We start from the raw sequence: 72,089 nt of genomic DNA, 5'->3' as shown, positions 1-72,089 counted from the left end.
AATGTCATCTCTAGTTTATAAAAGCCAAACATAGTCCAAAGGCAGGTATCCTGCACACTGTGTGTCTCTTGCTCTTGGTATGCAGGGCAGTCACTCCAAACCCTTGATATGGGTCATGTGTCAAATTCCTGTGAGGTTGTGACACCTGCTCTGAGGGTAAACCCTGATCATTACACCAAAGGTCTTCTGAGCCCCAGATATTTCCTCAAGTTAGATCAGTGCAGTGATGGTGTTTTCTCTTACATTAGTCTTGAGCCTAGCCAGAAATGGTAGACACAGGATATGGGCATATGGAACTGCTCTGTCTGCTCATGTCCATATGTAGAAGGTGACTGTGTCATCAATATGGGGGTGGGCTTGGAACACAGGTGTGTACAGCGTGCTGTAGTGGAAGTTTTGTATTATAGTAATCCTGTTTCCATTTTGGTGTACTCTAGCCAGGATTGAATGTTTTGTAGAAATGTGAGGATCTTGTTCAATCTGAAACCCCCATTGTCCCCTCCCCCCCTTTTTTTTACTTAAACATTTTTCTGATAATTTAGATGGAGGTTGTTTGTCAGTTAATGTTGACTCCAATCCTTCAAACTGTTCATATCTGCTTTATAACATTCACTGTACTAACTCTTCTTCAGGTTGGGGTTGGGGGTGGTGACAGTTTAGTTATGTCCTCAAGATAAAGTCTTAGTGAAAAAATGAATAAATGTTCTTTAGTTATTAAAAAAAAAAAGAAATCATGTAGAAATGCAGTGATTATGGCCTAAAGGGTCCAAGAAGGGGCATTGCTGGAAGGCTTGTTCTTTTAGATTTATATGATAAAATCCCAAACAGCAAATTTAACATGACTAGAAAATGATTTTTCATTCCTCTTCTCTTGCATACTCTGGGTGACGTATGCACTTCTGTGCAGTCTCAACAAAGCGCAGTTTGAAACTTCTAGAGTTATCAGAAGCTCGCGTTCCTGGACAAATGATGCCATGTCATGAGTCTCAGTATTAAATAAATGTGTACTTGGGCAACTGCAGAGGTGAAAGATCTCTATTGTTTCAACGGAAAGAAGTGCTAAAAAGCCAAGGCATTGTGTGAAATGACCGCATTTCTGCCTTTTTTCCCATGGTCATGGGTAAATTAGGGGCTAGAAATAATACATATGATAATAAAGAACACAAAGCGATACTTCCTGGCCCCAAACAGTAAGAGATGGCGCTCGGAATCCATGAAGAATCTTCCAATGCACTTAATCAGGCAGTGAACAATTACACTAGCACCTCTTCTTTACCCATTTTTCTAAATCTCCATTGATAGATTACTAAACCTCAAATGGGCCAGTGTATTTTGGAATAACTTTTTAAATCAAATGGTTTACAGAGCAATTGGGCCCTGAAAAAATCTTTTGTCCAGGGTCCTGCCTACTGCAGAGGTGACCCTGATAAAATTTCCAGTGCTCTAAACTATTTAGGGAAAAATATTTTATGTCTATCTCTTCCCATTGCTGATCCACAAGAAATATTAAGACATGTATTACGTTTAGTGATCTCTTGTTCATTAAGACATCATTTCTAACTTCAAATGGCAGATTTGCATTTATGCTTTCATATATATCTCTCACTGAACAATTATTTTTGCCCTTCAGTAACTCTTAGGAACTTTATATCATATATTTAAGCAACACATCCTGCCTGTCTCCTTCATGATAAGGACAGTTAGGCATATGCACATTTCTTGTCCTATTTTGCTTAAAGTCAAGAGTCAAATTTGCAGAAACTTACATGGAGAGCTTATGCTACACAGATTGCTTATGCCTATTTGAGTTATTCATGTTTCAACTGGTTTTTGACTAGACTCAGCCAGGAGCTTCCAATCTGTGATTCCTGTAACCTAATACTTGCCCACACTTTCCTGTGAAACCAGTAGCATTTGCACACATTTTTCATTACAGCATTCATGGGGTTGCAGGGAACATACTTGTTATTTGTCTGCCTCCATTTATTCTTATCAGATTTTCTCAGAAATGGAAGCCTTCATGCTCACCTTTTTAGAATGGGTAGCTAATATGGTCCTTGGCTCATGAAAGTACTCAACTATATTGTCTTCTTTGTTTAATAAGAAATGTGGTTCCAAGATTGACATTACTTCACACAAAATTGTTCATGTGAGCTAAATATGTGGACAAGTAGGATCTTTAAGAACACAGGAGGAGGGTGGGTTAAAGCCTCTGCCTTCAGCTCAGGTCATGATCCCAGGGTCCTGGGATCGAGCCCCACATGGGGCTCTCTGATCAGTGGCGAGCCTGCTTCCTCCTCTCTGTCTGCCTGCCTCTCTGCCTACTTGGGATCTCTCTCTGTCAAATAAATAAATAAAATCTTAAAAAAAAAAAAAAAAAGAACACAGGAGGAAATTTAAGGCAGATTTGAGATTTCTATATTACTGGAAAAAAATTAGGATGAAAACTAACAGGGAAGAAGCCAATTGCTACCTGATTTTAGACCCGAAGGCATACTGCCTTAAACCTGAGTCCATCAGTATATAATGTTTCCTAGAGTAGTTATTGTCTAGCAAGCCCACAGGATTTGGCCTAGTCTACTATGAGGATGTTGCTTTGACATTGAGAATATCTGGTGTATTAGGAACTTCAGATCATTTCTACTTTACCTCACTTCGTGCTTCTTAAATGATACTGGAAAGTGAAACATAGGGTACTAGTAAAATAACATTTTTAGGTTTGCTTCTTAAATGCCGGTCATGGCAGTAAGATGTAATGTCACTCAATCCTCATGACAACCTTATGAAATAGGTGCTAGAGAACCCTTGTTTAATTGGTGAGGAGACCAAGGCACAGGGCTGTGTCACACTGCTGATTGCTCATGGGGTGGGTAATTCAACCTCTGGTGCTCTGGGTTCTGGATTTAGGATCCTAAGGCCTGGATTTTAGTCTCAGTTCTATCTTGACTCTTTTTGTGAGTTTTAACAAGTTGTTTGTACTTTCTGAACCTCATATTTCTCATTGATAAAATTAAAAGCATATTATCTACTTCCTGACTCTTCCATGAGAATCAAATGAGATTTAACATCAAATAGCTGTGTAAACCTTAAAGCACTGTACAGATCATTACTGTTACTGTTAATACCCATCAGACTCCCTTGAGCTACCCACAGCTTTCTGAAGGACTGTCAGACCCATTACATATGTATTCTCTCTATCATTTTCTAAGGGGAAATTATAATACTTTTATGTTAGACATTTCCTTCCAAGCATTACATAGCATGTAATTTTTCAGAATGGATTTGAAACACCCTCCTTCTCTTCCCCACCACATGGTAATTTTCTCCTTTTAGTTAGATTAATCTGTTTTACACAATAGAACTGGATTACAAATACTCCGCTTAAACACATCATGAAGTCCATAGTCATTAACAGAATCTGGAAAAACTAGAAAACAAAATAATACTAGACACCATTTAAATGTTAATATTAATATAAGATTTTTAGAAAAAAGAAAAGTTGCCTTTTCCCCTTTTCCCATCCTGGCAGACTTTTAAAATCATTTCTGTGAATCAAGAAGCAATGTGTTTACAGTTGGAATTCTGTTTCTCTAGGATCTTGTTCTGTGTAAAGTCAAATGTTTCATACTTGTCAATTTTTACCAAATAATAATAACAACAACCATAATTTACAGAGAATTGGTGTTGTGTTGAATGCTGTGTGATGCATTTCAAATTTATTTCCTCATTGAGTTGTCACTGTAATGCTTCAAAGTGGGTGTTATTCTTATTTTAGAGATCAGGAAATGGAGGCTCAGAGAAGTGAGATGACTTTTCCAACTTTACAGAGCTTTTAATTAATCATTTTTCACACCTAGGTTTTTACTCTAAAATCAGTATTCACTTGCATGTTTGACTAATGAATCATGTTTAATAATATTATATTACTAATGTCTAATGTAGCTTTTCATGGGATAGAAGAATGAGAGTTCTAAGGATATGTCAGAATTTCCTTCCCTTTTAAGGCTGCATGATATTCCACAGCATTGGAATGCTGATCATAATCACTTGGTAGACACTGGGGTTGCTTCTACATTTTAGTGTTGTGAGCATGAGTGTACAAATATCTTTTTGAGAGCTTGCTTTTCATTTCTTTTGGGTACATACCCAGTAGTGGAATTGCAAAATGATATGGTAATTCTATTTTTAAGTTTTTGAGGAACTGTTCCTCTGATCAGAAGCAATAATTGGCCATCAGAGCACAGATCTCTAAAATCTGGGGGATAGCTCTTGCAAGCTGCCTGTGGGCTGCTCCAGGAACAGGTACACAGCTGCCTCATGGGGCAGAGGATAAGGGGCAGGTAACTGCTACTCTGCTAAGAGCTGAAATTGACTGAGAGTATATAGTAGTACTATATTAGTAATATCATAGATGCATAACAATATCTATAATTATATCTATACCTATATGTCCGTCACAATGTCCCTGGATACAGAAAACCATCTTGGGGTTTTCTCTCTGGCTCATTTCTGACAGAAGTTTGAAGTATGATTCAGATCTGTAGCTCTTAATGGCTTTAGTATGCTAGAGAGTATAGTCACTATTTCTCAGGATGTGGTCTTTCTGATTAGGCTTTGGGTCTAGGGACCAGAAATATATGTTGATAAGTCATGTGATTCTGCCATCTTAATAATTCTGAAATTCAAACAAAGGTTAGCAAATCTTTTTCTATAAGGTTTCTGTGATATTTATATTAAGAAACAAAAAGCTATGGCATTTCTTTTTCATCTCAGTAAGGTAAATATTGTGGTAAAATTGATGTTCATATTTCTGTCTTTCTCAATTAAATTATTGATATAAAATACAACTTTATTCTGAAAATAAGAGCAAGGAGAAATATGTTGAGGTTTAAATCCTCCTCCACACAACTGACTCAGAATAGAAATAGGCATCTCACAGGAATAGTTTTAGATGAGAGGTTTTGGAAATGCTGAAATAAACTATTTTCAACATTTATTTTAGTCCCTTTCCAGTGTATTCTAAATTTCATACGGATAAACCCCTCCAACTAAATTCCCAAGTGAGCCAATAATCAAAGGGGAAGAGAAATTTGATTTGTTTAAGTGTGAAATAATGGATATTTTATACCTACCATAAGTCATTTTATTTACTACGCTGAAACAAATTTTACCTTTGCATACTCCTAATCAAAAAGGCAAGATAAAAGTCAGAAGAAAGAGCACAGTGGGGTTTTACAGATGGGAGTCAAATCAAAGTTAGAAATAAATATATAACTTGTTAACTAAAATGTCTGACGGTGTATCTGGGAATGTACTCACAGAGGTAAAATAAGTTTTGGAAAATATTGAGTAGAGAGGGAATGCAGATGTATGACAGAAGACAACTGGCATAAGGAGAGAAACAAATTCTCATGGTTAACATAGAAGAAGAAAGATGACTAACAGCAAATCTGAGAACTACAAGTAGTTGAACAGCTGTTTACAGAGTAAATGACTTTTATCATTTGAATTGGTCTCTTTGAAAAGTATTTTAAGAGAGAAAAATAATATGTAGCAGAAATTCTACTGGCACTTGAATCTGAGAGATCATACATTTACTCACTTATTTGTTCCATTATTTACTTAATAAACATATACTGAGTATTCCAAATGTGTCAATAGCCGTTCTAAGTGTACCAGAAACAAAGTTGAATGAGAACCAAACTTTAGTCTCAGGGAGCAGATAGACATATAAACAGAAAAGTATGATGTGTTGTTTAGATGCAGGGATACAAAAATGTGCAGACAAGACAGGAGAGAATTTATGAAGTAAGTGTTTATGTGTTCAGAGAAAATAATCCTGGATAACGTTAAAACTGGATTTCCCTAAGCTAAGAGAGAAGAGAAGGGCATTTCATAAAAGGGAGCAGTAATAACACATAAGAGTAACAACACAGATTGTGGAGAACTTCAGAAAGTTCACCTAGATGAGGTGGAGAGGGAGGAATGTTGATCTAGAGAGAGAAACTGACCTGTAGGAGGCGCTGTAGGACATGTTTCGGGACATAGACTTTCGCCCACATGTGAGAAGTCAAAAAAGGGATTTAAAAGGACTCAGGTTTAACTAGAACCCTTTATAAAGAATGTATTTGAAGAGGACAGGACTAAAGACAGGTTTGTCAGGAAACTTTTGTTATTCCAAGAAAGACTTAATAAAGGTCTGAATTAGGACAGCAACAGTAGCAGTAGTAAATATTAAGGGAAATCAGATGAGAAGTTATTTAAGAGATAAGAAGCCAGACAAGAGGTGAGTGGGGGGCAAGTGAAATTAATAATGGCTATTAAAAGGTATAATTTCCAGTTATAAGATAAATAAGTCATGGGTATAAGTGCAGCATAAGGAATATAGTCAGTAACATTGTAATAATATTGTATGGTGCCTGCACTTATTGTGATAAGCATTGAGTAATCAATATGTTATACACCTGAAACTAATATAACATTGTATACCAGTTATATTTCAATTTTTCAAAAAAGCTGTATGATAGATTTAATGCAATCCAAGTCAAAATCCCAGCAAGCAATTTTATGGGTAGTGACACACCAATTCTGAAGTTTATATGGAGAGACTAAAGCCAGAATAGCCAACAGAATACTGAGGAACACAGTTGAAAGACCGGCACTACCTGACTTCAAGACTATGAAGTTAAGACCATCAAACCAGGGTGACAGTGGTGAAAGAATTTACACATAGCTCAGTGGAACAGAATATAGTCCCAAAGTAGACCCATTCGAATGCAGTCAACTAATCTTTCACAAAGGAACAAAGGCAATTCACTGGAAAAAGGATAGTTTATCCCCTTCTTCTACAATAGGAGAACTTTACCTGATGTGAGCATGCAGGTGAAATTACATTTCTCAGCTCTCCTGGTTTTAATTTTGGTTATGCAATTGGGTCCTAGGGAAAACAACACTACTGTAAGTTTTGTGTTAAACTTATTCACAGCACCTTAAAAATAAAAGACCTTTGCTTTCATCTTCTACTTTCTCTCTTACTACCAGCTACAGGAGGGATGAAATAGCCATCTTAGGTGCATTTTTGAAAGCCCTGAGTTTAGGAATACAAGACAGTAAGAACAAATGGTCTGGTAACCTTGCATCATGCAGCGGGCAACATTGTTTCTCAAGGGCTTAAACTTAGACTTTCGAAAGAGAGACAGATACCCTTCTACTTTCCTCAAGCAACTGTTAAAATCTGATCCCTATTATAGCAGGAAGAATTTCCATCCTAACCCTTATATTCTACAAAGCTGACATGACCTTTTGGTTTCCACATCTCTGAACTCAGCTCATCCTGTTCTCCTCCTTGCTCACTCCACCTCAGCCACACTGGTCTCCTTGCTATTTCTAGAATATATCAGGCATACTTCCAACTTGAGCTTTTTATTCTTCTTCTTATTATTTTTTAAATATTTTATTTATTTATTTGACAGACTGAGATCACAAGTAGGCAGAGAGGCAGGCAGAGAGAGAGGGGGGAGCAGGCTCCCTGCTGAGCAGAGAGCCCGATGTGGGGCTCGATCCCAGGACCCTGGGATCATGACCTGAGCCGAAAGCAGAGGCTTTAACCCACTGAACCGCCCAGGTGCCCTCTTATTATTTTTTAAGATGTATGTATATATGTATGTATGTATGTATTTGAGAGAGAGAGAGAGAGTGTTCATAAGCTGCTGAACAGGGAGCCTGACAATGGGGGGCTGTGGGGGGGGGGGTCGATCCCAGGACCATGAAATCATGACCTGAGCTGGAACCAAGAGTCGGCCACTTAACCAACTGAGAAACCCAGGTGTCCCCCAACTTGAGTTTTTTTAAATTGTTGTTCCCTTTATCTGAAATGTTCTTCCTTCAAAAATACCTGGTAATTGTCTTCATTTTACTCATGTTATTGTCAAAATGTCACCATATCAAATGGTTTGCTCCATCAGTCTTGATCCCTCTGCTCTGCTTTTTTCTTTGATATAAAAATAATTAGCACCTGACAAAGTATTTTTAACTCTTTATTTGTACATTGTATGTACTAAAATCTTAGCACAATGAAGGCAGAGATTTTGTTCAGTTCTTCATTCTGTAACCAGAATCTGGAATATGCCAAGTACATAATGAAAACTCCAGAAGTATTTGTTGAAAAAAATGATTGGCTAAAGGAATGAGATAATGCAAGAATATAGCATCATGAAGGGAGGTTGTATGGAATGAAAGCAGAGAGAGCTGAGGGCTGAGAGAAGGAAGAATAAGCATGCTCATGAAGAAGCAGTCCTAGACCAAAGGTAACCATTAGAGGGAGTGGTTCCTTGACAATGACAAAAATGAGAACTTCCATAAGAGTGACTTGTAAGTGCATCAGAGAGATTCAGAAGGATATTGGCTTCAAAGAGGTCAATTGATTATGGAAACCAGAAACACCATGACTGAGCTTGATGATAATGGTCATGACACAGTAGTGAAAGCAGAGGACATAATGTAGTGGTTTGAGGAGTGGGTGGATGGAAATTTTGGAATATATATGTTACTCCTTTTAGGTTTAAAAAAGAAAGGGAGAGAAGGAAAGAGAGAGAAGAAACAATTGATGGAACAAGGACCTATAAGGAGGATAGGAGATAGTGTCAGATAACATTTGTTAGTTTTAATGGTGAAAAGAGCAACAGTTAATCCTCTGAGACTGACAGTAAGTGAAGGGATGAGTGTTGTGTAAATACATTTTGGCAAGATGAAGAGAGTTTGAGGGATTTCAAGACTGGAAATACTAACTAGAACATTGATTGGAGGGAAGTCTCAAGGGAATGAGGAAAATTTCCAACAGTTGTTGAGGTAAATGAATGAACTATTCGGCTAAGAATAAGTAAAAGTTTTCAGTTGTCACTGAGGACCTCTATGAAATTAGAACCACAGCTTGTAGTTGATTCTCCAAAAGGAAGATTCTGGTGCTTTCTAATTTGGATCAGACCTACTGAAATGCTGTTGGCATCTTAGGAAACCCAGATTCCACTCCTCGCTCTTCTAGGAGAAGTATTTGTTGGCTGTTTGGTTTTTGTTTTTGGCAGGGAGAGCTACTTAACTTTCTGATCTCTGTTCTGCTCTCTTCTAAAACAAAGATGCCTCACGTAGTCTTACCTAACTTGGAAGTATATTATATAATTTAAATTTTCAGTATTTTTAGTGGAGGAATTAAATGTATTATTAAAGAAGACGTGGACCTCCATACTCTGGGTCACCATCCTGGAGCTGAAGAGATGTTTTGAAATCTCCAGATGCTCTGAGTTTTATTGGAGCTCAAGGACCTGGAAAGTCACAGTGAGAAATGACTACAATAGAACTGATCTCTTATTATTATTTGTACTGTGTCTGTTTAAAAAATTGTGTTTTACACCCAAATGTGGTATAGAACAAAGAATGTGGCTTTATGGTTTGCCAGACCTTGGTTCAAATACAATTGAGATAAATAGAAGCTGCTTCAAGTTGGGACAGTTTATTTAATTGTACTGACTGTCCTTCATGTGATAGTTCAATCAGTGCTTTGCTCATGGTCCATCTCAATGAATGGAGGCAGCCTAGCGTTGTGGTGGATGTATCGTGTTTAACGTAAAGACTGTAGTTTCAATGCAAGCTCTTCTCCTTCCTCGCTCTCTGAACCTAGACCAGTTATTTAACCTCTCGGTAAAACCTCCCTTATACATTAATGGTATTGCCTAATTTCGTTGTAAGAATTCAGTAGGAATGAGCACTTAGCTTGCTGTTTGACACATAGAAGGTGCTTACTAAGAGTTAGCTGCTATCATTATAGCTATATGGTAATTATTATTATAATTCTCAAGGAAGGCAGTGAGAACAGACTTTTTATCCACATATGCAAAGCCCAAAGTGGTAACATTATGCATTAATGTAGTATGAGATTGCTCAGGTGAACTTAAAGTATATGCCCCCACCTCCACTACATAAAACTTAGGAACTGCAGTTCCCTTCAGCCTTTAACCCCTGATTCAGGACAACCAGCACTTATGGATCGTTTACTGTGGCTGGGCCTCTCCCACTGTACCTTGTTGAGAGTGGAAAGGGGAGGAGATACCGTGTATTTCTTTCTAAGCTCTCAAGCACTACAAAGGCTTATTATTAGTGAGAAGCTGTATCCATGCTCTGATCCATTTCACCCACATTTATTTCCTCTCATATTAACTTTACCATACTATCATTACCCGGGGTCTACTGTCCACTCATCTAGTAAACAGATATTAAGATGTTAATTAGGTAGCAGCCATCTCACTGATGTCCAAGACCAGCTTCATTATCTCAATTAGGGTTTGATTTATCAATTAGCTGTACAACTGATAGTTCCGGAGGCACGGTGCATGGCAATATGGCAAAATTTAATTACAGCAGAGGCTATTAAAAGCACTTACAAAAAATGCTATGGGGTTAAATAATAATAAAATATCTTGAAATTTAACTATTATGAAGACTTTAGCATTAATTTTTAACAGCATCAAAGCAGCAGAATGGTTCATGTTTAGGAAGAATGGGCCAATTGATACAAGGAGGCTTCCATTACTTTTGCAACCAACTCCTGTAGCATTGTTGGGTTACTCCTGATGATAAAGATATAAAGAGAAAGTACAGGACAGAGACACATTCTCCATACAGAGGGGTTTTTTTTTTTGCTTTTTTTTTTTTTTTTTTTTTTTTTTTTTTTTTTTTTTAAGAGGGAAAGAGGTGGAAGAGGTGGGGAGGGGCAGAGGGAGAGGGAGAGAGAGAATCTTAAGCCCACCATGGAGCCCATTGTGGGGCTCCATCTCATAACCCTGAGAGCATGACCGAAGCCCACATCAATAGACAAACACTTAACCAACTGAGCCACCCAGTCACCCCAAAACTTAATTTATCTTTGAAAAAAATCTGATTAAAAAAAGGTAATCTTCACTGCAGATAAACAGATAGACTGTACCTTACTCTGAAAATGATATTGTAAAGTAATGATGTTGGTTTTTATAGTGGGATGCTGTAAACACTATTTCTCTTAAACTCAAAAGTAGTAAGTTATCATGGTTACTTGTACCAGTGAATTGTCACTTACATATATAAATAGATACAGATTTACACATAGATACAAATAATTCTGAGGAATATCTGAATTCTGAGAAAGGACACCCTGGGAGAGAAGGCTTGGGGTAGTTCTAACATATTTGTCCTCTTTGAGGAATTCAGCATACAGGTGTTTCCATGTTGAACAAGGAACCAAAGCTGGGATGGCTTCCACAAAGCTGAAGTTGGTTGAGTTATTCTATCACGCTTCTTATCAGATGACACAGTTGACATCATATTTTGTGACTAATTTATCTTTAGGTAACGACCTTACAATTTATAAAGCATTTAGTCCAATTAAGACTGACTTTACAAGACAAAAATACTTTATCAGTCTGCCTAGAGTACCACAGCCGCTTCCTTCTACAAACATGTAAGCTAAACATGAAGATTTTCCTCAACAGTTTCACGTTGAATCTATCTAGTATGGCAAGACTAGCCTGCTTGATTTCTACAGACAGGGATCTCCACCTGCATCAAGGCCTCATAAGTAAATGACTCTAATGATAGTCTTTGAGGAAGTCTGGTGATTGGATAGGAATGGGTGATTGACTCATACTATTATTTTATGTTACCTGCTCACTATACCTTTAAAACTATAGCTTCAGGACACTAAAAACACTGTGCTATATTGTTCATATGAATTGGCTGTAATTCTGATGTCTATTCATTGTAAATGGGCAAAGTGCCATTTGTGAGCATTTCATAGTCCCCTTATGTCTTTACATTTCTTATAACCCATATTTAATTGGTCCTTATGCTTTGTTAATTCTGTATTCAAAATGTTGCTTAATATGGTTTTTATCCCCTCACTCTTGCTTATAACCCCCTAAAGCAAATCTCATATTTTGCTTATACTGTTGTCTATCTCCTAGTGCGTGTGTTTTCAGCTATTAGTAATATTAACAAAATATAGACTCTGCCTTCAGAAATTTATACCAAAAGATAAGATTGGTGATAAGAATCTTATATATCTTATATGAAGGAAAACCTTAACATTTTTTACAAAGAGAGGTATTGAGGAAATAACCTATCTGGTCTTCAAGTGTTTTCTTAGGCCTTAGGCTCACTATGATGTCTTTCCTTATGTTTTGGTACACATAGATTTCAACTTCTGAACTTTTTTGTAGTTATACCAGTCCTATACCACTGTTCTACATATATGGAATTATAGACTGAATGCTTGTGTTCCCCCAAAAATCATATCTTGAAGCTCCAATGTGATAGTATTTGGAGGTAGAAACTTGGGAGGTAAGTAGCTTTAGATGAGGTCATGAGGGTGGCATCTTCATTATGGGGTTAGTGTCCTTATAAGAAGAGGAAGTGACCAGAATGCTCTCTCTCTCTCTGCACCGTAGGAGGACACAGTGAGAAAATTACCATCTGCAAACCAGAGTGTGTTCACCAGAACCTAACTATCTTGGCACCCTGGTTTTGGACTTCTAGTTTCCACACCTGTGAGAAGTAAAATATTTGTTGTTTAAACTACCTAGTTTATGCTATTTTGTTTTGACAGCTTGAGTTAACTAAGATACATGCCATTTATTTATTTATTTATTTATTTTTTAAACTGATACATGCCAGGGTTAGAGACCTGCTTTAATCCAGTCTCTGTAGTTTATTTTTTATTATTTTTTTAAAAGATTTTATTTATTTATTTGACAGACAGAGATCGCAAGTAGGCAGAGAAGCAGGCAGAGAGAGAGGAGGAAGCAGGCTCCCCGCTGAGCAGAGAGCCGGATGTGGGGCTCGATCCCACGACCCTGAGATCATGACCTGAGCCGAAGGCAGAGGCTTTAACCCACTGAGCCACCCAGGCGCCCCGATACATGCCTTTTATAAATACACTTATTTTTAACTTTATCTTATGAATGAATATGCATATGCTATGTCTTTCCTTCTCCAGAACTTTGAAGAGAGAGCTCTATAGAACACCCATCATATCCAGAGAACATATTGGGGATTCAGTTATTATGAGTCAATTAAAAGAAATTATGTCTTTCTTGTAGTGAACCCTATTTGGGTATTCAGGCTTAACGGCCAGTTACAGAGTAGTATGTGACTATGTACCATGGGGTGGCAGTGGGAGCTAAGAGAACTTATTGGAGACTCCTCTAAGTGTATGATAGCTATACCAATTGCAGTAGCATGGACAAGAATTTCACAGTTTGTAGAGGTGGGCCAAGAAACTGTCCTATGCGAAGAAAATGGAATTTGTACAAGCCCTGACTAGATACAGAAACAGGCATTTTTTTTTTTTTTTTTTGTAGAACTTCAGAAATGGTATGGCTGGGGACTCTATCATGAGAAGAAAGTACAGCAATGGAAAAAAAAAATAAAGTACAACAATGATGAGATCAAGGAATAGGAAAGTTAAGGACCTGGGATAAGAGCAGATTATCATGATTTCAACAAAAATTTATGTCCTTTTTAATGTCTATCACTGATAAGTAGCCTGTAAGATCTCTGAAGGAATATGCAACATTTACTATGTACTTGTCATCTCCTATATACAACTTTCATGCATATTTGATGAATGAATGAATATGTGATTGAATGAGTAATGAGTAAGATCACAAATAGATAACACTGAAGTTCAAATCCTGGCATGGTTGTTGGAGTCAAAGCCAGAACAATGAAGCCAAAACAAGCATCAGTGAAGATGGTCTAAGTCAGGGTTACCTAATATGTGCTGCATATTAGAGACACCTGGAGCTTTTAAAAATTTCGATGTCCGGGTCCACCCTGTAAGAATGAAATCGTATTGCATGGAGCACTGGGTGTGGTGCATAAACAATGAATCTTGGAACACTGAAATAATAAAATAAAATTTAAAAATATATTTTAAAATAAAATAATAAACAAACAAAAAACCACAATTAAATCCGAAGTTCAGGGGTGAGACTCAGGCATCAGGATTTCAGTACACATCCAGGACAGATGGACCAGATAAAAGAGAAACAGAGAGTCAAGGAGCACATTCAGATGAAGGTGTCTGAGAAACCAAGGAAGCCAAAGTGAAGACAATTGGATGAGGTACATGAAAGGTTGTGTGAATTAATTCATCTGCATTTAATCTGGATCTTGCAGAAGAGATTAGCTGAACTCACCACTTTATTGTCCCCTTTCTTATCCACTAAGGAAGGCAGAGAAAGGTATATTTTGGTATGAGAATCAAGCCTGGATGTTTAATATTGCAAAGATGGAGAGTTAGTCCAAAATATGTTCTTTTATAATCAACTAAACTCCAATTTTATAATATTTCCAAAGTATCCCATATTTGCACTAGAAAAAATGAGCCCCATTCATCTTGGTAATTAATAGGGATGAACTGTTTGGAACTGGGTTGACAAGGGAAACATACCCAAAAAGGTGCTTTTTATGAATTCATGCTTCTCTAATTATTATTATTATTATTTGTTGCTGTTGTTTCCTTAAAGTAAGAAAATAATATTTGGGGCAGTTTGGGATGACTGTTTTATTCAAGCAAAAGAAAAAATGAAAAATATCTGGGACTTGTACCCACTGCACAAAACCATTAATCAGAATAGTTCAGACTCTTCCAGGTTTGTTTTGGTTCTGTGAGGTTTAAGAAAGTTGACCCTGGAACATTAATCCACCTTCTTCTCACCTTGGTATTAGAATTCCAACAGGGATCAGCAGTAAGAGTTCTTTCCTCTAGATATTCAATTCTCCTTTAATTGGTTGTCCTGGTTATCTGTTCTTTAACAGAAATAAAATAAATCAGCATTTCATATTTGGACATTGTCTTTTGCCCAAAAATAGAGTCAAAGCATACTGTCCACATCACTTGCTCGTTTTCTTCATGGGCAGCTTGAAATATCAGTGTTCAAGAGAACCATCTAAAACAATCAGATACACAATTATATATCAGGCATTAAATATGTTTTGCTTGAAATAAGTCAAGCAGAGAGAGTCAATTATCATATGGTTTCGCTTATTTGTAGAGCATAAGAAATAGCACGGAGGACATGGGGAGATGGAGAGGAGAAGGGAGTTGAGGGAAATTGGAGGGGAAGATGAACCATGAGAGACTATGGACTCTGAAAAACAATCTGAGGGTTTTGGAGGGGCGAGAGGTGGGAGGTTGGGTGAGCCTGGTGGTGGGTATTATGGAGGGCACGCATTGCATGGAGCACTGGGTGTGGTGCATAAACAATGAATTCTGGAACACTGAAAAGAAATTTTAAAAAATTAAAATAAATAAATAAATAAATAAATAAATAAACACGTTTTGCTTCATTCTCTTACCCCTTTTCAGAGAGGCTGCTCTCATGATCCCTTCTGTGAAGATATTGGCTCTTTGGACTGGACTTCTCTGGTCCAAAATTATTTTTATTGCCATGGCTTCATTAACCAACCTACATCTTCTACTTAGAGAGATGTTATTCCACTGTATCTCTGTTGGGCTCTTGAACCAAGATATAATGTTAAGTGTGGGCTGAGGCAGTCAATTTTGGCCCATAAATGATGCAGAAAAAGCCACCCTTTAAAGAAGCAGGAGAATGAAGAACATGGTGACAGTCCATGTGTCTCAGAGAGAATGAGATGAAATCACTCTCTGAATCATTTATTGATTCTAGTCTTTAATATGGTTGTGATATGCTTCCTGCTTTTTTATTTTTTTATGAGTTTTATGAGATGCTCTTGGGTGTTTCTAATACATTTATTTTTATCAAAGTCATTTATGTTGGTTGAAAGTGTCACAAGCCAAATTTTATTTCACATAGATATCTTTATCATGAAGATTCTAATTATCCTACTGGAATGGAATTAAATTATCTGATTCATGTTCAGTTAAGTTGTCTTCAACAATTTTTTTGAAACTGGTGAGTTAGGAAGCTCTGCCCTTTCCATAGACAAATGAGGACACATTTTAATACTGATAAAAGCCCCAGAGTGGGACATTGATTAATTAGCCACTTGGATTGAATGTTATGAAACATTAGGAGATATGACTCTGAGAGCTACATTCTAACATTAAAAATGTTTGGAATAACATTTAATTAAATGCATAGTTCTTTAAAATGGATAGAAAAATTAACCTTGAATATAAACCCATTGAAATGAACAACATAAAAAACATTGATTTATGTGTTTTACCTAATGTAGTCGACTATTATTTTGATAAAAACCCATGCAGTCTCCATTCAACAGAAGAGGAAACTGAGGTCAAAGAGGGTAAATATTTTGCTCATGGTTAGAGCTTGTAAGTAAGGGTGGTGGGAGCTTGTGAGTCCCACTGAAAGTAATTTCAGATAAAAGATAATGAGAAACATGCTACATAAAAATGGTGATTTGAATAAGAAAGTAAAAGTTTGGGATCATGATTTTTCTCTCTCTTAAAAAATTTTCACTGCAATTTTATTTTATCACTGTCATAAAAAAGCATAGTAAAAATTAAAAATGTTTCCAACTATGCAGACTCTTTCCTATATTTGAAAATGAAAATAGAATTCATAACTTAAGAAATCATGAAAGATTTAGAATAAAATGTTAAGACTTTGAGGATAAAAAATATGCATAGTTTATCATTTCTGCAAATCAAAGGACTGTCACAGCCATGGCTTCTATCTACTGCTATTCCTACTCCATCAATTGTATGACTGCACAAGGTGGTGGGACCACACCAGTCTCCCCTCATCCATTTTTCGCAAAAGCCAGAGTGCTCTCTGCTGAAAGAAGCCAGCTCCCTTCTGGGTGGCTGCATCCTTCCCGCTTGCTCCCTAAACTGCATAATCAGGAGTCAATTTAGCTTAACCTCCCCTGATCAAAGATGGACCCCTGGGAAGATTATTGATGCCCTTTAAGGAAGTTTAAGTAAATGGCTAGTCAATTATCTGGTCTTCAGAAATGGAATGATTAGGTTTAGCCTGGGAGAAAAGTAAGGTTAAATCCAAAGAGAGAGAATCCATCTTCCTCTCAGTTTCCTTCTGCTGTTAGCGAGTCTTCATAAGCTGATTAATCATAAATTATTAATGTCAGTGGGACTGAGATACATTCCGTCTCCGTTTATTGAAATGTATCTCCCAGGCATCCTGGCGGTGGGTTTGACTGATAAGCCAATAGGGCTCGTATTTGCATAATCACGTTGGCACCTTGCTGCCAAGCTAACTTGCTATATTGTTGACAGAGTAGCTCATGATGTATTTGCACTTGGCATAATCTTGATGGCCCAATCAGTATCTTTGGCTGAGAAGAGTATAAATAAATCATTTTTTAAGATGTGATTTTTCATCTGATTAATGCATATGTCCAATGATAAACAGTTTGAGGAGAAAATAAGCTGTCTCTAGTTGGTGGAACTGTGAACTGGACAGAGCTTTGCTTTAAGGCAGAGAAGATTGGGTTGTGGTGTTTCTGGAAACTGCTGGATATCTTGACTAAACTGGGTCATTCCCTGGAGAGAGCTGGTACCGAACATGAAATTTAAGATTATATTTCCTGTAATGTCATCCCCTTTCAGAGTCCAGAACAATTTTATGATGTTCAGTGTTTAGTATGATGCTTAATCAGTAAGCAAACATTAATTTAAAAAAATAAGAAAGAAGAAAAAAAAAGCCACGTTTCCCTGGGTCACAAGAACCTTAAATTCTAGATTTCAGTGGAATTTTCTTTAACGGGGTGTCCTTTGAAAGACAGTCTGCCACGAAGTAAGTAGAACTTTCAACAACTGCTTGTTAATGAACTGCGAGGTAAAGTAGATTTAACGGATCCAACGATGGTCCCTGATATTATTGATTTCAGAGATGACTTAAAGAAAACATAATAAAAATAAACTGGGAGATTTATGCCTTTCTTTGTAGAATACCTGCTTCATATGGAATGCCTGAAATGGCTTATCAGGCCCCCATCATCTTATCAGTAAGGAAACTGAATCTTAAAAAGGTCAATTGCTCAAGATTTTGTAGCTGGTTAATGCCAGAGCTAGGAAATATCTGGGCAAAGACCAGACAACTTCAGTTCTTCCATAAACATTAGAAGTTGAAAGTAATATAAGGCATTGGAACCATGTGTCCCAAATTGAATTATTGATAGCACTGTGGGGAAATCTGATTCTTTCCATTTCCCCATCTTATTTAATATCGCTAGACCCCACCAGGATAAGCTATACTTGATTCCTCTCTTTGCCTCCAACCTTGCACCCAACACATCAAAAATTAGTACTTTTCCGGACCACCCCATCTGAAAGAGCACTTGGCATCCATCTTTACCCACCTGCTTTATTCTGTGTGACATTTATTGGTACCAAAATTATATTATAGATCTATTTACTCTTTCTTTTCTATCCTTCCCAAATGAAAGTTAGTACCCTTCAAGCCCTGAGAGCAGATAATTTTGTTTTTGTTTTATTTACTGTTTTTCTTCCATTGCCTAGGATCATGCCTGGTTAATAGATTTTCTGTAAATATTTCTTGGGTCAGTCAATAATTCAGCAGTAAATAAGTGAATGCTATACCTTACCTTATTTCACACTGGTCATCATCATCTTCAGAAACATATTGTTTTCCTTTTTTTCCCTAACAATAAAATCCCTAAGTCATAATATTTGTACTATCCTTTACAGCACAAAAGTGATTTTGAATATATTACTTAGCTGAAAACTCAAAATAAAGCCTTTTATTCTGGCTGACTGTTCATCCCTAGGTCTCAGTGTGGGTATCAACTTTTCCATGACCAACCTAAGTGAAGTGTATACTCCAACATTATTCCTTTTCTCTGAGCCATGCTTATATTTTATCCTTATTAATAATCATCATGACATATGGTTATTTATTGTAACTATGTATCTGTTTGCTTGTTTGTTTCCCTTCTGATTTCTGAAGTCATAAATTGGTTTTTCTTATTTAATGCTTTTTACCCAGGGTCCAAACAACTCTTGGCAGATAGTAGGTGCTCAACACTTATTTATAAAATATAATCATGAATATGTCCTCAAAGAGATATGTAACAGTGTGAGACATCAGTTCCAAATGGGCGATAACCCATTTGTAGGCGTTGCGAGCAGTGCCATCGTGGACAGACTTTTTAGAAGAGACTGAGTGTGAGATGACTTGAGTTCATTTCAGAGAAAGTGAAATAAGGCATCACGTTCAGGAAGAATGTGTTCTGGTAAGCAAAAGCATGCCAGTTAGAGATCATGGTTAGATGGCTAAATCCTAGGGGGCAAGTCTGGAAATATTTAACTCACTCTGTGCCAAAAGTGCTGTTCTTTTTGTAACTTTCTGCTATCCATCACTAAAGTTTCAATCTATGCATATGAAATAGCCAAGAATTAACAGTGCAACTGAAGTGCTTGCTCTCTTTCCCAAGTTAAATGAATCCCTGAGCCAAGCCACTTGCCATGTTGGGACCTGTTTCCTCAAATTTAAAATGAGAATAATAATCTCAACTCTGCCTAACTCCAGAGACTTGCATAAGAAATGAAACAACTTTTAAAATTTATTCTTCCAGATAACAAATAATTTCCTAGAGTAAGGCACTGTCCTGGTCAAAGAAATGAAAAAAAGCAAAATCCCCTAATACTTACAGAGTTTCCATGCTCTCAGGGCAGACCCAGACAGGCATACAAATAAGGTAAATAAGCGTGGTATTGTATTAGTTAGGGTTATCCAGAGAAACAAAATAAATAGGATATACCTGTGTCTTTGCACATATGAGGGGGGTTATTTTAAGGAATTAGCTCATGTGATTGTGGAGGCCGGCAAATCCAAAATCTACAGGGTAGGTACGTAGGCTGGATCCCAGGGACGAGGTACAGTTTGGGCTCAAGGTAAGTCTACTGACAGAATTCCCTCTTCCTCTAGGAGATGATGAAGATCCTTTGCCTGACCAAACTTTAGTCGTGCTCCCTTGAACTCTCTCACCAGTAAGGCCCATCTGTGTATTTCCTTGTGGAATCCAGTTTTTTTTTTTTTTTTTTTAAGATTTTATTTATTTATTTGTCAGAGAGAGAGAGAGAGAGAGAGAGAGCACAGGCAGACAGAGTGGCAGAGGGAGAAGCAGGCTCCCTGTGGAGCAAGGAGCCCGATGTGGGGCTCGATCCCAGGACGCTGGGATCATGACCTGAGTCGAAGGCAGCCGCTCAACCAACTGAGCCACCCAGGCGTCCCTGTGGAATCCAGTTTTAACAAGAATCCTGCTATGTCAGTTTGCTGAGAATTCTTCATTCTTGATGTCTGCTCCAACCCTCCATACCTGCTGTTTTTCCAGGAGGTATCTGATCACCCTGGCCTGTCTTCAGCAAGAATCATTTTAGGTTTGTTCAGCCAGAATCTCCCAGGCTTGATATCTCCTTTTAGTAATTTTTTATTGCTGAATGGCCCTTCCCCTAATCTTGCTCCTTGGCTATAAATCCGTACCACTTCTGGTTGTGTCCGGGATTGAGCCCAGTTCTACATGGGAATCTCTCGTCCCCTGTTGCCATAGTTTTTATTTGAATGAATATTAATCTTAGCTAAAAAAATAAAATAAAACAAGATAAAACTTCACAGAAACATCTAGAGTAATGTTTGACCAAATATGTGGTTCTTCTGAGCCAGCCAAGTTGACACATGAAATTAATCACCATGGACGTTTACTTTGCCAGATGGAGATAAATACTAGAGCTATCTATAAATCAGGGATGGGAAAGAGCAAGTTATAGGGAATGGGCTTAAATCATTAGGAAGAATTGCCGGGAAAGACTTCACTAAGAGTAACATCAAATAGTGGCTCTATGGAGGCAAAAGAACAGATCATGGGGCTATACAGTAGAAGTACTGACAGAAGGACCAGCAAGTGTGAAAACTGTACAGCAGGAGCCTGCCTAGCAGATGTCAGGAGAACAAGATCAGAGTTTTTGGAGCAAAGTGAGTGGGGGAAACTGGGTAGGTGATAGGAAAGGTGAGGCAAGGCTAAGCCCCTCGGACATGCATAGACCTTTGTGAGGACTTTATCTTTTATTCCAATGAGCTACAAAGCAGACGACTTCCAAGATCTAACTTCTTTTTAAGTAGGTTCCTTCAAGCAAAGCTGTTGATGTTAATCTAAAGGTTAACAAAGCTGGAAACAGGGAAACCTACGAGGAGGCTGTTATAAGAATCCATCTGGGAAATAACAGTAGCTCTGAGCAGTGTGGAAATGGTAGCGATGGTAAAAAGAAATCATCGTACTCTGGACATATTTTCGAAGATAGAATTTAAATTTGTAATTGCCTACAAAATAATTGTGTAGTGAGAGAGAAATAAAGTAATTAAACCCAGTTTGAACCGAGGCAAATGGAAGAAGAGAATTGCCATTAACTGACATAAAGGAGTTTGAAGGAGAACATGTTGTCGTGTTGGGAAGATCTGGAGCGCGTTTGTCAACACGTTAAGTTTGAGAGATATATTAATGTTTCATAATGCATAAATGATGTCTAATTAATTTATGTGAATAGGCTTGGTAATTTATTAAGTACTGTATAAATTTAGAAGAATGGACTTACACTTTGAAGTTCTACATTATACCACAGGCCATGTAGAATAGATGCATCTAATTTTGACATTTCTATCTCATTAAGTTTTTTGTTTGTATAATAGCTCTAATTTCACCTGGATTTGCCCCTTATCCACATTTGCTTTTCGGATAGTACAGAGAAGTAATTAACTGTTGCATAATTTAGTATAGGTATATATGGCTCATCTATATAGCTTTCGATCATTATGATCCAAGAAGTAATCCAGGTAAGTTAATCATCACAGCATCTTTTGCAAGAATTAAGTTTAAATTTATTATAATTCAAAAGGAAAATTGGTCTCTGAAAATCTCAGTGCCAGAGATGTAGAAACAGAAACAATTTTGAACTCGGTAATCTGTTTTGATGTTTTCCACATGGGAATCCTCAAAAACATTCAACTTAGGAAAAGCATTGTCTAGCTAATGAAAATTAGTGTAGATCAGATAAAGTTTATTAGATCAAGCAGTTATTTTATTTTTATTTAATTTTGTTTGTTTAAGTAGAGTTGACACACAGTATTTGAAAACACATTAGTTTGAAACACATTGTTTTCAGGTATACAACATAGTCATTCAACTTCTCTATACATTATGTTCACTGCAAGTGTAGCCACCATCTGTCACCATACACTGTTATTATAATATCATCGACTCTATTCTCTATGCTGTGCCTTTTATTCCTGTGACTTACTTATTCCATAACTGGAAATCTATATCTCTCACTCTCCTTCACCCATTTTGGCCATCTCTCTACTTCTTTCCTTCTGGCTACATGCAAAAGAATGAAACTGGACCACTTTTTAACACCATACCCAAACAAATAAGCTCAAAATGGATTAAAGACCTAAATGTGAGACCGGAAACTGTAAAAATCCTAGAAGAGAGCACAGGCAGTAATTTCTCTGACATCTGCCATGCCAACTCTTTCTAGGTATGTACGCTAGATAAAAGAAACAAAAACAAAAGTAAACTATTGGGACTATATCAAAATAAAAAGCCTTTGTGCAACAAATGAAACCACCAACAAAATGGTAAGGCAACCTACTGAATAGGAGAAGATATTTGTAAATGATATATCTGATAAGGGGTTAATATCCAAAATATATAAAGAACTTGTACAACTCAACACCAAGAAAACAAATAATCTAATTTAAAAATCGTCAGAGGACCTGCATAGGTCAAACAATTTAGATCAAAATAAACTGATTGTAGTTGTGAAAGAAGAGGACTGTATACCTGAGAAAGTTGAAAAACACAGACTGGGTATTTAAACCGATAAAAATGAGTGTTCAGAAGTACTATTCACACAAGCTTGGGGTTACTTTGGAATAATATAGGAAGTTGTTGTCTGACCAGTATAAGTCTGTGGAATGCTTTTTGGCTTATGCAGGAAAAATAACATCAAAAAGAATATAGTTAGCTAAAATATTATTACTGTAGAAAAGGAATATTTTAAGATTCTACATAAAGAGATGGGGACAAATGTATGTAACTTACAATGAAAAGATATTAGAACTTCAATTGAGTAGTTCTTGAGTGGTTCTCATTAATTAAATTTATCTGCCATTCTTCTCTTCCTTTGTCAGTCACTTTTCCCTTGGCTTTCGGTCATTAACACAGAATAAAGAACTACTGTACATTTAAATCATTGCTAAGGGAAGAAACACCTGGGTGACTCAGTTAAACATCTGCCTTGGGCTCAGGCCATGATCTCAGGGTCCTGGGATCAAGCCCCACACACATTGAGCTCCTTGCTCAGTGGGGAGCCTGATTCTCCTGCTTGCTGCTCCCCCTGCCTGTGCTCTCTCTTTCTCTCTGACAAGCAAATAAATAAAATCTAAAAAACAAAACAAAACAAAAAACAAAAAACCCAAACCATAATGATGGCTAAGGCAAAATTTTTGCCTGCGTACACAACCGCCATTGGCCATGAAGCGATGATGCTTTTTAGGTTCATCTTTCTTGCCAACTTACATACCATTCCTATTAGACATTTCAAAATTGAATAACTGAGCCCATTTTTTGTATAGAGCTTATTTAAGTTGTTTAGAAAATGGGACTTTTTAAAAGATTGTTAATTAAGTACATAAGTGCCTTTTCAAAGTCATTTTATTCCCTTCCTAGTTTATATTTTCATGAAAATACAAATACATAATTTTAATATGTGATATTAGGTAGTGTGAATGATATTAAAAACAGTATATCCAGCTGAAGTTCTTGGAATGAGAGTAACGATTCTCATATTTTAGCACACACTGCAATCACTTGAGGGACTTATTAAAACTCAGATTATAGGTCTCATCCTCCAGAGGCTGGTTTTTTTTTTTTTTTTTTTTTTTTTGGTAGGGCTGAAGTGGGTCCTGGAAATTAGCATTTCTAACAAGATAATAGTAATGCTCCTTGTCTGGAGATGGCGATTTGAAAGCCACTGAAGCAGAGGAAGGAAAGGACTTTGACAGAAATCTGTAGTTGTGTTGATTTATTGGCACTCATAATTATCACATATGAACTGTCATATTTATTCCTCTGCATTTACATGCACAGAGAGCTATTTGCTTTTCAGTAGCAGCATTTGTTTAAGTGGTCGCTTAAGTCAATGCCTGATTTAAAGTCATACTGATGAACTTGAGAGAGAGAGTTAAATATCTTAAAATTGCAAGTTAAATATTTCTACATTGCAGTTTTAATCTCTCATGACTTAGTGTGGTGGCTCGGTGGTTAAGAGGAATTCTGGTCATGGAAATGAGAGAGGGATATGTGCTCGTTGTGTACAGGATTGACGTAAATGATGATAGACTCACTGAATATACATGAGTCATCCCAGGGACATCCTTGTAGAGCATCAATTGGTCAAGATTAGATGATTAGGAAAGAATCATTTCAGGAAGTGTGAAAGCCTTAAGTTTCATGTCTGTGGTAGACTCTGAAAGATTTGGGACCTTTGGGAATGCTATACTGCCCTGTTGGGGAACATTAGCTCTATAGGAAGCTTTTTCTTCTGGTACTGCTGAAAAGCAACTGGGACAGAACCCCATCCAAGTTTCCAACAATTTATTTAAATTTAGTTTTGATTTTTCTTTAGCTATAATGCGCAAGATATCCACTTATCCACATAAATAGCCAAGAAATCACCTTAGATGATCATAATTGCTATCAATAATATTTAAGTTATGTGCAAAATGATTATACTATATATTATAATTAATACCTCTTGACTCTTAATATCTCATGGGTTTCTCTTAGGTAAGAATGTAAAAAAAAAAAAAAGATACCTTCTATATGCTGTCATTCCTGTATGTGAACTGAGTAAATATAAACTCATTCATAGGAAAAATCAGGATCTGGAACTCACACCTTAAAATATTTAGCCAAAAGCAAAATCTTTATAAGCCACATTTTCTAAATATATGTTCTATTAGAATGAGGAAGTCACTTTGTAGGTATAAGGAAACACATTGGGCATAAATACATAGCTAATTTTGTCATGGATCTGCATATCTATAACCTCAGACAGAGTTATGGCGCTCAGATTTTATAAACAAATTATATATTTCCAGAGAGATGTAGTTACAATGGAATACAGAGTCATAGAACTTCATAGTTAAAACGCAAATAACAGAAAACAGGTTTCCACTTCTATAAATCATCCATATTTTCGAGCCTGCAGGAGACTACTCTGTGTTTGGGCTTTCTGATGTCAATCCCAGTCTTATTTCCACTCACAGTCTTTCAAACCTTCTAATAAATGTGATGGCAGCCTTCATTTCATGAGGATATCTGTATATATTTTCATTCCTAATGTAACTGATTAAGAAACCTGAAAAAAATTAGAAAACATAATGTAGACTTCCATTTTTAGGCAGCATGGCACACTAGATAATGTGAACAGCCTTCCTGATTTAACAACTAGAAGTCTGGATTAAACAAAAATTTTAAAAATTTGCTTGTAAATGTCGAGCTGGCACACAAAAAAGGAAGAAATCTGCAGAGATAAAAATGGTCGTCAAGTAAGACCATGCTAACAAACCAGTCTTTGCTCTGGGGATTTCCACTTGTTCAGGGCAAGTCAAGTTGTGTTTTGGTGAGTGCATGGGGTATACAGACCAGGAGCAAAAGTCAGAGCCCAGCGAATATGGGAGTCCTATAAGAAGCCTGCACATAAATCACTAGGACTATATGATGTCTTTGTTATAAGGATGAAAGAGAAATAAATTATCCAGGGAAAAATGGACTGCAAAGAAACTTGTCTATCTTTAAATTAGACTAGGGTTGGCAGACTTTTTCTATATAGGGGCAGAGAGTGAATTTTAGGTTTGGTGTCTCTCGTAATCACTCAGCTCTGCTGTTGTAGTTCAAAGGCAGCTGTAGGCAATATGCAAATGACAGGGCTCACGGTGTTCCAATAAAACTGTATTGATTGATGCCAACATTTAAATGGTATATAATTTTTACTTGCAATGAAATATTATCATTCCTTTGAATGGTTAACTATTTAAAAATATAAAAACATTGTAACAATGTAAAACATTGTTACATTGTTACAATGTAAAACATTGTAACAGGTTGAACAAGAACAGATATCCTGTGTTTGACCCACTGGCCATAGTTTGCCAAAACCTAATATAGACAGTATGGTATTTGTACACAGATCAAGAACTGACTAATGAAATGGTATATAAAACCCATTAATGGACCCACATGTAATGAAAGATATTTATAATAAAATGGCCTTTGTGTATCTGTGAAGAAGGATAGGCTATTTAACAGGAGGACTGTTAATTTATACAGAAAAAAAATTAAAACACCTGAAATTAAATCTCTACCTCAAACTATAAAAAAGAAAACAAATTCTATATAGGCAAAATGATTGTAAGTGAAATAAAACATTTTAGATTTAATAGAAGGAAGGATTGTGTAGCTTTATGTTAGGGAATAGTCTTAAACAGGACATAAAATCTGCAACTGTAAAGTTGGACATCAGTACATTTGATGAGGATGACATTACTATTAATAACTTCTGTATGTCAAACATCAAAAGTGAAAATATAAGTCCTAGATGGATGAAGATGTCATGTATTTTCAGCAAAGAGTTAATGTCCTAAATATAAAATGTAATCTGCAATTTAATATAGAAAGACAAAACAAGCAGCAGGAAAATGAGAAAAGTAGTAGGGCTTTCATATGAACGTGGAAGACATGTTAAACCTCATTAATAATGAGGCAAATGTAAATTAAAGTTCATGAGATGCCATTTCGCAACCACCATATTTGCAAAATATAAAAGTTTGTGGGAAAATAAATTGGTATCTTTAGTCACTGCCTGGGTGAATGAAATGTGTGCTCAAGCCATGAACCTGTTCGTCTATAGATGTGCCACTGATTTCTGTGCCTTGATGTTATATCCTGCCACTTTGCTGAACTCCTGTATAAGATCCAGCAATTTTTGGGTTGAGTCTTTCGGTTTTCTGCATAAAGTATCATATCATCTGCAAAGATGTGAGAGTTTGGCTTTTTTGCCAATTTGAATGCCTTTTATTTCTTTTTGTTGTCTGATTACTAAGGCTAGGGCTTCTAGTACTAAGTGGAACAACAGTGGTGAGAGTGGGCATCCCTGTCATGTTCCTGACCTTGGAGAAAAGCTCTCAGTTATTCCTCATTGAGAATGATATTTGTTGTGGGCTTTCCTATAAGGCTTTTATAATATTGAGGTATGTTCCTTCTATCCCTATACTGTGGTGAGTTTTAATAAAGAAAGGATGCTGTATTTTGTGAAATGCTTTTTCTGCATCAGTTGAGAGGATTGTATGGTTCTTGTCTTTTCTCTTAGTCATGTGATGTATCACGGTGATTGATTTGTGGATATTGCCATCCTTGCAGTCCAGGAATAAATCCTACTTGGTGATGATAAATAATCCTTTTAATGTACTGTTGGATTCTATTGGCTAGTATCCTGGTGGTAATGTTGGCATCATGTTCATCAGGGATATTGGGCTGTAATTCTCCTTTTTGGTGGGGTCTTTGTCTGGTTTTGAGATCAAGGTTGGAATATTACCCAGCCATCAAAAAGGATGAAATCTTACCATTTGCAATGACATACATGGATGAACTAGAGAGTATTATGCTAAGCAAATACTTTCTTTGTAGTAGTAGTGTGTGTGTGTGTGTATATATGTATATGTATATAATATACTCTATTTGTAATATCTTTGACTAGTCAGAGAAAGACAATTATCAAATGGTTTCACTCATATATGGAATTTCAGAAACAAAACAGAGTATTATGGGAGAAGGGAGGGAAAAATAAAATAAGATGAAATCAGAGAGGGAGACAAACCATAAGAGACTCTAAACTATAGGAAACAGCTGAGGGTTGCTGGAGGGGATGTGGGTGGAGGAATGGGCCAACTGGATGATGGACTTTAAGGAGGGTGTGTGATATAATGAGCACTGGGTGTTACAGGCCACAGATGAATAACTGAATTCTACATCTGAAACTAATGATACACTATATGATAATTAATTGAATTTAAATAAAGTAAGATTTTTTTTAAAAGCCTATCCGTTTTCTCTTCATTGCACCAAGGGCTGTGAACAAGGCTATTAATGTCAGGCTTTTATTTTTATTTTTTATTTTATTTTTATTTTTATTTATTTTATTTTATTTTTATTTTTATTTGTATTTATTTGACAGACAGAGATCACAAATAGGCAGAGAGGCAGGCAGAAGAGAGAGGGTGAAGCAGGCTGCCTGCTAAGCAGAGAGCCCGATGTGGGGCTCGATCCCAGGACCCTGGGATCATGACCTGAGCCGAAGACAGAGGTTTTAAACCACTGAGCCACCCAGGCGCCCCATGGCAGGCTTTTAAATAAACATTCAAACACACCCAACAAGCAAACATATACTCAAACCTCAAAGACAATTTTTAAAAATCTGGAACTCCCCTAAATATATATTAATTATATATTATTATTTATTCAAATAGTGGAATATAAATCAGTGGTGGGTAATAAATGAAAAAAACACTTCATGGATCAATATGGATGTAGCTCCAAAACATATTTTTGAGGAAATTAAGTATGTTACAATAAAATATGTAGATTGCAGCTTTATAAAGTTTAGAGGAGGGCAAAAATTACAATGTATGTTATTAGGGATATATATGGTAAAAATTTAAAGAGGAACAAAGAAATGATTTTCATGAAATGAAGTAGTTACTTTGTGTGGTTGAAAGAAAGAGATGTAATCTAGGAGGGATACATAGTCCTTTCTTGGCTGAGTGATAAATAAATGGGGTTTTCTCATAATGTTCATTTCATTTTGTATACTATTTAGTATGTATGCAGAGTCCATAGTAAAAATGATATAGTGCTATATTTAGTCAGTGATGTGAAAATTATTAATTTATTACTCTAGTATAGATCCCAAAACATGATTTCAGAGCACAAAGGCCAAGAATTACAAGATGTATTGCCCATTACGGAAGAACAGGTCTTCAGATAAAAGTTGTCTACCTAGAAACTTCATTATTATTTGTATTGCATTTTTATGTATTCCTGCTTTGTCTCTTATTTTAAATTTCAAATTCTTAATTTCCTAATGCACATAATATTAAGGCAAATCTCTAAAGACATATTTCTTATAAAAGTCCAATATCTTCTGTTTACCCACCTCTCCACTTTATTTTTAGAGATGCATTTTCAGAGCCCCTAGCCATTTGTTCAAACAGTTCAATATCCTCCAGATTCAATAAACAGACTACTATTGGTTCCAAGTGTATTTTAAACAATTTGGATCTTACACATTATGAAAGTTGGCTGGATCAAGGATAACAGGGTTCATATCCAAAAAGCAAAGTGGTTAGATCAGGATAACTATAAAATAGATTGAACATCTAGACATGAAACATTTTGAAAGGAAATTTTCTATCGTGGTGCAATTTCTCAGGCACTAACAACATGCTCAACAGTAAACGCAAACCCTCCCAACACACACACACACACACACACACAATTATGCAAGCTAACAATTGAAAATGCTTTAAATGATGCCTACTACTTAGTATATCCTCTGTGAATGCTTGCTAAATAAATAAATCCACATGTGAAAAGCTTTTTTGGTATCAAAGATCTAAATCCCAAAGGCTTTGTAGGAGGTCTGCACCAATGGTTTGCACTTCTGGGAGAACTGTGTTTCAAACAACTTCATGACCAACTTTGTACCTGCTCTTTCTCAAGTCCAGAGAAAATAAGAAAACTGATATTTTACTTTTCAACAAACCGAAGCAGAAATAACTTAGTAAAATGATTTAAATATAGGTAAAAAGAACACTTGTAATGAAGCAGGTGTTAGAATATCGCTCAAGAGACTAAAATTTAGTGGTATGCTTGAGGACTCATCTGATTACTTTGACAGCTTCTGAGAGTGTAAAAATTCTGGCAGATTGTGCATAGGCCAATTGCGGGCCAAGTTTTACAAAGATTAATGGAATTATGTGATGAATTTGATCAATGTACTCTTAAAATTAAGAAAGTTCATGTCAAACCTTTCCTTTATATTTTCCTCCTGCCTACATCTACTTACCTATAATTTTTGCTGCCAGAAGAAACAAAAGCAAAAGGCAAGTGAATTTATGCCTAAGTTATTGAGAATAAGTTATCTCATTTTTCCCTGCACAGTCAGATAATTTTGGAGAAAATAAAAATCATTAAAATGCCTATTGAAAAGAACTCAACACTTGACTCCTATCACTTGTCTTTCCAAATATGACTGCATCATTGAAATTCAGGCTCTTTCCTGGGAGAAGCAGTTCAAAAGGTAACTTAAATGTTTTAGATTGTTTCCTCCTGGAAGAATGTATTATTGGATAAACGCTTGTGTGCTGTTACATCTCAAAAACACCAAAAAATAAGATAACTTGATACAATCTTGTCCTTCTGCCAGGAAATTATTTACTCTTTAAGAGATACTTAAACCATTTAAGCAATAATTTCAAGTAAAGAAGTTGACAAAGATTATATATTGATGAAATCTCCTGAAAACCTATAAAAATCTTTTCTGTTGTTGTTAAAAAAAAAAAAAAAAAAAGAGGGGCGCCTGGGTGGCTCAGTGGGTTAAAGCCGCTGCCTTCGGCTCAGGTCATGATCCCAGCGTCCTGGGATCGAGCCCCGTGTCGGGCTCTCTGCTCAGTGGGGAGCCTGCTTCCCCCTCTCTCTCTACCTGCCTCTCTGCCTACTTGTGATCTGTCTGTCAAATAAATAAATAAAATCTTTAAAAAAAAAGAATAAAAACCACTAATAATTATGTAGGAAAGATACATTGAAGAATTCTAAACTGATAGGTATTAAGGAGAAAGAAAATGTCTGCATAGTCTCTAAGTATCTCCCCGCCCCCCCTCCGCCCCCACCACCACCAGTTTACTAATGATTCAGGTGGTTTTAAGGCAAGAGCACAGATTCTTTACCCCTGCCTCCAGGAAATATAGTTTAAGGTACTTTCTGAGTGGGGCTGGAGTGTGTGAATGGCTTCAATTAACATATTGTAGAAGAAGACAAACAACAACTTTACAGGGAGAAAACTAACAGACACTTGCCTGATCAAGGTTAATATCATCAGTAACAAGTCATTTTGAGACTGTGTGTCCTCCAATAAGATGCAACAAATGGGGCTTACCATCTCTAGAGTAAACTTCCCCCAGATCTATAACATCAAGCTATTATGAGAAAATAGAAGAAAAACATTGAAACTCTTTATAGAAAATACCCAACCACTGTTTCACAAATTGTCAAGATTATGAAAAGCAAATTCCTTGACAGAGAACTGTCACGGCTGGGAGGAGACGAAGGAGGACTAATGACTAAGGGGAGGGTAGTATCCTGAATTGGATACTGGAACCGATGAAGAGCAGATTGTGAAAAAAAAAAAAAAAAAACTGAGGAAATTGGATTAAACTCTGTAGTTTAATTAATAGTAGTATAACACTATTAATTTCCTGGTTTTGATAAGTATACTATCATTACATAAGAACTTATCATTATAGGGTGCTAAATTATTATTATAGGGTGCTACATGAAGAATATGTCAGAGCTCGTTTCAAAGTTTCTACAAATCTAAAATTGTTTCGAAATAAAAAGATTGCTTCAAAAACTTTTAATAACTTTTAATATACTCATTGACGTGAACCTGAAACTAATGTGTTATATATGGCAGTTATTCCTCAATAAACAAAATAAAACAAAACAAATCTGTATCAGTCTGCTTGCACTGCTATTATAAAATACCATTGACTAAGTGGCTTAACAATAGAAATTTATTTCTCAGACTCCTAGAGGCTGGGAAGTCCCAAGGTCAGAGTGCCAGTTGACTAGGTTCTTAGTGAAGACTCTGTTCCTGGCTTTCAGATGGCCCCAGTCTCTGTGCCCTCACAAGGTGGGAAGAGGACAATCTCTCCTCTTTTTATAAAGCCATTAATTCAATCAGGAAGCCACACTAATTCAGTTTTAAGGCCCCACCCTCAGGACCTCATCTAACCCTTAATTTCTCCCCAAAAGCCTTGTCTTCAAATACTATCACATTGGGGGTGGGCCTTCAACATATAAATTTGGGGGTGGCAGGACACAATTCAGTCCATTGCAGTAGCTCCCTTCCAAATTTCTAAGAGTAGAAGTGTTCTTTCTCAATTGAAAATGAAGACTTGTCCCTAAGAAATCTTATGACCTAACTCCTTATTTTTATAGATACAAATATAAATATCTATTTGTTTTGTTTGTTTATTCAGCATCCATTACTCATTCCACAGATCTCTTCCCAATCCCAGTTATAGCTCAAGAGTGCCCCCCTCCACTGCTTGACTCCTTAGTCCATGTGGCTCAAGTTGAAGGCTAAGAGGAACAAGAGCCTACCTAGGTTTAGTAATTTGAGAATGATATTCCCATCACTCCACCAGAGCCAATGAAATGTAATGAGACTTTTACTGAGATTGGTGATAGTTTCTCTTCCCTACTGGACTTGAATTTGGAAGATGTGAGGAACTACTGTAACCAACATGTAGGAAATGGAACAGAGAAACAAAGAGATCCTGGAGACATCATTTGTGTGTCTGATTAAGCTGTCCCTTGTGTTCACTCTATCCCTAGTCTTTCCAGTTATATAAACCAAATAAGTCACTTTCTTGCTTAAGCCATATTGGATCTGTTTTTCTGACATTTGTACCAGTGAGTACAAATACTGAATGTAATTAACATGGATAAAAACTCTCAAGATGTTTGAGCAAAAGGAAGTGGTAGAATGTATTCATAGCATTTGGACCTATTTGGACAGACTTGAACTTTTACATAGTATTAATTGCCATTGTTATTATCATTACTATTACTAACATGGCTATCAATAGAACTGTGGTTATAACAAACGCCCTGAGAAGTAATGCACCCTGAGCAGTAATGTTCCTCTGTAACTACAGATCTCCCGTCTGTCAAATAGGCATTAACAGAGAATTAATCCCCAAGGGTTCTTAGGAATATTATTTGAGATTGTATAAATACATACATATGGCTCAATATATAGTCATAAAAACAAGTAATCAATAAATAATGTCTTATATTCTATCTTCTTTTGATAGAAAAGCTAAAGTATTTTATTTTCTTTCTGCCATTGATATATTCTCTTGCAGTTTTTATGCTCCAAAATGCCTCTTTCTGAGAGTTATTCAACTTTCATGGAGGCACATTTAAAGGGACTGTACCAAATAATCATTTATATTACAAGTTTCTGCTGTCCTAAAGCAGCCATGTGTGTATAGATAGCGTGGCACTGTCCAATTTGGTAGCCATGAGCCAATGTGAATTTTTATTTTTAGGTTAAAGTTAAACAATATTAAAATTCCAGTTCCTTGGTCACATGGGCTACATTTCAAATGCTTAATACCACCTGATACTAGTAGCCACCACATTGGGTAACACATTGGTAACATTCTACCGCTATCAGCAGAGGAAAGTTCTGTTGGAAAATGCTACGCTCTAGTTGAAAAAAAAAAAAAAAAAAAAGTGAAGGAGAAACAAACACACTCCAAAGGTCCAAAGCTCAAAATTTAATTGTGTTTTAAGAAAGGGTTATGTGATGGGACGCCTGGGTGGCTCAGTTGGTTAAGTGGCTGCCTTCGGCTCAGGTCATGATCCCGGCGTCCCAGGATCAAGTCCCACATCGGGCTCCTTGCTCAGCGGGGAGCCTGCTTCTCCCTCTGCCTCTGCCTGCCACTCTGTCTGCCTGTGCTCACTCTCTCTCTCTCTCTCTTTCTCTCTGAAAAATAAATAAAAATAAATAAATAAATAAATAAATAAATAAATAAATGGTTACGTGATGATTGCCAGTATAATAAATCTTCTGTAAGGAATACCTTGAGGCTAACTTATTGAGAATTCCCCATTATGTCCAGAGTGGAAATGTATTGCTCTGCAAAGAACACATCTAATCATCAGATTTCATGTGCAATGATGCCACATTGTGATAATATCTTAGCTCTTAATGTCATACTCTTTGTCCACCAAAGGTCAATATTTCTACCTTAGCCATCTGCAAAGTAATATGCATCAGGTACTAATTAAATTTTTATAGGTGTCCAATATGGACAACTATTTTCTTTGGGGTTTCCCTTTTCCAGTTCACTTTCCGCAGCACTGGAAGAGTTATCTTTCTAAAAGCAGTTTTGATGACATCGTCCCCTGCTTAAAAAGCTTCAGTAATTCTTACTTCCTAGGCAGTCTATATACCTTAGCAGGTTTACAAAGCCCCTCTCAGTATTTGCTTAACCTATTTGTTTAGCTTCATTTGCCATTTCCTTTCTGTCTTCCCTCTGGCAACATATTCTTCAATATTTCAATATGTGTTTCCTTTTTTTTTTTTTTTTTTTTTAGCTCCCTAATCTTTTATCTTTTCCTAGAATGTTTTTCCATCTTCTCTCTGCTTAGGGTCTCCCCTTATCTTTTCAGACACAGCCGAGACACCCCATTTGCCATTATATTCCGGGCATCTATGAACCACTTCACTCTAATGGTCCCTAGGGTTTACTACACACTTTCATAAGAATACTATTCCATTCTACTCAAAGTATTTCTGTGTGTTCCTGTCTCCCCCACTAGACTTTGAACCCTTACCAGACAGACACCGCGTTTTATGCCAGAGATACCTCACCTGCTATACATCCACCGCATATAGGTATTTGGTAACTATTTATTGGCTAAATATCCTTTTATACTTATACTATCAATTTGTCTAAATTTTATTGAGTTTGGAAGTGGCATATTCAGTCTCACCTGATTATTTTACAGATGAGGAAGCTGACACTGACAGACCATCGTTTTTCTCAAGGTCACATTGCTAACAGAGATGAAGTAGCTAAGGGAAATTAGATGTGTTGAATGTTGATTAAGCATTTAATATAGATGATACTTCACTAGCTCCAGATAAGGAAATAAAACAGAAGAAGGGAGTGATCTCTGGTTTCCTGGGTGGTGCAGTCCATTAAGCATCTGACTCTTGGTTTTAGCTCACGTCCTAATCTCAGAGTCATGAGATTGAGCCCCACCTTGGTCTCTGCACTCAGTATGGAATCTGCTTGGGATTCTCTCTCCTACTCCCTATACCCCTTCCACTCAGGCTCTCGCTCTCTCTCTCTCTGGATTTCTGCTCCTCAGGGAGTCTGCTTTTGCTTCTGCCATCTCCCACTTGTGCTCATGCTCTCGCTCTCTCTCTCTCTTTCAAATGAATAAATAAAATCTTTAAAAAAATAAAATAATAAAATAAAAATGTTTAAAATAGACAAAAAGAAGAAAGGAATGATCTCTTTTAACTTATGAAAGGAAGAAAAAAGAAAAAAAAAGATGTTGGATTTTTTTAAAGATTTTATTTATCTTTCAGAGAGACAGCACACAAGCAGGGGGAGCAGCAGGCACAGGGAGAAGCAGGCTCCCCACTGAGCAAGGAGCCTGATGCGGGACTCGATCCTAGGACCCCAGGATCATAACCCGAACCTTAGGCAGACCCTTAACTGACAGAGCCACCCAGGCATCCCAGGATGTTGGATTTTGATGCACAAATCCAGAATTTTGCAGTCTGAGGGGTAGAGCACTGCAATATCCATTCCTCTTCAACAGTCCACATGAAGGCGTGGAGGTGGTAGGAAGGGTAAGCTATTGGAAAAATTGACTAATGCAGGAATGATAACTACTTCGTAGATATTGTTTTTTTAGCTTATTTCTTTTTCAAACTCTTTTCAGAGTTAAGTTTTTAAAACATGGGGCTAAGAATGTCATCAGCCTTCAAATGTATCAATACCGAACCAAAAAAGCATAAAAGGATCAGAAAATGACAACAATGGCATCAGTCCACTGTTCTGCACCAAATACTATGGGGAAAAATATAAAACAAGAAAGTCTTCATTATGATTTATAGAAGAATGTTGAAAATGTATGCATTATAGAAATAATGAATTACATAAAGTAATTCGCTGTCAGAAAAAAATTTAGATAGTATCATGGAGTGTCCGCCTATAAGTGCCATCATAATGCACACTGCCCATTAAGAATCTCTGCTACAGACAGTTTCTCCTTCAGTACAAATAAGAGATATATACAACAGAATGACACATAATATATTTCAATTCACAGGTTATTATTATGGTTTTTAATCATTAGGGAAAAGTGTTAATTGATACTTAATTGAGTGAGTGTTTGATTTGACTGACTATAGTAAGGTAATTTGAGCTTATTTCTAATCATGATTTTGATTCTTGTTTCCTTAAGAATACATTAATCTATTCAATATATACCTGTTGAGTGCAATCTGTATAGGTAGTAAAAAGTAGGAGAAGGTCCATGAAATTTGTAATCTAATAGATCTGAGTTTTATAGCTTGTTCTGCGATTTATTATCTCTGTAACCTTTAGAAAGTCATATAAAATTTTCTTAGCTGTAGTTGTTTTGTTTGAAAGAATTTTTTCACAAGATTGTGGTGAGATTTAAATAATATGTTGAGTATAAAGATGTTCAATAATGGTAATTACTCTTATTTGTCACTGAATTTTAAATATGAGCAGGAAGACATTCTAAAAGCTTAGTTGCTAGTGTTGAGAATAAAATAACATAAATCAGAATTCAATATCAATTCAGTACAGGCATAAGAAGTCAGCCAGCTTCTAAATTACCATTGTGAAAGTTGAAAACTTCTTTCCTTGGGGATTTTCCAGTTTGGGATCTGATCTTCTAACTAGTTACAAACCCCAAAACTGTATCTGCAGCTGGTATGCATTTTAAGACCAAATGGGTTTTATTTGTATTTGTATCTCTGGAATACACAGATAAATAAAACAAAATTATTATTTAAGACATTGCTTATTTCAAAATTCAGAAGGGATAGACAAATATGTGCAGACTGGTATTACTCCCTGGACAAGAAGATAAAGCTAAAAAAAAAAATTAGTTTGTCTGTATTTTACTATAAGAATCCTTGGCTATTTTTTAGTTCTAGGCCAGTGAAATGTTAATTTAAAATTATATGATATTTGTTTTTCATGAGTCATGTAGTTTATTTCCACAGCTGGACTCTAACAATGCATTGTGGATAAATATAGCCTAAATAAAAAGACCCCGTTTTTGGCCATGATGCCTGAGTTAGCACTTGTAAATCCTCAGGAAACTTTGTTCTAAATATTAAGGAAAAAACACAATGATTGAGAAATGTTTTATCTGCATTTTAACACAAATATAAACCTCAGACTGCTGATGGGATTATGGTCCATTTTTATGAACAATAAAGCAACATTTGAAGGAAAAATATATACTTGGGTTAACCTTGAATAACAAATGACTATAAATCAAAGAGAACATTTCTTTATAAATTTGAACCACACTTAGTTTTCATGTATGTGGATTTTCCAGGGAAGAATTTAGGCCAAAGACAGAAACAACACCTGATCTCTTTGGAATCTGTAACCCATGTGTGATATTACAAAACACCAAAGTGTGGCTTTTAGTTGAACTGACCAGAAATATATTTACCATACCAACATATTTTCCTTTAATTTTAAAAGATTTTATTTATTTGTTTATTTGAGAGGAGGGGGAAGGGCAGAGGGAGAGAGAGAATCTCAAGCAGATTCCATGCTGGGTGTGGAGCCTGCCTGGGTTCTATCTTACATCCCTGAGATTATGACCTGAACAAAAATCAAGTATCAGATGCTTACCTGATTGAGCCAACTAGGGACCCCCATCTTTTTCTTCTTAAACCTTATTAGATGAGGAAACATACATTGCATACTTAGACTGTTGTACACATGATCTATTTCTCTTTATAACTGCAGTATAAAATAGTACTATTTTGTACTCCTTCTTTTAAAATAAGGTCAAATAACTTCCCTAAAATCATACAGCTAGTAGATGTCAGATCTGGGATTTGAACTCGGGCAGAGTGGCTGTGGCTGTATCTGTGTTCTGTTCTTAGCCACTATATTTGACCATGCCCAATTATAATTGGGGATAAATCACTTAACTTCTCTACATGTCATTTGCCTCATCAATAAAAATGGGAAATTAATAGTACCTTCTTCATAGGGTTCTGTCTGGAACATAGTAACTATTCAGTCTAGCTGTTAGTTATTACTGTGTTCTGTGTAATAGGAAAGCAAGACCTGTAACAACTCAGTTATGTGTTTTTAATGCACCTGATTCTACTCTAAATGCATGCGTGTTGGGGGGAAATCTGGCAATAGCCCTAAGTGTGTAGTACTGCCATATCCTATAGGAAATTTCTATGTGTAAGTCACACAAAGAGAGTATACAGCTGATTCTCCTACCATTAATTATCCTATTAGCCATTGTAAATCAATATAAGGATAGTTGAAGAGGCTAATAATGAGGACTTTTTGAAGAATTTTCTGTGAACTATGCCTGTATCCCCTGGGATTTGAGAAATGCAGGTACTGGTGTCTGACATTTACTGGATATTATGGTTAATTTATTGCGTTGTTTTGATTGGCCACTTGGTGTCCAGATTAAACTTTGTTTCTGGGGGTCCCTGTGAGGGTCCTTCCAGATGCAATGAGCATTTTAATTAGCAGACTCAGTAAAGTAGACCCTCCAGTGTGGGTGGGCATCTATCAATCCCTTAAGGGCCTGAATACAACAAAAGGTGGGAAAGGAGGAGGAATTTACACCTTTTCCTGCCTCACAGATTGATCTGGAACACCTCATCTCTTACTCTCCTGCTCCTTGACTGGATTTATGCCATTAGCTCCCCTCGTTCTGGGATCTTTGGACTTAGACTGAATTATATCACTAGGTTTTCCAGGTCTCTGGTTTACAGCTTGTTGGCCTCCATAGTCCTGTGAGCCAGTTCCTCATGATTCTAGAGGAAAGAATGTTAAGGATGAGTTGTCTGAATTGGTTCTGGGGTTCTTGAAATTGGCTCACTAGTCTGATTAGATTTAAAGACTCCAATAACTCCATTTGTAGTATTAACGAGAGCACTGATAATCCATATTGTGATCTGTTCAGAGATACACAAATGTTCTGCACAGGATATTTCTCATTGACTTCTTATAAGAAGCCAGGAGCTAGGTGACTATTCCTACATGATACTTTCAAACATTTTTGGAAAATTAATGAATATAATGACATTGGTTGGTTGTTCCTAATGTCCTTGGGCAAAGCGATGGGAAAAAAAAAAAAAAAAGAGAGAGAGCGAGTGAGAGATAAGCTCAGGGATTAGAATTCCCAGCTCTAGGGCAGCCTAAATGACCTATGAGCTTCTAAATTTTCCTGAAGGAGAGGGTTACCTCCTTAGCCCTTGGACTGAAAGTGCTGAAAATCAACGCGGAACCTCATCCTGTGGCCGAATGACAATGCAGGTCAACTCTCAGCCTCACAGGGTGTCTACTGTTTCAGGTAGGGGCACTGATTGGGAAAGAATGAGATCCTGTATGGGATGAAGGGATGTGGAAAGACAGGGGTTAGAGCATTAGGCCTCTAAAGTCTGATGAGCCTTCCTTCCCAGTGGAAGAGGTTTCCCCAACCCTGATGGAAGCATACACTGGAGGAAAAAAAAATGTGTGTGTGTGTGTGTGTGTGTGTGTGTGTGTGTAAAAGAGTGGCTCTACCTGGCAGAGCCAAAAGGGGTGGAGGAAGGGGGCAGGGTGAAGAGAAAGAGAGAGAGAGAGAGAGGGAAATAGATTGGAAAAAAAGTCTATATCTTCACAGAAGGTGAAACAAGAGTTTGATTTTTGTCCACAGACCTGGATTTTACAAAAGGGGATCAGCATGGAGTCATTTTTAAAAGAAATCCATTCCAAAAGATCATTTGTAATGATGTGCTAATAAATCGATTCTTTGAAAAATAAAAAAGGGATACCAATTTATAGCATTTTCCAATCTCTGTGGTATAAATAGGTGTAAATAATCCCACCATAGCCAAATTCAAGCTACCACTATGGCATGGTGGGGGGGTGGCCTTGAGAAGAGATGCATAAAATCAGCTCTCGAACCAGTATGATTTAGAGCCACCATAGCACTGAAGAGTGAGGGGAGATTTGAAAAGCAGCCTACCAGTAAAGACATTGTCTTCATCAGAGGAATTGCTATTAGAGACCTACTCCTGGGAACCTCAGAGGAACTAAGAAAAGGCCAGTTATTGCACATCTACCCTATCTAGATAGCACCACAACTGTCGTCTGGTCAAGGAACTTTCTTTCTTCCCCATCCCACTTCCTGTTCAACTTGAACTCTGATGGATCACACTGACTGGGGAGTAGGTAGGCAAGTTCTGGAGAGGAATTGAACACTGACCATTACCTCTATGCACCCCCTCTCACTTTGGTTTCCCATCTTGAAGAAAGGACAAAATGTTGGAAATAGGAAACTCCATGTTGGATGGAGAACCAAATTTCATTTTCTACTGGGGTTGGACTTTCTAATTACTAAACAACTGAGAAGTGACAAGGAAAGCTATGTGAACTGCCTGGGGTTTCATCTAAGGAAGCTATAAGAAAAAATAAAGTTTGCTTTTGATATTACCTGCCAAATCAGTTACATATCTTCATTGAATCTTCTGTGTCTGATCAATGCCACATGAGATTATGTTAAGAGTTCTGCATTGTTTCTGCTCTCATTTGTAGATAATATGATTCCTTTAATAATGAAGAATCACAGAGAGGTAGACAAATCAAATTTAAGATGATGATTTATGTAAATGTGTCAAAATGAAAAGAGCTTATTTGTGGGAAAGTAGGGACATCTATATGAATGTCTGCAATTATATTTGATCCCAAATTACTCTGTAAAGTTTCTATTCTGTTTGTATACCTCAATCCCAGTTTTCATGAGAAATTAGAGGTACCTGTTTATAGAATAAAATATTTTCTAAAAAAGATTGCATATTGGAGCCCCTGGGTGGCTCAGTGAGTGAAGTGGCTGCCTTCAGCTTGGGTCACGATCCCAGGGTCCTGGGATCGAGCCCTGCATTGGGCTCCCTGCTCAGCAGAGTCCCTGTTTCTCCCTCTCCCTCTGCCTGCCGCTCTGCCTACTTATGCTCACTCTCTCTGTCAAATAAATAAATAAAATCTTTAAAAAAAAGATTGCATATGTTCTATTTGATGCCACTATATTCAGTAAATGTAGAAAAGGATTTGATTGGATGACAGGGGTATCTTGTGAAACAACCTGTATTCATGCATAAATTCACATACACATGAAAATTCTCAGCAGACCCAGTACTCCTGTAATACTCTCCCTTCAGTGTATAAAAATCCAGGCTTTCTTCCCACCTCTGCTACATCTGCTATATGATTTAGGCAGCTCTTTTGACCATTCTGAGCTTTCTACATAAAATTTTCCCAACTTCAGAGAATTCCAATTTGTATACTAGTACTCCAAAAGCCTTCTTTTCAAATGTTGCTATAAACCATTACAGGATTTCTAGTCTTGTCACTAGAACCTGTACCAAATGGTCATAAGTTTAATTCTTCAATCAACTGGCTACCTGCCCACCTTCAAACATAATTAGAATACTTGTGTTCTTAGGTCTCTGATAATTGACTTGCAGCATTTAATACACACAATCTTATATAACTGGAAAGGGAATATAATGTGCATGAAAACAATTATTTTTGAGTCCCAAAAAAGTGAAAATAACTTAGAACATATAAAGGCAATGAGGTGTTTGTACAATATCAGCCAACCAGTTTGATTTTTTTCTTTCTTTCTTTTCTTTTCTTTTCTTTTTTTTTTTTTTTTGGTCACTGGAATGATTGTTTTCCAAAATTGATCATCAGAATTGACCCGTTGTTTTGATGTTATAAAAGTACAATCTATGTTACTCTAAGGGGGACTGTTTCCTATTAAGGGCCATTGATCCACAGAAAATAAATCAACTGAACACTGCACAAGTATACACATAGCTTATAAACAATCCATTTCTCTTCTAAATTAAAAAAAAGCAAATGAAATGGTTATTTATACACAAACCATATATCATCTCTAAAATATGTTATTTTAATAGCATGTCAGTTAAAAGAAAGAAGGGTAAGAAAAAATACTAGAGACAGAAAAAGAAAAAGAAATTAACACACATGCCAAAGAACCCTACACAAAGGCCAGAGGAGAGAATCAGGTTTCTGTCCATAAATGTAAAGGGGAAAAGAGAATTGCAGATACTAACAAGGGCATGCAGTTCAGTGTTTATGTGTGGGGCTGGGGGTGTGTACCCACATAAGTATGAGAGAGTCTAAAAAAGAAGAAACAGATTTCTATATAGCAACATTATTTCCTAGAATCATAGCTCCTTACTATGTTAGTAGTACTATGTTAGCTCCTTCTTGTTAAAGGTATGTTTTATGCCCATTCTTATAGGAATAGTAATAATAAAAAAAAAGATGATTTCTTAACCCGTGTATTGTGGACTTTATAAATTAAATTGCAGGCTAACATCTTCCAGCCGCCACCCATACTTGTCAAGTAAGCCAAACTTCAGTTCTGTCATTACCTTGAATCCTCATGCCTTTCAATGACATTCCTGGAACAACAGTGTAACAATTAATAACATTTCTAAGCACGAACAGTTTCACACATATTTTCTTTTACATAATTGGCTTGTCCCAAAGACCATGTTTTAAAAACTACGGGTTCATGATCACGACAGAGTGACGTTTCCTATGGACAGGCATTGGAAGTTGCACGTTCACAAGTCAAATTTATTGAGACAGGAAAGAAGTTGGAGTTTGGGTTTAGGTATCTATAGCTTAAAATTCAGGGTCCGTTACTTATTAAACATTTAATTTTACATAGACTTCTTATGTATTCTGAATCATTTTCCTGTCTTTAAAATGAAGATAATGGTATCATTTCAAATGGGTCATTGTGAGGATTAGAGTTGATAGATGTGTAATTCCTTCAGTGTAAAGGTGCTCTGTAAAAGGTAGTGGCAACTCTTGACATTGTTACAGTTTGCCTAAAATGGAGCACAGGAATTTTTTTTTCATTTTCTTATTTTGAAAACTATCAATATGAGAGCTTTAGTGTTTATAACTAGTTTACATTTAATTATATGTGAATGCATATGTATACACACACACACACACACACACATATTCTAATTATAAGTAACTAGAATATGTAATATACTCAGTATATTACTTAGCAACTCCTGATAAGAAATATTTTTAAGTGGGGCACCTGGGTGGTTCAGTGGGTTAAGCCTCTGCCTTCAGCTCAGGTCATGGTCTCAGGGTCTTGGGATTGAGCCCCGCATCAGGCTCTCTGCTCAGCAGGGAGCCTGCTTCTCCCTCTCTCTCTGCCTGCCTCTCTGCCTACTTGTGATCTCTCTTTCTTTCAAATAAATAAATAAAATCTTAAAAAAAGATATTTTTAAGATATTGTAAGTATTAGTTTACTATTACTTTCTAAGGGTTATATGCAATTAAATAGGGTATTGGATGATTCTTCATGAATTTATGATTGGTCTTTGACTGGAATGTCTCATCAGAACCTTGAGCAAGACAAAGCCACTTATATATATATATTTTAGTTGTTTTTTTTAAAGATTTTTATGTATTTACTTGAGAGTGAGAATGTACATAAGAAAGCAGAGGGGCAGAGGGAGAGAGAGAAACAGACTCCCCACTGAGCACTGAGCCAGGTGTGGGACTCGATCCCAGGACCCTGAGATCATGACCTGAGCCGAAGGAAGACCCTTAACTGACTGAGCCATCCAGGAGCCTCTAGTTTTTAAAAAATTCTCTTACTCATTTTTTTAATTACAATTTCTTCTTAAGTCTCCAAAGTATATGTTACATATTTTCCTCTATGTAAGTTAAGCAAAATTATAATTTCATGCTTCATTCAATGATGTTTATTTTTATTTTATTTTATATACATATTTTATATTTATTTTATTTCTTATTTTAGACAGAATGTTTTCATGTGAAATTTGAATATCTAAATATCTTATCAGGTTTATCATTGCTTTTCTTTCACCTTATAAGAGAAGACTTGATTACAACTAAATGCTATCTACACTCTTTTTCAGCTTTACCTTTCTCCTGTTTCAAGTAAAGAAACATCACTTTATTAGAATGTGATTTAAGGAGAGTATTGTCATTGTGGTATTTGCACTACAGTGGCAGGACATCTAAGTCAATCATGTGTGTCCAAATTAAGTATGAATGTTCAGGCAGGTTTGTGCACATACACAAATTTATAAATGGTCAACTCTTCAGTTATGGTACCAAGAGTAACTGGGCAGAAGCAAAGGCTTATGAAATCTGAATGTAATTATTCAATTTTACCATCTATTCAATTACCTTTATATTTTGATTGGGTAAGCTTCCCTGAAATTTCGACTTCAGTTGGAGTTAAAATGTACTTATTCTCCCCAGAGACATACCTGCTAATGGAAGAATTAATTTTCCATTTGTAATTGGGAATCTACTGTGATGATGCATGGCTAATTCTATACATACAGAAATATCCTCGGGAAGAAAAAAGTGCCTCTTCTCCTTTTATCTTAAATATTTGGGCAATTTGGCACCATTTATTTTATACTAATGGGGATTTGCAAATTTCACTACAATAACATTGTGAAACTATTATAATATCCATTTTCCCAGCCTCTGGTACCAAATTTTGATTCAATCTGTTTGTTCAAATAAAACAAGCCATAGATCTTTTGAAACAGATGGTACAGATTCTTATTCTGAAACAAGAAAGCAAAATTGCTGCATTTCAGAAATACTGCAGTGTTTTTACGTTAGAAAAAACAAAGATACAAATGTTTCTTAATGGGATGTACTGTTCAGTAAAAAGCTAATCCAGATACCAAGTATTATACTTTGTGTTGTACAGGAAAACTTCCCATCAGCTTCAGAAATATCAAAATGGGGACACCTGGATGGCTCAATCAGTTAAGCATCTGCCTTCACCTCAGGTCATGATCCCAGGATCTTGGGATCAAGTCCTGCATTGGGGTTCCCCTTGCCCGGTGAAGAGCCTCTGCCTGCCTTTCCCTCTGTTGTACTCTCTGTCTGTCTCTGACAAATAAATAAATAAAATCTTAATATATATATATATATATATATATATATATATATATATGTATCAAATAGTTGGTTCTCAATTTGGGATATTAAATTCCTAAACTATTTTTTTGTTCACTAATTAAAAGAGTATAGTATTTATTATTTCCATATTACATGTCAGGAATTATGCTACTTGTAAATATACCATCTCAGTTTGCTCAGGTTGCCATAACAAAATAGCTTAAGCAACAGAAATGTACTTTCTTACAGTTCTGGAGACTGAAAATTTCAGGAGCAAGGTCCAGCAGGGTTTGGTTTCCAGTAAAGGCACTTTTCTTGGCTTGTAGACAACTGCCTTCTGCTGTGTACTCATTTGGGCTCTTCTCAGTGCGTTGGAACAGAGAGAGAGAAGAGGAATAGGGGAGCTGGAGTTTGCTAGGTCTCTGGTGTCTCCTTTTATAAGGATATCAATCCTCTCTGATTATGGCCCCACCCTTATGACCTCATTTAACCTCAATTACTTCCTAAAGGCTCTGTCTACCCATACAGTAAGATTAAAGATTAAAGGTGAAGGCTTCAATATCATTATTTTAGGAGGACACGAACGTTCACTCTAACCATGTGATTTAGAACCATGTAGTATGGCTAAGAGCAAAAGCTTTCAAATCAGAAAGTTCAAATCCTGACTCTTCTCCCTGTCTATGACTCTGGCCAAAGTATCATCCCTATCTTTTATGCCATTATCTTCTCTGAATCACTGAATTGTTCTAAGTGATTAACAAAATCCAGGCAAACAGAACTCTACAAGGCTACCATTTTCTGATTTCCCCTGTAAGGAGCTGGTACATTTCCACTCTGTCTTAACCAGAAAGAATCTGAAGAGAGTGAAGAATCGACATCTCTTCTTAAATTGGTAACAGCAGGAAGGACACAAGGCAAACCACTTCCCGCAAGATTGGAGAGAAAGGCAAACACAGAGAGTCATGGCTTATAGGAACAGAGACTTAAAAGCAAAAACCATTGTGAGAACCAGTGACAGAGTAGGAAAATCTGATATGTAATAGTCACTGGAGGCTTATTTGGGTAACTCTGAGGGTGAAAAACTCCAGAGGGACCCGGTTCAGGGGAGTTTTATCTCCAGGAGTTTGACCAGGTTCTGTCAGTAAATCGTGGAGAAAAATCCCATCCTGCTTCCATTGTGGGACAGGGAAAAGGAATCATTTGAAACACACCAGAGGACTCTATTCTTTTCCATAAGACCGGCCCTCATTCAAAACTGCTTAATCAGAATTAACCTGGTGGGATGTAATGAGAGCCTGACTGACTTGGAGGAAAGGCAATGCCAAATTCCAGCCAATTTTAGCCTTCCACAGGGGAGAAGGTAAGAGCCCAACTCCAGCCCACTCTGCCATCCTGTCCCAGAAAAGAACTGAGAAATACCTGTGAAGTTCATAGCCCAGAGACATAGGCTCCCTAAAAGAGTGAGATTTAATCATGGAATGGTTAAACCATGGGTAGGACCATGGAATGCTTCTACTCCCCCAGCACTTCACCACCATATTACTAAAGGCCCATCTATAGCAGTTCTTTTTGTTAAGTGCATCATGTCTGGTTATCAAGAAAAACAAAACAAAACAAAACAAAAACCAAAAAACACAAGGCATATCAAAAGGCAGAAAACACAATTTGAAGCAACAGAGCAAGTATCAGACCCAGACATGGCAAGGATGTTGCAATGATCAGACTGGGAATTTTAAACAGATAATACTAATATCTGAAAATTCTAAAGGATAAGGTCGACAGCATAAAAAACAGGTGGGCAGTTTAAGCAGAGAAGTGGAAATCCAAAAAGAGAACAACAAAAATGGTAGAGAGCAAAAACTCTGTAAGAGAAGTGAATGCCTTTGAGGGCTTTACAAGCTGAAGACACAGCTGAAGAAAGAATTTCTGAGCTAGAAGATGTTTCAAGACAAACCCCAAAAACTGAAAAGCAGAGAGAACTAAGACTGAAAAAGGAATACAGGACAGAATATCCAAGGGTTACGAGACAACTCACAGGGAGAAGAAAGAAAAAAAGGAACAGAAGAAATATTTGAAACCATAATGACTAAGAACTTCCCCAAATTAATGCCACACACCAAATTACAGATCCAGGAAGCTCAAAAAACACCAACTAGGTAAATGCCAAAAAAACTGCATCTACACCACATAATTTTCAAAGTTAAAAACAAAACAAAATCAAAGATAAAAAAGAAATCCTGAAAGGAGCCAGAGGGAAATACATATTACCCGTAGAAGACCTACTAGAATAATTGCATCAGCTTCTCCTCAGGAAACATGGAAGCAAGAAGAGAGTGGAGTATTTAAAGTGTTAAGGGAAACTCTATTTTTAACTTCTTGAGGAATCTCCACACTGTTCTCCAAAGTGGCTGCACTAACACACAAACTCAGAATTCTGAACCTTGTGAAATTTTCCTTCAGAAATGAAGGAGAAATAAAGACTTTCCCTATCAAATAAAAACTGAGGGAATTTGTTGCCAGTAGACCTGCCTTGCAAGAAAAATTAAAAGAAGTTCTTTAGGGAGAAGCAAAAAAATGTATAGGTCAGAAATTCAGATCTACATAAATAAAAGAAGAGCGTCAAAGAAGAAATAAGTGAAGGTAAAATAAAAACTTGTGTTTTTCTTATTCTTAATTAAATTAACAGATAACAGTTTGTCCAAATTAATACCAACATGTATTCAATTATGTATCTGTATTATATGTGCTTGTATGAGTGTGTGTATATGTACAGACACACACATATATAGGCACACATATACATGTACATATATACACATATATATGTATATATGCTTGGTATACTTATATGTAACTGAAATGAATGATAACAATGATACAAAGGGCAGTAGGGAAGAGTTAGGATAGTTTTGTTATTACAACATACTCACACCAACTGCAGAGTGTTATAGTGTATTTGCAAGTGAACCTGGATTAGCTGTAAATGTATATTGCAAACTCTGTAGCAATAGCTAAAAAAAAAAGTTAATAAAAAGAAGTATAACTAATATGCTAAGAGAAGAGAAAATGGAATCATATAAAATGCTCAATCAAAATCACAAAAGGCAGAAAAAGAGTGGAAGACAAAGATAACAAAGATAAGACATTTTTTGAAAAATAATGAATATGGTACATAATAATGCAACCAAAATAATGACCATGATTATTATAATGATTCGTTAATGTTATCATGATTAGATTTGCAGATGTTTTAAAAGATAAGTCAACAGACTCTCTCATATCTAGATGGAAGTTAAGTGATGAGCTTTTATAATAAGCAGAAAAAAAGAATATAGGAAAAAACCCTAAAATATATTAAGTAACAAGTATATGCTTAGAATACTACTTTATATTTTAAGTATTGCACTTATAGTAAATGAATTGTAGTTCTCACCTATAAGGAACAGACTTTATTATATTCATTTAATACTTAACCATTGAATTACTCTGCTCAGTCCTCCACTCATTTTATTGATAGGAAATAAAATCCTAATAATGTCTAAATATATCTTCGGCCCCAGATATTCATATAAGATCCCAAGCTTACATGGGGTTGAAGATGCTCTGCTGCCCCTGGTCACAGTGCTCCAGCTAACCTCCTATTGTGGCCATGGGTGTGGTGGACATTATCTGCAATTTCAGACTTATGCTGACAGTATCCCCCATGATACACATGCTATGTCTCTATCCAGTTCTCCACCCAGGACCCAGGATTTTCTACCAGATCTCAGAAGTCCATTTACAATGAGTTATTCAACAGAGAAAGCAGTAAGTTAGTATAACTTAAATACAGAGTGAAATCCATTCATACACACAGATACAGACACACAGACACACATGCTCACATGCTTATATGCATATCTACAAACACATGAAGTCAATTCTTATTTTGGGACGTTATTATTGTTGTGGATTGAATGTATACCCCAAATTCATATGTTGAAATCCAAACCCCCAGTGTATTAGGATTTCCTGCCAATGTCTGACTTCCAGCCTCCAGAACTGTGAGAAATAAACCTTAGGTGAGAATGTGTCTACTGTGCCATTCAATTTGTTTTTTGGGTATGCACATGCACATGTCCGCAAATGAACTCAAAAGCACCACAGATACTAATTTGGGGATTAAAAATAAATTCTAGCAGGTGAATTTGAAAATGTGGAATTTACAAATAGCAATTACTTATATAGTCAAATTTTGATGTATTTTAACCTACAAATATATTAAGTGTGTTTCTCTAAGTATCTACAGATATTTACCCATCCCCTAAACATACATGGTCCAGATCAGCTGAAAGAAAAACAAAAATCGCTCTCTTTATGTCATAGAAACAAACTGGAAATAGCTTTCTTTGTTCCTTGGGGAATGAAGGATTACATTATTTTTAATGTAAATTATTTTTCAGCTGCCACGTATTATATATCCAAACAGAGGCTTATTAGAAGCCTAGAGGGGCTTTATAGTGATTCACAATAAAATGTCATTGCCTTTTATAAAAAGTAAGTATGGATAGATTTTGTTGCTATAAAAAGTAAGTATGGATAGATTTTGTTGCTATACTAGTATCTCCTTTAACACAATCTGATTTTAAGATGTATGACCTTTTTAATTTATACTTAATTTAATCACTGTTTGAAATCAAAGTTTGGATAACAAGATCTTACTGTTGTTGCTAAAACATCTTCAAAGAATTTTCACATCGGCATATCTCTTTCTTCCTTTTCACCCCCACATTCCTTTGACAATCTACTGTCCACTGAGATTAAAGTCTCTAGACAAGTTTACTTAGAAAAGCAAAAGATGAATAGAAATAGTAACTTCATATGGAGATCGTTTGCAGGCTCACTAACTCTATCTCTTCTGCTTTTTTTCTGATGCAGGAATATATTTGAATTGTTAGAATATGAAGACCCTGATTTTTTTAAACTTTAATATGGAAATGAATTTCTGACTCAAGAAAATGCTGTCAATTTTTAGATGTGTTTGGCTTCTTTCGTATACATCCCTGTGAATCCTTCATATTCCTGCTTTGTCCCTTGTGGAAATATATTATTTATATTGAACAAGAAGCTGACACTCTACTGCACCTCTTTCTCCAAATCACTTAATTTTAAAAGATAGGGTAAAGGAAAAAGACATGTTTACTTGAAAGACCAGTTTTTTGAGCTAAGCATTTATTTTTCGCATTCTTTGCATTCACCCCCGAAGCAAAGTGAGAAAGGGGGAAAAAAAAGTGCTAGAGAAAAGACTTATTACTCTATCTGGCATTTTTGCTGTTATTTAGACAAATTATGAAAACTTAAAATTATAAAGATCAAAATGTCTAAGACCCTGTCTGAAGAGGCTCCATGAACCATTTGGTGCAGTGAGGTTAGAGGAAAGGAAGAATTGCTTAATTTTGCATTATGTATTAGAGCATCTCATCGTCCTGCAGAGCAAATTGCTCCATAGACTGAGATTTTCTTTCAATGTTTATTATCAATATCTCCCTGGGAAAAAATCTGATCAACTATAAAAATAAAGGTGGATGATTGGTGAGGTTGGATGGTGTCAGAATAGCCAAGACTCTACCCATTATCTCATTTCCCCAAATCTGCCTGCAAATAATGCCCTATTCATCACACAGCACAGAAACTAATTTCTGAGATCCTTCCATACTTTTGTGTGGTGTAATAGAAAGACTGATTTACTAAGAATCGTATTTTATAGCAATATGTTGCACTATTAAATTTTGCACCTAGAACTTAGTAGCTGATGGACTTTGGTCAAGTCATTTTCCTTCTCTCGCCCCAGTTTCCTTAATTGCTTTAATGGATGCAGTAATACTTCCTGTTTTACAGGAAGTAAAATTGGTATTAAATGAATCGGGCTCTGTAAGTTTCAAGCTGCTCAATGGGTATTGTTCTTTGGAATATTTAGGCAATATAATTGGAGTAGTTCACACCTGAGAAATTAAAAAAAAAAGTGTAACCAAATATCAAATATCAAAGTGTAATTTTGAACAAATTTCTGAAATAGAAAAAAAAAAATCCCCCCTCAAAATCACCATATGTAAAATTTACAAAGGAGGTCAGTCAGAGATGGTGTCATGACTTTTGAACCCTTGGACAAAACAAGGCAATAAAAGTGGTTTGGAGCTGAAGATAGCCTTCTGGAAAGAGTGACAGACTTTAAGTCGTCATTTTGCTTCATGTGGGAAGGAAAGGAGGAGGCTGCCTCTTGCTTCTATCCAAGATAGTTGACCAACATATCTGCCTACCATTTTTCCCACCCCAAGGTTAGATTTACCAACACTGAGAATTTGGTTGCCCTTCAGAGCAGAAATTATTATTTATTACAATATTACTTATTATTTCTGATTGTATATTGTGTCCATGTAATTTTGGCTAAGTGCTGCCAAGCTTTGAAGCTTCACTCATGGCTTGCTGGCAGAGAACCCATGAATATAGTTCTTCCATTTGAAGCACAAAGAACAATTTTCCCTGGGTTACTGGGTTATAGTATTGAATTCAGAATATGAATTCCAGTCACTGTCCGCCTTGTCAAATACTTGTTGTATTCCTATAGATAAATGTCAGATTTTATGGATTTGGGTCAAAACTGACCTTTGTGGCAGTCATTATAAACTTTCACAAGCTGGCTGTGTCTTTTGCCTCATCTCTCCTTCTGTGATTCTAAGGTATAGTCTAACCATAATTCAGAATCATTTTATTTGGATCCTAGGTCATGAAGTTCCTCCAGATTCTCAAGTGTTTCTATTACTGGTTCCTATGCCAGTGGTTCTAAAGCTTGTTTTCTTCATAGGTCCATTAACATTGTGCTTGTACCCCTGGCAATATTACTTGCAATAACAGAACCCAGCACTGGCCTTGAATTAACTCTAAGAAATCTGGGATCACATCTCAATAGTTACACAAAGAGACTTTAATTTGTTAATGAAGAGGAAGTGAAAATTATTTTTCGGTCTACTTCTTTTCAATGTTTTTTCCCTAAATTTAGCAAGCTTTTGCATCTCTGAATAAATTATCTGTATGGAACGTAGAGTTTCAAATAACACATAGCTCATGATTTGCAAATTTGAATTCTTCGTTCTTTCCAAAATACTACTAAGATGTTGCACTATTCCAGCAATCGTAGGGCCTCATAATTGAAGATCCATTTCCATATCCCCTAGTTCCATAATTTGACTTAGGATAGTGTAGAGGAGGGTGTTAACCTGGTGTGCACCTATTACTTGTCTCAGAGAAGCCTCCTGGACTCCTCAAATTCTTTTTTTTTTTTTTGGTCTCCTCAAATTCTGAACCCGATGAAGCTAGCCCAATATGACTTGATCTCTAAATGTTATCATGGTCCCCAAAAACCTTTTCTTTTTTGCAGATTTTTTTTTTTTTTTTTGAGAGAGAGAGAGAGAGAGAGAGAGAGAACAGGGGAAGGAAAGAGAGAGAGGGAGAGAGAATCTTAAGCAGGCTCCACACCCGGTGCAGAGCCTGTCCTGGGTCCCCTTTTCACAACCCCGAGATCATGACCTGAGCCGAAACCAAGAGTTGGACACTTGACTGACTGAGCCACACAGGTGCCCCACAAAACACTTTTCAAAAGCAAGAAACTATTCTAAAAAGACTTCTATCATTTATGTTTATCCTTTAAACAGCATCACAGGGAGGATCCTATAAGTAAATCTGCAAATACTTTTTCTTTTCTCAATTTCTTCAAGCTTTTTATTTTCTAGAGATTCTCATTTGTTCACCCCTACCACCCCATTCCCTACATCTCTTCTACATTTCCTGGGCAGTGTAGTTCCTTTTCTGGGTTCCTCCTTTGCTAATTATCCAAGCCCTTTGCTATGTAGATTAATTAGTACCTCTTACTAAATTGTTCTAGTTCTCTTCCTCCTCTCAGATCCTGTACTTTTCTGATTATTCTTCGATTCTGCACCACAAAAGGCAGGAATGAAAACAGTTACTTTTTACAGTCTTTTCTTCCAAGAGCACTGTAAATATTTTTGCTTTTAGTGTTTTCTTGTCACAAAAACTATACCAATCAAGAGATAGAGATTATGTGAGGGTGTGACATGGCCTTTTCATAGGATTGATTAAAATATATATGAAAATGGTAATTTCACCAGCTCTCTTTTGGGGAGTCTAAATATTTATGGAATTAAAGTGATTCTACATTAAGTTAATTATCAAGTTAAATTTAAACAGCAGTGTCGTGGTGAGAGTCAGTGCCTTTCCAATACTTTTCCATTCTGATAACATTTCCAAAATGAAATACTTCTCTTTAGTTCATGGGTTACTCTATTAGTATACAAAGTTAGTTACATTGGTATTTAGGGAAATATTATAATATCTGTAAGTTCTCTTTTGGTCCACTGGAGGACCTCTCTGCAAATGTATCTGGAATTGTCCAGGAGGGTTTATATGTTTTTATATTTTCAGTCCTGGTTAATTTTTTTTCCCCTATAGGTGGAGAAAGAATACAGATGTTTACTGTAAGCCTTAACTTTTCAACTCCCGGTCTCACAGATAGTTGGACCAAAGACGTAAAATTGCCATGTCCTTCTCAGTCTGTCTCACAGTTCCCACCACTGCCTTTTTAGATGTGAGAGTTGTAAATTGTGTTGTATTATTTGAGAACATTTGCATTTGTTTGGAGAATAAGAAAATCAAATAAATAGAACAATAGGGAAAAAAAAACATTTGTGTTCAGTAAGGATAGTAATTAAATAAATATTTTGTGAGAAACAAAATTCATAATGTATAAAGTACACATAGTAACTTAGTAAAGCTGGGGGAATGTGATTAAAAACAAAGTCATCTCCCAACCTAGAAATCATCTCCACAAAGTCGTGGAGAAAGAAAACAACTGTGTTATTAAATAAGCATTAAACCAGAATGTGATGCATATCTCAGGTGATCCACTAAGAGATTACACAGACTGAAACCAATCACATTCTTTTTTATGCTTAGGCATAAAATCCAGTAGACACATACATACATGTTTTCAAGATAAACAAAAACTAGTTCTGAAGACAGAGGACATGAAAGCACCGTCCTAAATTCACTTGGTGATTGGGGTGACCACTGTGTTAGCTAATTGGCTTTATCTAGAGAAGAAACAATTACACTAACTAAAAAGTGATATGCATACAACATTTCCATCCTTCATTTTCTATATCGAGTAAAATCAACATTTCCCTTTTAGTATGCAAACTCCTGGATGCAGGGGTTACATCTTCTGAACTTATAATGAAGGATGATTAACAAAGATCATATTCCTCGCAACAGCTGAATACCCTCTTTAGTTCAGTTTCAATGCATCATATAATTCTTCCACACCTGAATTTTGTATCTGCCCTTTACACATACACACACTTACTCAAATGGTGATGGTGATTGTCTTGATATTAAGGCGAAAACATTTTTAAAAATGATTCAACAAAGTATGTAGGCTGTTTTATAGTATGCTTTATTTCTGGAATGCTTGCCATGAACTAGATTGCCATAAGATTTGTTTATTTTCTTTCTTTTTTTTTTTTAAGATTTTATTTATTTATTTGACAGACAGAGATGAGAAGTAGGCAGAGGCAGGCAGAGAGAGAGGAAGGGAAGCAGGCTCCCTGCTGAGCAGAGAGCCAGATGCAGGGCCTGATCCCAGGACCCTGGGATCATAACCTGAGCCGAAGGCAGAGGCTTTAACCCACTGAGCCACCCAGGCACTCTTATTTTCACAAATACATTGAGGGTTTGTGTCTCTGATCAAGATGAAGAAATAAATTAAACCAAAGATATAACTAAGCATAAGATATGAAAAAATATATATTATTTTAATAATATTTAATAATATCACAATATATATCTTATATAGGTTTAAATATATACATAAATATAATATAAATGTATGTTATATTTATATTATATGTATATTATAATTTTGTCCTCACTGAAATAGTCAGTTACTCTAGATTTGAATTTGTTCTCCCTGCCCATTATTCTTACCAACGACAGTATTTAATTACGCATTGTCTTTGAAAATTTTGACCAATAAGTCCCTTTTCTCATATGCCAGGTTTGAGAGTAAGTTCAGGAAGTTTTTGTACTGTTTTCCTCCCCACCCCTAGCTTTATTAAAGTATGATTTACAAGTAAAAATTCAATACATTTAAAGTGTAAAATGTGCTGATGTGATTTGTATTGTAAAATGATTATTGCAGTCAGGCTAATTAACGTATTCATCACCTTATGTGTGTGTGTGTGTGTGTGTGTGTGTGTGTGTGTGTGTGTGTGTGTATAGAACATTTAAGATCTATTCTCTTAGCAAATTACAAATATACAATACATTACTATTAACTAGTCATCATGCTGTATATTTGGTCTTCAGAATGTTTGCCTTCTAACTGGAAAGTTATACCCTTTGACCAAAATCTCCCCTTTTTCCCACCCCTGACACCTGGTATCCACTTTTCTACTCTGTTTCTATGAGCTTTAACTATTTTAGATTACACTTTTAAGTGAGATCATGAAGTACTTGTCTTTCTCTGACTTATTTCACTTACTGTAATGACCTTCCATTTCATCTGTTGTAACAAATGGCAGGATCTTCTTTTTTAAGGCTGAATCCATTCATCCATCAATGGGCACTTAGGTTATTTCCATACTGAACTACTGTGAACAATGCTTCAATGGACAAGGGGATGCAGATATCTCTTTAAGATAGTGATTTTATTTTCTTTGGATATAAACCCAGAAATGAGATTGCTAGATCCCACGATGGTTCTATTTTTAGTTTTTTGAGAAACCTCTGCATTGTTTTCTATAATGGCCGTACCATTTCCTGCCAACAGTGTGTAAAGATTCCCTTTTCTCCACATCTCACCAATAATTCTTATCTTTTGACATTTTAATAGTAGCCATTCTAACAATTGTTAGGATATATTATTGTGGTTTTGATTTGCATTTCCCTGATGATTAGTGATGTTGAGCACTTTTCATATACCTATTAGCCCTTAGTATGACTTCTTTTGAAGAAATGTCTATTCATGTCTTTTGCCCATTTTAATCAGGTTATTTATTTCTCTGTTTGTTTTGCAATTTAGTTATATACGTTCCTTATGTATTTTGACTATTGAGCCATCATCTGATATATGGTTTGCAGATATTTTCTGTCATTCTGTGTTTTGCCTTTTCATTTTCTTGATGTGTTATTTTTGTTTGTTTTTGCTGTAGAGAAGCACTTTAATTTGATGTAGTCCCACTTGTTTTGCTCTTGTTGCCTGAGCTTTTGGAGTTATATGCATAAAACCATGGCCAAAACCAATGCTAGGGAGTTTTTTTAACCTATGTTTTCTTGTAGGAGTTTTATGCTTTCAGGTCTTACATGAGAATATGACTCTCTTTTACATTGATTCAATGTTTACTATACCAGGAGGATTTCTGATTACACTCATTATCTTAGGTGTTAACAGACTAACAAAACTTAGTTCCAGGGAACTCAAGATGAATTAGCCTTAGCCAAGGGTTACTACTGTTGATCATCTTCTAATCCCTAGCTCTACTGAATATGATGATAAATGTTTGGATTTTGCCACAATCCTTCCAAACTGTCTAAAGTTAGGAAAGCCATTTCAAGCATCAAAGTCTCTCACTAATATCCATGATTTGTAGAGAAAAACTACTCTGGCACTTTTTAAAGAATATGTTGTTCCACTTATCAGCAAATTTTTTAAGACCTTTATGAAAAGTGTGTCTTCTAGCAAGTTACAAAGGAAAGACAACATCTGCATACATAGCTTCCAGAAACTGTACATTCTCCCCTGTACCTTTTATTAAAGAATTTCTGGCATTTGAAATCTTTATTCCATGGCCTACTGGTGAGTTGAGGTCTCAGAAACATGTAGGCAGAAATTGGAAAGGTTAAAACGGAAATACTGAATCCAAACTGTCTGGTGATTACATCTATATTAATAAATATCATATGACCTAAAAATGATAGTTTTCATTTTGGTTGGACTATCTCAGAATCCATTTCCATAAATATTCTTCAGATTTACAGCATCAAGAAATGTCCAACCTCCTCTTCTTGGTGTTCAGGTCCTGTCATATATTCAGTATAAAATACTCCAAGCTATACTTGTGACTGTCAAATGCCTAAATTTTTATATTAGAGATCTGGTGATATTAAACTCAACTGATGTTGTAATCTGGCAACTCCAGAATTAAGTGACACATCTTCTTTCTGTGTCCTTCAACTCTGTGCCTCTAAGTGATAAAAATGTTTTTACTATGTTCATGGAATCTCCTTGGGCTTCAGTGTATGATTTGACCTGAACATTTAAGGAATCAAGATGATACTACTCTTTTCTTAAACCATCCAGTGCTGTTAGAAGTAGTTATTGCATATACTAATTACTGAATTCCTCATGTCCTTCGTACTGTTTTGTAAGCAGCTCTGTAATATGATTAGGGATGTAATTTTTACTGTCTTCTAAATTCTCCCTAACTTTGTGAACTCTGTTACTACTCCCAGTTCACGGTGTCATAAGAGTTCTTGGTTTTAGACAACAGACATTAAGTCTGATTAATTCAAGAAAAAGATGTCTTTGTCAAAATAATAGAGATGTCCACAAAATTAATCGGACATTTGATAAATGTGGGTTAGAAAATAAGGATGTTAGGGAACTAGACTAAAGTCTAGAACAAAACCACATTGCCCTATAGAATCAGTCTTGTTACAATGTGTTCTCTGAAATAACTGTTACCAAAGGAGTATCCACCACCATGTCCACAGAATGCATGCTCTGCTACCATCAATTCAACTTTCAGAATTAATGCTAGTACTACTATAGGTAGGGTGAATTTTAAATGTTGCTGTTCCTCTTAGTCACTTTTTCAAGATATAACATTCCTTGTAGTTACACCTCTTTGGCTGAGATTAGATTAAATGTGTTATGTAGATATATATGTAGAAATATCCAAATATGTGTGCATAAATACAGAGATCCAGATAGAGCTGAGAGATGACAAATAAGAAAGTGTATGTGTGTATGTGTATAATATATTATATATAACATTTTTATAAATACCAGTAAGTGTAGGCATAAAATTGGGTTCAAAAACATTAACTATTATTTATTCAAAAGGGACAAATAAAAATAAACACTTATTGTGTTCTTTCCTTAGATGTATTTATAATTTACTTCTTAACTGTTACTTATTCTCTACTCTGCCCAGCTAAGGGAACTAGATACAAAGAAAAGAAAGGAAATAATTCTTACCATAAATATGGTCTACTTAGGTGAGACCATTGTTATATATTACATCTATGAATGTTGTTAAATAAGCGTATAAAAGTATAAATAGAAAAATGTATTTGAATGCAATAGACACACATTATTTATATTTTCATTGACATATAATATTTAGGTGGCCTTGAAATAAATTTTAGGTCAATGATATGCAGTGATATGCAATGATATGCTTTGAATTAATCACAAAGAATGTGTTTTGGGGGGCTTATAACAGAAAGAAAATATATAAGGAATCCTAGAATCTTAGAGGTAAAATTAAGCTGCTTTCCAGTACTTAATTTTTTTCTTGTTCTGTTTCTTTTTGATATGATACTATCACATAAATACAATTTAATACAATGAAATACTAGAAGAGTAAATTCCATGTGTTATTGCTCATTGTTATGTATTTTTACTTTCCAATCATTCAAAATAATGACAACAATTCAAATGTGAAAATATCTATAATATAAAGAATTTAGCAATCATGTTATAGAATAGTGTTTTAAATGAATGTTTGAGAAAACAAGCCATACCACTCTGAGTGCTCTTGGTTAAGGGTAATATCCAACATGAATGGCACTAACACTACATATTACATCCCCTCTCTGACTCAATATTATTACAATACTATCTTAGCTTACTTGTTAAATAGCTATCATCATGGGAGATGCCTGGTATAGTGGTTTATTAATAATTATCAGATGAATAATGCAGAAATGCCCATTTCAAAAATGCAATTTATTAGCTAATTAATATTCTTGTCTTCAGAAGATGTCTTTCCTTTTGTATCTGTAGAGCTTAACTTTCAAATTCAGTGAGCTGTTATTACAGGTGTCAGAGTTTTAGAATTATTCCATGCCTTTATATTTTTAGACACTGAACTGGTTAGATTATTTTAATGGAATTAATCACATAAATCAATCAATATGATAACTCAGCCCAATCTTTTCATCTGACCTAATTCCACTGTCAAGACAGAAAAAGTGGCCCCAATCTATTGACAAAGAGACTGAGAATAACTAACTATGCTTTGGGATTTGACATATCTTTCACGTATCTTCAGGCAAGTCAGGTCACTCTACCAAAAAAAAAAATCAACCAAACAAACAAAAAACCCAAACCAAACAAAACAAAAAAACCAAAACCAAACCAAAACAAACAAACAAACAAAAAAAACCCACACAAAAAAACTTGCTTCTATATGAAAGTTAAAAAAAATAAATAAATAAAACCTGGGGTGGGGGGTGGAAAAATAAATTGAAAAATTTAGCAACCTGGGTTTCTTGGCTCTGAACATTGCCATAAATTCATTTTTGGTAGAGGCCACAGAAAGCAATACTTGATTTCTCCCTTGAGTTTCATAAAATCAATGAAAATGAGACAGATGTCTGTGAAATTCTCTTGGAGGTTAGGTGGTATAGAAAGCAAAGATTCCAGGTGATAAAGACAGGAGCTGAAATGTGGTTGTTGCTGAAGAATTATTTGTTACATTTAAAGATTTGGACCCTAGGAGATTTATCAGTCTGGTGTTAGAGCCAGGGTCTTTCCCTGAATAAAAATAACAATAAATGCAGTGAAATGAGTTATTCTGGAGGCAAAAATAAATTATACATTGAGTGTTGGAATAATGTTAAACACTAACACTGAATGAGGAAGAAAAACCTCCCAAATGAACAAGGTCTATTTTACAATGTTTTCTATAAATTGGTAGGAAGCACTCCATCTAATGTGAGTTTGGGTACTTTCCATTTTCTTGGTATAGCTTCCTCCTTCTTGGAATTTCAGTGTATTAATGAGAAAAATCAATAAGCAATGCTGTAATTCACGGCTATAAGCATGAAGGAAATAATTCTATTGGAAAGTGAACCAGGTGGGGAGAATATTAACATAGATTTGAAAAATGGTAATGAATTTTCTTTTTAAGGAAGAAAAACACCAAAAAAGGAAAATATTACCTGTGAATTTGCACTCTACAGAGAAACGTGCCCCTTCTTAAAAACCACGGAAGCTAGAAAACGTAGTATTTTCGAGGAAATTTCACATTATGTTAATGAGCGTAAGATACCTGAAAACTTTTAGTTTGGCAATTTAATAATTATAGTCATTATACAGTGTCTTCTTTGACAAAATCCCTCTATTTGTTTAATGTACTCCTGAGCTATCTTTGCTTCTCTTAGAGAACTTTTCTGAAGGACCTTCTTCTTAATTACAAAGCTTTCTCTGGGGAAGAACTTTATTTTTCTTATTTGGCTTCTACCATTGAATGCTGCCACAATGTTTGGAATGAAAATGAAAGTTTCTGACAAGCAGAAAATAAATGTCTATCAGAAGACATGATGCTGAACATTCCACATCACCTACATACTGTTGGGTGTCCACATAATTATTGTTACATATTGGAAATGTAGGAATGTAAAAAAGTATTGTGGTTACAGAAAACCCTTTTTGATGCTGAAAGAGTCTACCAGTGGAAATAGATCTGAATTTCATGCAGCATAAAGGTAAATGTCGATAACTCAAGAAATGATTTCCATAGTAACAAAGGCAATAATACCAAGGTACCTTTGAAAAAACTGAGAATGAATATTACCACACATGTTCTACCATGTAATTATAGAGTATGAGGATAGCAACAGCTTTTCAGAGATTAGAAGATACATCTACTTGTTACCATCTTTGAAGGAAAGTTGGCAACTTACTTGCCCCTACCATATATAGATAGATGTTTGGTAGATAAATAGGTAGATAGGTAGATAGAGAGAGAGAGAAGATAGATAGATAGATGATAGATAGATATATAGATAAAGAGACCTACTTATGACAAGAAAACCAACAAAATGGAACTTCCTGGATGAGCCAATGAAAATGGTTCAGTTTTCTGATTTGCATACTCACCTTACTAAAAATTCTACACATCTCATTATATTTGGGAAACTAATAGCATGCCTTTATCAATTAAAATACATTCTTATATAGTAAGTTTAGATGTACCCATTTTTTTTTAAAGATTTTATTTATTTATTTGACAGAGAGAGAGGTCACAAGTAGGCAGAAAGGCAGGCAGAGAGAGAGGGGGGAGCATGCTCCCCACTGAGCAGAGAGCCCGATGTGGGGCTCGATCCCAGGACCCTGAGATCATGACCTGAGCCGAAGGCAGAGGCCTAACCCACTGAGCCACCCAGGTGCCCAGATGTACCCATTTTTACCTGGCATTGTTCCAACCTGTTATCATGGGATTCAGAATAAGGAACAGGAGCTGGTGCTGTGAGTTTTATTATATGGTTCTGGAGTCATCCTAAGAGCATGGAAGGGTTCTGTTCTGAGTTCTTTGCTATATTCGTTATGTGACTTAGACAAATGTTTTAACTGCTTTGAGCCTTTAAAAAAAAAAACAAAAACCCAAAAACTTCCAAACAAAAAAGCATTACTTTGTATGCTTCTCTATATGCAAGGTGTTGGTACATAGTAGACTCTCAAGAAATGTTAGTTTTTTTCATGTTTCTTTTATCATATGGCCTAACATTTCATCAACTTAGTGATTCATTGCTAATAATAAACTACTTCACTTAAAATGGAAATACCTCTGCTAAGGTTAAGATTTTTGTATCTTATTTTCAATTAGTTTGATTAGGTTACTTTATGCTTTGCTCAAAACTCAACCTTCAAAACTGACTGTATTATGGAACCTAGACTTTAACAGGGATGGCAGGAAGGCAATGGATGTGATTTCAATGTACAGAACTAGAAAAAAATTCCATCTGGCTTAAAAGAATTGAACTGAGAATTTTCAAGGTTAACACCGAAAATAAATTTTTAAATGCAAAGTAGTAGTCTATCTGTTTACTTATGGTTCTGTTCTGATTGGGTTTTCACATGCTGAAGTTTGTTTCCTCTTACAACATGCTTATATAATAGGAGAAAAAGGGTAGGAGTGCAGAGGGCATTCCCCTTCAAACAGTAGAAGAATCTCTTTGTCATTTCTGAGAGCAAAACTGAGAGAGGCGGGGCTTCAGAAACATTCCCTTAATAAGGTGCAGTAGGAGACTTTAAGAGCAATATGTGCAGAGTAGAGAATTGAGTATTTTAAACATCTAGTTTGTAATCTACAGGGTACTGATACTGCCCTATCTTCCTTCTTCTCTGAAGCTCTCAGGATTTAGTCCTTGTCCCATATAATCCCATTTCCCAATTCCTCCAATACAGGGACATCCTAGACGAAATCTAAGTTCCAAATCTGGTCTAGTGGCATATACGTTGTCCCCTCGCTGGTTGCACTTGTACCTCACAATAACCCCATGGAATAAGCACTAATTTTTTCATCACAACTATTTTATGAATAAGGAAACCGAGATCAGGCCTCCTGCTAGCAAGTAGTAGAGCTGGGATTAGAATTTAGGTAGTTTATTTTCAGTGCCAGTGTTTTAAAATACCTTTTTCCTCTACTCGTTAAGTAGAATAAAAATAACAACAAAAATGGTAACCATGCAAGTTACAAAAGAACAGACTAGCAAACTAACATAACTAACAAACCTAAGGGTATTTTTAAAATGTATCAAGGGAACCACAGCTAAAAGCGGTTACTATGAAATATTGTGGGTAATACCCTAATAACAGAAGCTCTCCTTTAACATCATGTGATTTCCAAACATCTGTACCATGTGCCATCCAGTCTTTACGACCTTGCTTTGCTTTGGGTGGGCAGTTAAAATTTGTGGTGGAACCTAACTGGTTGGTTTTAGAAAATTTTTAACAATAGACTAACTTTGTATTACCAATTTCTTAATGTATGTATAAGACAGAATAACACATCATCAATAATATGCCTGGGTAATGCATTAAAGTGAAAATGTCTGGAGTGTACAAGCTTTACACACAGACACACAGACACACAGACACTGTCAGATTTTTGGATCAGTTCTCAGCCTATCAGAAGGATGCCAGCAGCCTGCTAGTTGCCAAGAGCTCCATATACCTATCCAGAGCAGACAAGGTCATGCCAGGCTACTTTTTTGAATTCTTGCAGCGTAGTCCTTCCATCTACATGAAAGTCTGTCCTGCCAGTTAGGCAGGATTTCAGTTAGAAAAGTGCCGAGGGGTAGAAGAAGATCCCCTTGTCCAGATCTCTTGGCAGCAGATTACAAGAATGTTTCTGCCCCTGCCCTTCAGCCTCCCCACCAACAACACCCCTCAGCATGTTGGCATTACATTAATTTGCAGAATTTAATCTGTAGAGCAGAAGAGCCTGGGGCTTTTCTAAAGCTTCCCTGTTTTCCTGTTTGAGAACTATTGGAGAAGAAGTTGCCCATTTTCATGCTTTATTTCCCTTCTTATAATAGATTTGGAAATAACTGGGGCACTCAGCAACCATCCTAGGAAAATCTGCAGTTTCTTTCATAGAGTTCTGATATCTCCTTGGCTATACATCAAGCAACATCTGAACGAAACCAGAGCCAACGGGCTGACAAAGTCAGAGGGAGGAACCTTAGCGCCTTTAAATCATGCATTCTTTTTTATTCCTGTCTACTGAATACAAACTAGAAGGACTGGTATTCTTTCTGAATATTAAATCTAAAGTTGACCAGGTTCACAGAATGCTAGCTCTAAAAGGAATTTTAGAGTCTCAGCTGTTACTAAACTGCTTCATGTAATGGAAGAGGCGATTGAGTCTCAGCCTAAAAAGGAATGGGACATTCCCAAGGTCACACATATACTAGCCAATCTGGAATACGGCCCTTTATTCCTGAGTCCTAATACTATATTCATGCTTCTGAATTATTACTTCACTAGAATTAAAGAGTTAGACTTTATCCTAGAACTAATGCCTGTGCCTCCACTTTCCATATTAATTCTTGGGGAATGTTGCCTAAACACACACCATTAGTCAATTGAATACTAATCCTATTTTACAATCCAGTTGTTTACGATAACATTATTAATCATCAGTACCATGATTATTCTTCCAACAGTAGTAATTATCAGTGTACCAGATACTTTCTTAAGCATTCACATGTATCATTTCATTTAATCCTTTATACAGAAATAGTAAGGATATTTGAATTTAAAGAGGAGGGTACTCAGGCCCTGGGAAAAAGGAAAACAAACAAAATGAAGTCTCTGAAGTCACAAGTCTGGAAAACAAAGTCCCTCCAGCCACTCATCTAGAATCAGCATAGGAATTCTACCACAACTCTTTTTTGTGTGTGTGACCCTGTTGTTTATTTTAGTTTAGTTTTTGATTCCCTTTAGTTAACATACAGTGTTATATTACTTTCAGGTGTGCAATATAGTAATTAAACAATTGTATATACTACTCAGTGCTCATCATGTTAAGAGTAATCTTAATCCCCTTCACCTATTTCACCCATCCCGCAAAAATCCCCCCACCTCTGGCAACCACGAGTTTGTTCTCTATAGTTAAGAAGCTGTTTTTTGTTTTTTTCTTCATTTTTCCTTTGTTTGTTTCTTTGTTTCTTCTCTGATTTATTTCACTTAACACTATACTCTCTAGCTTGAACCGAAATGGCAAGATTTCATTCTTTTTTATGGCTGAATAATATTCCACTGTGTGTGTGTGTGTGTGTGTGTGTGTGTGTGTGTGTGTGTGTGACATCTTCTTTATCCATTCATCTGTCAGTGAACACTTGGGCTGCTTCCATAATTTGGCTGTTGTAAATAAGTTGCAATAAACATAGGAGTGCATATATCCTTTTGCATGAATGTTATTATATTCTTTGGGTAAATACTCAGTGGTGGAATGAATTACTGAGTCATATGGTAGTTCTACTTTTAACTTTTTGAGGATCCTCCATACTGTTTTCCACAGTGACTACATCAGTTTGCATTGCCACCAACAGTGCATGAGGGTTCCTTTTTCTCCACATTCTCGCCAACACGTGTTTCTTGTGTTTTTGATTTTAGCCATTCTGATAGGTTTGAGGTGATATCTCATTGTGGTTTTGACTTGCATTTCCCTGATGGTTAGGGATGTTAAGCATCTTTTCATGTGTCTGTTGGCCATTTGGATGTCTTCTTTGGAGAAATGTCTGTTCATGTCTTTTGCCCATTTTTAATTAGATTATTTGTTTTGTTTTTTTGATATCGAGTTGTGTAAATTCTTTCTATATTCTGAATGCTAAACCTTTATTGGATATTTCATTTATAAATACCTTCTCCCATTCCATAGGTTGCCTTTTAGTTTAGTTATTTCCTTTGCTGTGCAGAAGCCTTTTATTTTGATCTAATCTGTTTATTTTTGCTTTCATTTCCCTTGCCTCAGGAGACATATTTAGAAAAATGTTGCTACAGCCAATGCCTGTTGTTCATTTTTTGAATAAGCCATATCTTTCCATTTGCAGTACCTCCTTTTTTTTTTTTTTTTTTTAAATGTGGAGCTCTTCCTTTGTGTTATGATGGTATTTTTTCCTAAGCAACACAACTTCTTTTGACTGAAGTTTGCCCCTTTGCCTTTTAACCTGCTCTGTTTCAAATTCACAGTCATCTAGATTATCTGCTGAGTATGCTTTTGTTAAAAAATAAGAAACTTAAAGTTTGGGCCTTAAGAGGCATAACATAGTTCCACTTCCTCTCTTGTACCATTGCAAATGTCGTGAGAATATGCCTGTCTTATAGGGTGCCTGGCTGGGTGGCTCAGTAGATAGAGCATGGAGCCTACTAGGGAAAAAAAAAAAAAAAAAAAAAAAAAGGAATATGCCTGGTCTAAACTGTTGGAAGATTAAAGACTAATGCACAGAACTACCTCCTCTCAGAGCCCGTGGAGCTCTTAGACATGAAAAAATCTAGCCAAGATTAGTGCAACTATACCCAGATGTTTAAACAATGAATGTTTATTGCATGTGCTGTTGAGATTTTGTGGTTGTTTGTTACAAAGAATTGTCATGGTGATAAATAACTTACATTAACTAATACAATCCAAAAAATAGCAATAGTTGCCTTTTATTCCTTTATAGAGTTTTGTGTGGAAAGAGAAGACAATTATATACACAGTATTTTAGTAGCAATTGAAAGTAGATAAGTAGAAGGTAGATAGGTAGTTCGATAAATGCTATTTAGAATACAAACAAAACACTTCAAAAACTATTATTATCAATTGGTGGCCCATACTTCTATTGGAACAATATTGATGAAGTAGTGATAACAGACAAGGACAACAAAAGCAAACTGTTGACAGGGGTTGAGAATAAATAGAAGAAGAAAAAATAAAGGCAGAATGCTAATAATGATCACGGGTAATATTTACTTGGGACTTACTATATTCCAGGCATTGTACCAAATATTTTATATATTGTTCCTTACCAAGATTATGATTATGATTTGTAGGTACCACTTCCTCTAACTTTCAAACAAAATACCTCTTTGACTGAATAGGTTTCTCAAGAGGTATAGATATGATGCCATCTGAGGGATTCTGTTATATTGTCTGTAAAGTCTCCTCAAGAAGCATGTGTATGGCATTGCATTTTTGCAACATTGAGCTCTAAATTCCTAAAAACATTGGAAAATTTATACTGCTTCACATCAATGTTGCAAGGAGAATGACAAATTGAAAAAAATTAATAGAATTAATTCATCCCTTCACAAGAAGAAACTAAGGCATATAATAAATTGCCCAAGTTCGTGCATACCTAATGCAATGACAGACTCAAATTTCAAACCAAGGATGGTCAGATTGCACAATTATGATCCAATACATTTTGACTTTTCTTCCCATTAAAAACTGTCTCTTCCCTTGTAGTCTAGATCACATTTTTCCTGACTCTACTCCCAACTCACTAATGACCAGTCATGTCTCTTTTGTTGATTCTTTCATCTCTACTTGGTTCTTATTAATTAAACAAGGTAGAGATAATCTTACTACTATGCTTAGCCTCCCTTCTCTATTGTGTCATTGGATGGAGAAAAAAATATCTTATTTTCACTAGTCTTCAACTAAAATACACCTTTTCCTTTAGTTCTAAATGTAGTCTACAAAATACATTAGCATTAGCAATATCCTAGACTTTGTCAGGATAATTTTATAACACAGTTAATTGTTTGAAGCATTTGGAAATACTATGTATGCTCATCCAAACTTGAAATCATGACAATTACTGAACTTCAGATAAATCTTGATAGTTAAATGTTTTAGTGAAGAAATATATATTTATTTCTGAAATGTTTTTGATAGTATATATTTCAGTACAATTGACTTACTGTATAATTCATTGTATTTTATTTATTGTCTTTAAAGGATTCATACAATAAGGATCCTTAGATATTATAAAACGGGCAAAATCTATATAGTTTAAAAAATAAATTTAGCTCAGAAATAAACCTACACATATATGTTCAATTAATTTATGACAAAGAAGAAAAGAATATACAATGGGACAATGACAGTTCTCTTCAATATATAATGTTAGGGATATTAGGCAGTCACATGCAAATGAATGAAACTAGACCACTATGTTATACCATACATAAAAATTAACTCAAAGATTTGATCGTAAGACCTGAAACCATAAAACTCCTAGAAGAAAACATAAGAAGAACTCTGTAACTTTGAATAAAGTACTTCTTTATCTGTGCTTTAGTTCCTCAACAGCACAATGGGGATGCTAATAGTTCCTCTTGTAAGAAGTCATTTTGGGGCTTGCTTTAAATATAATGTAATATAATATAATATAAATGTTATATGATAATATAGAACACTATATTAAACAATATATACTATAATACATGTATGACATTGTATTATAGTGTGTGTATATATGTATATATATACACACACAATGTGTGTATATGTGTGTATATATGTATATATATATCAATATATTATTTTAAGCACTCAGTGCCTGACTTGTGGTAAGATAAATCATAATTTATGATAAGATAAAACCTTAATTTATGATTATGATAAATATGATAAATATGATTATGATAAATCAAATTTATTAAATTTGAGACATCACTTTTATAAAACATAGCACTTTTTAATGGACAGTTAAGAAATAAGAAAATACTGAGCTGCCGGGTTGGCTCAGTTGGTTAAGCATCTAACTCTTGGTTTCAGCTCAGGTCATGATCTCAGGGTGCTGAGATCCATCCCTATGTGGGGTTCTGCGCTCAGCTCAGAGTCTTCTTGTCCATCTCCCTCTGCTCCTCCCCCACTATCTCTCTATCTTTCATAAATAAATAAAATCTCTAAAAAAAAGAAGTAAAAGATATGGCAAATTAACTATGACATTCCATTGATTACAAGAAATATCCTGATTTTAATACAAAGAAAATGTGCATTTCAGACTCAAAGAAATGTTAATATCTCTTTTAGAAAAAGATTTATTTATTTATTTATTTATTTATTTATTTATTTATTTATTTGAGTGAGAGAGAGAGAGAGAGTGGAGGGAGGGACAGATGGAAAGAAATCCTTAAGCAGACTCCCTGCTGAGCCAGGAGCACAGGTGAGGCTCAATCCCAGGTCATGACCAGAGCAGAAATCTAGAGTTAATTGTTCAACTGACTGAGTCACCCAGGTGCCCTTAAGAAATGTTAATATCTCTTAAATAATTATAAAAGCTTGGTTTTCTTGGGAGGAAAGCAAGCATAATCACATTCATAATTCACAAAACAATGTTAATAAAAATATTTCAATTAGCAGGATGTATAATAATGTCACTCATTCATTTACATGTTCATTTATTCATTTCGTTAATAAAAAATTACTGAATACCATAATTTAAATGAATAAACTTGATAATTAGCTGATACCTCATATACTCTATTCATATTTAGGAAGAACATCTAATTTGTATCTAAAGAGACCTTTCTATTTTTTCTGTATTTTGTGTCATGAAAATTATCAAAGTCAGTCATCTGGATAAAGACAAATAAATACATTTCCTCCATATAAACCTTTATTGCTACTTCTGTTTCACTATCACCAATCTCAGAGCTTCTGTGGGATTTGGCCATTTGTAATTTTCACCATATGGTTTTGTCCATCTCAACATATGGTTGGCACCCTATATATCTTTTTACTTGTCACAATAATTTCTTCTTGACTCTGAATTTTAAGTTTTTTATTCATGAGCAAATGTGGTCTCTAAATATTTCTAGGAATATCTATAGTGACACAGGATAAATTTTCTTTTCTTTTTTTTTTTTTTTTTTTATAATTCCCCCAACTTTCCCAATTCAACTGTTTTCTTTTCTTTGAAATTAAAAAAAAAATCAATCTCTTGAATGACTTTGAGTGGTTTATTACTTGTCATCAACGATGATCTCACCAAATTGTGAAGAATACAGAAATATAAAAATTGCCCGTAAGTTGCTTAAATCTAATTGGGGGAGGTAAGAGTTACATATACATGGAACAGCAAACTATGTAGGGTGGTAATTCTAAGATTATCAGAGAGAGAGGAGTGGAAGAAGGAGAAAGAACTACAAGTGACAGGGAGAAAGGGAAAGTGCTTCACAGTGGAGGAAATACTCAAATGGGGTTTTGAGAAGTGGCTGGGCGTGCTATAGCTAGAATAAGCAGGATGACCCTGGTGAGAAGAAAATGTATCAAAACCAAGATCAAAGCAAAGCTCTGGCATCTTGCTGGTGAACTGAGATGGTTGGTCTGCTTAGTATCAAGGCAAATACAAAGGAAGGGTGTGAGACATGCACATGTATTGATAGGCAACATTGTTTCAAAGATTTCGCTGCAGTGGTTTTCAAAGTGAGCTGAAAAAAGCAAACATGTAGAAAAGCAATAGAAAATTCATGATATTTATGCTGCTATTTAAGCTCTAAGTCCATAGTCAAATCTGTATGAATCATAGTACCCTTTCTCACCAAGCACATGCAGGATCTCAAAATTCTTTGCACATGACATCCTAAGTATTACTGCCAATCAATCAGACTTGGCAGTTGAAACAAAACCTAGAAATGCACTGGACATGGATCAGAAAAGCTAAACTTAAATCTGACCTTTGCCACTACATTATTACCTTTGGCAAGTTAGTCTCCACAAATTGCATTGTTCTCATTGGCAACCTGGGAATAGTGATTTGGGAGGCTACCTCAAAGACTTAGAATCAAATAAGCTGATAAATAAATCTCAAGTAAGGTAATGCCTGTGGGATTATTTTGTAAATATACAAAATTGCTGTGCAAATTTAAGGAAAAATTCTTTTATATCTTTAAAATACAGAGAGATTACATTTTATATCCTAATTTCCATGTCTAGTTAAGTTTAGAAAGCACATATTTTTTCTACTTTGAACTATGTATGTACATTTGCCAAGGAAAGCAGCACTCAGACACCAGTTTTAAAATACTTGTTCTTAATGTTTTCCAGTTCTTAAGAAGGAGTTGTTTATATACCAGCGACCTGTCTTAATACATTTGTATTCACATGTGTAGCTGATTTTTTTCCCTCTCACACAAAACTATTTATATGTGGCTTTTTGCTAATTTACCAGAATAAAAATACCTTACTGGGATAAAAATTATTTATTTTATGCCTATAGGCAATGAGCTGATATTTGTTAAGATATGAAGGTGTTGATAATTATGGCAGTGTGAGATACTTTACTGCTTTAACTCTCATAATTTACACAAGTTAAAAACACAATAGGAAAAATAAGAGGTCACTTAATGCACAGGTAGACATTCTATATTCGAATGGACTCTATTCAGTTATTTTCTTCCTCAAAATCATCCTGAAACAAAGTGAACTGTTATTTTCTGGTCAGCGCTTGGATGTGCAATATAATTTTCAATCATCTTCTTTATTCCATTCACCAATCAAGTATTTTATTTTAGGGATAATGCTCTGTAACTAAGTATTACTGCGTAAGACATAAAATTTCCATATGCGTGGATGGGCCTTTATAGAACAAAGGCAAACCAAGTCCCTGATTAGAATTATGCAATTTTGATGCAGACAAAAATAACAAAGGTGAAAAGAGACTTGTGGCTGCAATCTAGTGGTAATTCATAACTAGTACTCCAAATTATGGAGGGGATGATTGCATGTCTCAGGATAGAAACTTCTGATAAACAGGAGTTGCCAGCTCCAATTTTTATCCCTTTAAAGAGCATCAGGGTGTTATGGAGAGAAGCCATGGAATACCAAGAGTGCCAGAGGAGCCACAGTCAGTAAAAGGAAAATTAAAACATTAGAAAAGGAAATTATGGCTCATGGGAAGGGGGTATACATGCTGGGTGGAACAGAGAAATGGAACCAAATCAGCCAAACACTACGAATGAAACTTTCTTGAGATATTTTGATGATTGGAAATTCTTTTTCTTTTTTTTTTTTAAGATTTTATTTATTTATTCATTTGAGAGAGAGAGAGAATGAACACAAGCAGGGAGAGCAGAAAAGGGAATAGGAGAAGCAGGCTCCTAGCCGAGCAGGAGTCTGACATGGAGTTCTGGTGCAGGACCCTCGGATCATGACCTGAGCTAAAGGCAGATGCTTAAACCACTGAACCACCTAGGTGCCCGAGATGATTGGAAATTTTTCTATTGCTTCTTGTAATATTTTCTTTTTAACGACTGTCCTGTATTAGTTCAATCATGTCAACTTA

The sequence above is a fragment of the Martes martes genome (assembly GCF_963455335.1).
Source record: "Martes martes genome assembly, chromosome: 10".
In the NCBI taxonomy this organism is placed as follows: Eukaryota; Metazoa; Chordata; class Mammalia; order Carnivora; family Mustelidae; genus Martes; species Martes martes.
The sequence above is the reverse complement of the archived record's forward strand: the minus strand, read 5'-3'. Positions refer to the sequence as shown.